This window comes from Giraffa tippelskirchi, chromosome 7, assembly GCF_054371585.1.
Source record: "Giraffa tippelskirchi isolate mGirTip1 chromosome 7, T2T-mGirTip1v1.2.pri, whole genome shotgun sequence".
In the NCBI taxonomy this organism is placed as follows: domain Eukaryota; kingdom Metazoa; phylum Chordata; class Mammalia; order Artiodactyla; family Giraffidae; genus Giraffa; species Giraffa tippelskirchi.
The window spans coordinates 126349144-126420559 of record NC_137281.1 but is presented as its reverse complement, the minus strand read 5'-3'; the positions used below and the strand labels follow the sequence as shown (position 1 = coordinate 126420559).

Sequence of the window (71416 nt, the reverse complement as noted above, 5' to 3'; positions counted from 1 at the left end):
CACATTATGTGGGCACTATAATGATATCATCTCCATAGTTTGAATAATTCTGGGTTTGTATATTTACATAAAAAGTTTCACTGGAAATCCAGAACCACAACTAAATTTGTCCAAAAGGTCAATAGTATTGATGGGTAAGAAGCAAAGTCAGGTGAATCATCTGGAGAACAGAGCAGAAACTATTTTAAAATAAACACCAGTTTAAACTGTTTGACTATGGCATTTGTTTTACATGAATAAACATGATATTGTTTCAAAAGACAATTTAAAAATGACATGAAAAAGAAAACAGCCTTCCAAATAAATGGCTTAATGTCCACTTTGTAGTACTGAAATAAAAAGCACAAAGATTTAAAAAAGAGAAGAATCAATAAAAACATTTGTGAGGAGATGAGAGTACCCACTTTTTGTTTAAATAGTGTATAAATTGAATATTGGCTCTAATTACTGCATTCAGCCTTTGAAACAGTTCCATCCACAGCACTGATGCAGACTTTCAATGTAATGTCAGGGCTGAGTCACCAGAATCAGGTGGTGGAATTTTACTAGTAAGGCTTTGTGCTGCCCCATTTCAGTGTGGACCACAGGAGAATGTGGGAGTCATTGCAGGGCCTCAGGCAGAGTAGGGTTAGGATGAGCATGGTCGCTCTAAGTTGATGCGCTGGTGATAACTCACATTCTAAGTTTCCACTTCAGAAGCAGATATTATTGAATGGTAAAAAAAAAAAAAGTGTGGGGGGGTGGTATTTAGCCTTGATATGATGTATAAAATAGGTAACTGAGAACCTACTGTACAGCACAGGGAAATCTACTCAGTGCTCTGTGGTGATTCAAACGGGAAGGAAACCCAGAAATGAGGGGATTTATGTATAGGTATAGTTGATTCACTTTGCTGTGTGGTAGAAATGAACACAACATTGTAAAGCATCAATACCCCGTTTAAAAAAGAAAAAAATCCTGATTTCATACAAGGCACTTGTGTAGGCTCTAGGGTTGCAAGCATTGGATAAACAGTCAAAACCTGTCCTCATGGAGCTCAAGGTCTAGTGAGGAGAAAGGGAAGACAGGGGATTAATAAATCCATAAACAAAGGAAACTGCAGAGACCTATGTTGTTAAGTGCTGTGAACGAAACAAGCAGGGAAGTGATTTAGGGAATTTCTGGTGATGATACAGTGTTTGTAAAGATGGCTAAGGGTATCTCTCTAAGAAGGTAACATTTGAACAACAGCCTGGGAGTGCAGGAGCTCCATGCGTGCCAGAGAGGAGGGGATGCTTGTGGAAGTATGTTCTCAGGAGAGAGAACAGAACGTGCCAAGAGTCTGAGGCAGGGATGCAGTGAGGAAGCCTGTCTGTCTGGGGCCAGTGAGAGGAGCAAGACCAAGGAGACGCAGGACACTTGAAGGTTATTTATTGTGATGACTGTGGCTCCTGCTCCAAGTGATAGGGAGGCTTTGGAAGGGGTGGTAAAGAAAGGCTTTGTCAACTTAGTGTGAACAGCCGTTAGATTTACATTTAGTCTCCAATTCTATCACACCGGGGATTTATGTTTAAGTTTCCAATATAATATTAAGGCTTCTTAGGTGGTGCAATGGTTAAGAATCCGCTTGCCAGTGGAAGAGATGCATGAGACACGGGTTTGAGTCCTAGATTGGGAAAATCCCCTGGAGAAGGAAATGGCAACTCACTCCAGTATTCTTGCCCGGAGAATCCCATGGACAGAGGAGCCTGGTGGGCTACAGTCCATGCGGTCGCAAAGAGTCGGACACACCTGAGTGACTAAGCATATTGTCAAATGAAGAAAAGCGTTAGAAATGCCCAGGGGTCCAGTGGCAGCCGGAGAATGAGATGTTTGTTGACTGTCTCATGAATGTGAAACCAGCTTAGGAGATGATATACACCTTCTCTAGTATACAAATCCTTCTATAACCATGGCACTCTATAAAAGGCACTTTCCCATTTTCATATGTTTCATGTGTATGTATTTTTTCTGTTGTAAACAATGTAAGATAGTAATCGCATGCTTTATTGATCATTAGAAAGTATTTGTTTAACAGAAAGTTGTTTTTAAAAAGTAGATAAGCACTCAGCAAAGATCATTAAAATGATTTATTTTTTAAATCCCTTCTTAGAGTAGGTCACTGCAGTCAATAAATGTGTTATTCATACTTTCCGCCACAGCTATAGTTTTGCTATTTAAGACTTATAGTATGGACCACTTGTTAGTCTTATTTTTTTGGTTTTAATTTTTATTTTATTTTTGGCTGTGCTGGGTCTTCGTTGCTGCACTCAGGCTTTCTCTAGTTGCTGCACCAGGGGACGACTCTCTAGTTCCCATGAGCGCGAGGGCTTCTCATTGCAGTGGCTTCTTTTTTGTTGTTGTGGAGCAAGTTGTGGGCTCTCGGTGCACGGGCTTCAACAGTTGTAGCACTCACGCTTAGGTGCCCCACAACACGTGGGATCCTCCCAGACCAGGGATTGAACCCATGTCCCCTGCACTGACAGGTGGATGCTTACCCAGTGGACCACTAGAGAAGTCCCACTTGTTAGTCTTGATACTTGACACTGTGCCCCTGGATCTTGGTGTGTTGGTTGTAGGCTCACAAACGCTTCACGCCCTTGACTCCACTCAGGTGTGATGGAGGGTTGGTCATCGCAGAGGGGTAGTCTGCATTGGGGCAGCCCCTTCCCCTAAGGAGGTGGAGATGCCTGCGAGGGGTGAACTCTGATGTTCCACGTGGTCCCTGAATGAGAGAGAGCATCCATGCTGGGGCGGGAGCCAGGGCTTGGGGCAGGCTCATCCAGGCTTACCTAACCAAGGCTGGGGACCCGACTGCAGCAGGAACTCCGAATGTCCAGTGTCGTTTTGTAAAAAGGAGACAGATGTACTTACCTGAGAGCAGATGACCCAGGACACAAAGCACTCTTTGCTCCTCCTCTTCATCTCATGCCTTTGGTCCCAGAACTGGGTGACCTCACAGCCCAGGTCTCGCTGAGGCTGTAAACGGCTGGTGTTGGTAGACATGATTCAGTGGCTCCCTTTGCCTTGTGGTTGCTCATTCAAAGTGAACGTGTTAGTCGCTCAGTTGCGTCTGACTCTTTGGGGACCCATGGACCATAACCCACCAGGCTCCTCTGTCTATGGCATTTACTAGGCAAGAATACTGAAGTGAGTTGCCATTCCCTTCTCCAGGGGATCTTCCTGATCCAGCACGTGAACACACGTCTCCTGCTTGGCAGGCAGATCCTTTACCACTGAGCCACCTGGGAAGTCCAAACTGCTCCTTAGTTGAGAACAAAGCAGGGAGTGGAGGTCACCCCCACAGCCATCGGAGCAAACAGTGGGCTTCTTCCATCAGAGAAGGCACCTTGGGTTCATCTCCTCCAAGTGTGTCTCATTGGAAATAAAGCTACGATGATTATCAGTCTACTTACTCCTGAGAAACAGTCATCAGAAACATTAGTCTAGTTTTTATTGATGTAAACACACTATTTTTTCACGGTGAACCACAGTAGGCTCTGGAATGTTTCTGTCATCCTTGATGCTTGAGGAGAACAAGTTTCCCTTTGTTTTGTATTAAATTACTAGTCGTGAGTAAACAAGTCTAATTTTTTTTTTCTTGACACACCTGGGTAAATAATTCAAATGTAATCCTTTCTTATAAGTCATAAGAAATTGTAAATTGTCTAATATGTGCTTAACTGACTTTGTGCTTAAGATCATTAACAGTGAGACTAAAAATGAAAATAATGAAATGCAGCCATTATTTCTGCTGCTGCTGAATTTATAATAGTTAAGTACAGAGCTGAACCTCTGCTATTCTCTTGCCATTTATGTAACATGAACCAAAATATTTCCATTTTAGATCCCTTTACAGTGTATTATAATTGTGTGAATTGTCACAGTTCCCTACTCTACACTTTGGGAATGTGTTGTAACAAATTTTTATAAGTCAAGCAAGTTGTTTCCACTTGGAAAAATAACCCGGCTCTGGGAGTGCAGACTCAGCCTGCTGCAAACCTTCAGGAAGCATCTCAGTTGGCTTCATTAGTTGGCAGAATAACATGACAAAAAGAGAACCAAAATAAGGCCACTTTTGTCAGCCATAGCATGCCTAGTTTTCTTGCAATAAAATGATGGTTATAATCCTTGTTTATCTGAAGTGTTTAAGCATTGTGTTACAATAATATTTTCATTCAGCACATTTCACCATCTTGTAACATTTCTTTGCAATCATATAACATTACTCAATATGCTTACTTAGTAAAAATGGACTCAGTATTTTTTCTTATTTTTCTTAAAACTTATTTTAAAATTTATTTGGCTGCTCTAGGTCTTAGTTGAAGCATGTGGAATGTTTCTTCTTCATTGCAGCATCCAAACTATTTAGTTGTGGCATGTGGGATCTAGTTCCCTGACTGGGGATCGAACCCACACCCCCTGCATTGGGAGCATGGAGCCTTAGCCACTGGACCACCAGGGAAGTCCCTGGACTCAGTATTTTTGATTCATCTAATTGCCACTGTCCTTCCTTTTATAATACATTTGGTCTTGTGCTTGAACATTTACTATTTGAAATAAATTCACTATGGTTCCATTTTTTATATACTTTTCTCCACTGCAACATGGTATCTTAGATTCCATCTGCTTTAGCTCATGGAGATGAGAGTGAGTGATGAAGTGTGTGTGGAGCTAATAGTACCATCATCCTGGTTTTCCCAAGCATTTAGAAATACCCTTCCCTCCTCCGTCTCTGAGTCACTCTGTTCTGTGGGACACAGCAAGCACAGCTGATCAAATAGAACTTTACTGTTTTCCTTCAATCTATCATTGTTTATAGGCTTCCCTGGTGGCTCAATAGGAAAAGGAGTACGTCAAGGCTGTATATTGTCAACCCTGCTTATTTAACTTCTATGCAGAGTACATCATGAGAAACGCTGGTCTGGAGGAAGCACAAGCTGGAATCAAGATTGCCGGGAGAAATATCAATAACCTCAGATATGCAGATGACATCACCCTTATGGCAGAAAGCAAAGAGGAACTAAAGAGCCTCTTGATGAAACTGAAAGAGGATAGTGAAAAAGTTCGCTTAAAGCTCAACATTCAGAAAACTAAGATCATGGCATCCGGTCCCATCACTTCATGGCAAATAGATGGGGAAACAGTGGAAACAGTGGCTGACTTTATTTTGAGGGGCTTCAAAATCACTGCAGATGATGACTGCAGCCATGAAATTAAAAGACGCTTACTCCTTGGAAGGAAAGTTATGACCAGCCTAGACAACATATTAAAAAGCAGAGACATTACTTTGCCAATAAAGGTCCATCTAGTCAAAGCTATGGTTTTTCCAGTAGTCACGTATGGATGTGAGAGTTGGACTATAAAGAAAGCTGAGGGTCGAAGAATTGATGCTTTTGAACTGTGGTGTTGGAGAAGACTCTTGAGAGTCCCTTGGACTGCAAGGAGATCCAACCAGTCCATCCTAAAGGAGATCAGTCCTGAGTGTTCATTGGAAGGACTGATGTTGAAGCTGAAACTCCAATACTTTGGCCACCTGATGCGAAGAGCTGACTCACTTGAAAAGACCCTGATGCTGGGAAAGATTGAAGGCAGGAAGAGAAGGGGACGGCAGAGGATGAGATGGTTGAATGGCATCACCGACTCAATGGATATGAGTTTGGATAAGCTCCGAGAGTTGGTGATGGACAGTGGGGCCTGGCGTGCTGTGGTCCATGGGGTCGCAAAGAGTCAGACATGACTGGGCAACTGAACTGAACTGAACTAAACTGGTGGCTCAAACGGTAAAGAATCCACCTGCAATGAAGGAGATCTGAGTTTAACCCCTGGGTTGGGAAGATCCCCTGGAGGAGGGCAGGGTAACCCACTCCAGTATTCTTGCCTGGAGAATCCTCATGTACAGAGGAGCCTGGTGAGCTACAGTCCATGGGATTGCAAAGAGTCAGAGCAACTAAGCACAGCACAGCACATCATTGTTTATATGCCATCATTGTTTACAGGCCTCCCCCGGTGCCTCAGTGGGTAAAAAATCTGCCCACAATGCAGGAGCCACAGGAGACACAGGTTTGATCCCTGCTTTGGGAAGATGCCCTGGAGGAGGAAATAGCAACCACTCCAGAATTCTAGCCTGGAGAATCCCATAGGCAAAGAAGCCTGGCGGGCTACAGTCCATGGGATCACAAAGATTAGGACATGACTAAAGCATGGACCCATGCATATGACAATTACACTCCAGTACTTCAATGAAACAGTTTAAGAAACAACTACCAGTAATCTAGATATTTCCATTGTACTTCTATAAAAGTAACAGAAAATACTTTTTAAAAAATTGGGTCTTATATTCACTTTGTTGTTGTTCAGTTGCTAAGTTGTATCCAGCTCTTTGCAATCCCACGGACTGCTGCCTTTTCATACTGTTCATGGGATTTTGCAAGCAAGAATATTGGCGTGGGTTGCCATTTTCTTCTCCAGTGGACCACATTTTGTCAGAATTCTTCACTATGACCTGTCTGTCTTGGGTGGCCCTGCACAGCATGGCTCATAGCTTCGTTGAGTTATGTAATCCCCTTTGCCAGGACAAGGCTGTAATGTACAGATAACTAATGAGAACCTACTCTATAGCACAGGAAACTCTACTCAGTGCTCTGTGGTGACTTAAATGGGAAGGAAATCCAGAAAAGAGGGGATATGTGTATACATGTAGCTGATTCACTTTGCTGTACAGCAGAAATTAACACAACAGCGTAAAGTAACTATATACTCCAGTTTAAAAAAAAGTAAAGAAAAATAATGACTGTTACAATTCTGCTTAAAGGTGTTAGAATGAGCACAGCTCTGCTAGAGATATATGAATCTTCTAAATCCTTATGAAGCACTCAAAGCATAATTCATGAGATAAGAAAATGATGAATGAGAAGATGGATGTTAGCTGAACCTACTGTGGTAATCATTCCACAATACATCATATCAATCAAAACTGTCATGCTGTATGCCTTAAACTCATACAGAGATGTATGTCAATTGTTCATCGATGTATGTTAAAGTTCATTGATGTATGTAAATGAACTGAACTGAATGTCAATTATTTCCTAATAAAGCTGGGAAAGTAATACAATAAATTTTAAAATTAAAAAACAACAAAAAATAGGTCTCATTGGGGTCATTTAGATCAGCCCCTTGAGAAGCCTTCTGTCTTCAGGGGGTCTTCCCTCAAACATCAACCTCCCCTTCTGAAGTTTCAGTGTTTCCTTTGTGCAAACAAAGCCTCTGAAATGGTACACAGAAATGCGCCTAATCTGAACCTTGTAAATCGCCCTAACTTTCTCTTATACCAAACACTTCTTCGTCTTAGGTATGCAGAGTCATTTGTGATTATTTCTGTTCTTCACCTCTGCACACGTTGATCTTTCCTGACTGCCTGGGAAACTCCCAATATCCTCTAAGAGGCAACCTGAGTGTTAACTTCTCTAAATCGAATCCTGTTCAGGGAGTACACTTGAGCATCTCCCCTGAGGGACTTTCTTCTGGACCCTGGACCTGCTTTCCCTGCCCTGGAGCCTGGCCCAACCTGGTGACCCCCTAAGCTGAAGCCCCACAGTGACCTGTCTGTGCCATGAATAATGTGTATCATAATGTCCGACGCCACTGAGTGACTAAATAAGGACTCACAAGCAAAACTTTTACGGTTGCTATTGCAGGGAATGGCCACAAGGCCGCAGGCTTTTCTCAAAGTCCAATTGTGATTAACTGGGAAATGAAAGCTTTTGAGAGTTTTAATTCAAGGCTGTAATTTAATGTGGAATGTACATGAATGAATACCCAAAAGCTTTTGTGTTTTTCCTGAGTATTCTTTTTAAATTAACCTTTATTCCATATTATAGTGACATTGATATACAACGTGTCGTCGGTGGCAGGTGTACTGAATATATTTTCTATTTTGCTGTTATGTTATTTCTGCTTTCTCACCATTGTACTCTGATTAAATTCTAGAGACATAACTTCTGTTTCTTTTTAATTTACCATCTAAGACACTGGGGAAGCCCCTCATCTGCATTAGCAGAACAAAAATACCATCATCAGTTCGAAATCTGATCATGAAATAACATTCCAAATTATTTGGAAGTAGTTACATCTTTCTTTTTGAAAGGAATGATTTTGAAATAACCCAAACTTTAGTCGATCTTGCATTTCTGTGTTAAAATAGCAGAGGTATTTGAAACATTCTTTCCATTTATTTTGAACTCTTCTCTGAGAAACTAAACCACAGTGCTTTTGCCCACTAGGCTCAGGAAGTTTGATAAAAGAGAATGAAAAAAAGAGACACCTGAGATGTCCTAAGACAGATGTCCTAAGACAAATCTTGTGATTTGTCTCACAAGAAACTGCGAGGCTTGAGTTCATTGCTGCTGACGCATAATACACATCATAAGCTTGGAAGGGTCACTGATGTACATACATGTCACTGAGCATAATCTTCTATCAACCAGAGAACAAGGGTTTCAGGACTGACAGGAAGCTCTCACCTCCTAATGACTCTGAATCTCTGTGACTTCCTGAGCTCCTTGAAAGTGAAAGTCGCTCAGTAGTGTCTGACTTTTTGCAACTCCATGGACTATACAGTCCATGGGATTCTCCAGGGCAGAATACTGGAGTGGGTTGCCGTTCCCTTCTCCAGGAGATCTTCCCAACCCAGGGATTGAACCCAGATCTCCCGCACTGAGGGTGGATTCTTTACCAGCTGAGCCACCAGGGAAGCCCAAGAATACTGGAGTGGGTAGCCTATCCCTCCTCCAGGGGATCTTCCTGACCCAGGAATCGAACCCAGGTCTCCTGCATTGCAGGCAGATTCTGAGCGCCTTACTTTAATGAATTCTGTCCCCTTGCCCTTCCTCCCTGTTAACTGATGGTGACAACGGTCCACAGAGCCGAAGGTCTGGTCCAATAACTGACTACAGGCTCTTCTCTTCCCTTTCCAGTCCTGCCTTTTCACCTCTTTCTCTTTTCTCTGCTCATTGCTCACCTTTGCCATTATCATTGGGAGGCGGTGGACAGGCATTATTCTTCATTGCTCGGTTGTGTCTGACTCTCTGTAACCTCATGGACTGCAGCACACCACACTTCCCTGTCCTTCATCATCTCCCAGAGTTTGGTGAAGTTCATGTCCATTGAGTCGATGATGCCATCCAACCATCTCATTCTCTGTCGCCCTCTTCGCCTCCTGCCCTCAATCTTTCCCAGCATCAGGGTCTTTTCCAGTGAGTCGGCTCTTCGCATCAGGTGGCCAAAGTATTGGAGCTTCAGCTTCAACATCAGTCCTTCCAATGAACATTCAGGACTGATTTCCTTTAGAATTGACTGATTTGATCTGCTTGATCTGTCCAAGGGTCTCTCAAGAGTCTTCTCCAACACCACAGTTCAAAAGCATCTATTCTTCATCACTCAGCCTTCTTCATGGTCCAGCTCTCATATCCATAAATGACTACTGGAAAAACCATAGCTTTGACTAGATGTGCCTTTGTTGGCAAAGTAATGTCTCTGCTTTTCAATATGCTATCTAGGTTGGTCGTAGCTTTTCTTCCAAGGAGTAAGCGTCTTTTAATTTCACGGCTGCGATCACCATCTGCAGTGATTTTGGAGCCCCCCAAAATAAAGTCTGTCACTGTTTCCTTTATTTCCCTATTTGCCATGAAGTGATGGGACCAGATGTCATGTTCTTAGTTTTCTGAAATGTTGAGCGTTAAGCCAACTTTTTCACTGTCCTCTTTCACTTTCATCAAGAGGCTCTTTAGTTCCTCTTTGCTTTTTGCTATAAGGGCAGTGTCATTTGCATATCTGAGGTTATTGATATTTCTCCCGGCAATCTTGATTCCAGCCCAGTATTTTGCTGATGTACTCTGCATAGAAGTTAGATCAGCAGGGTGATAATATACAGCCTTGATGTAGTTCCTGATATGGAACGGGCTGCTTCCTCCGCCTCCCCTTGGGGCCCTTGTTGAGGGGCAGTGGCTGCCACATGAAGGGGGACACAGTAGCTCTGGAAAGGCACAGGTGACCCGGAAGTGGGCCTCCCTCCTGCCCTCACCCGTGAGGCTGGACCACACAGAGGTGGATGCCCCAGCTCCAGCCAAGCCTTCCAATGCCCTCAGCGCCCATGACATTGCACCTGCATCCCGCAGACACTGAACTCCCAGATAACCTGCCCCAAGCATCTTATGAAGAGAGTGAGAAAACCCTTTCCTAAGCTTCTAAATTCTGTCAGGAAGCAGACAGTGATGATGCTGCATCCTCACAACTGAGCTTCTATCCTCAGCCACTCATCTCTGTGGTCTGGTCTGACCACCTCCACCCCGTGTCTCCAGCTACAGTGGCCTTCTCTTAACCCTGTGTGTTTCCCATAAATCCCACTCTCTCGGGACCCACTCATGTGGTGCAAGGAAATCAGCTCTTTCAGAAATGTATTAACTCACATAGATTTCAAATGTATTATTCTTCAAAATGGCTGAAAATTTTCACCTTTTTAAAGAATTTATTTATTATGTGTTTATTGGGCTGCATCAGGTCTTAGCTGGGGCACATGGGATCTTTGCTGTGTTATGCAGGATCTTTTGAGTCGCTGGGCGAACTCTAGTTGTGGCTCTGCGGCTCAGTAGCTGTGGCATGAAGCTCAGTTGCCCCTCCGTATTTGGGATTTTAGTTCTCCGATCAGCGATTGAACCTGAATCCCACTGCACTGCAAGCTGGATTCTTAACCACTGGACCACCAAGGAAGTCCCTGAAAATTTCATTTTTAAAAACTGAGATACTCAGTTTGATTTGTGGTGTTACCTAAATGTACAATTGAGTGCATTTGCCAAGTCACACAGTTATTTCAACAGGTTTTAGACACACACAGCCACAGCACAAAGCGTTTCTTCACACATCTGCAGAAAGCATACACTCTTACCAAAACTCTGGCTTACAAGTTTCAAAGTGAAGACTGTAAAACTGCCATCAACATCGTGAGAATCACTAACAGATTCCCAGCTACACTTTGACAACATCTTTGTTGTTGCCTTGGGGCTCTTGCTAATGCTGAGCACAGAGAAGATCTAGTTCTTCAGCAGACTGTTCTTTTATGCGCTGAGCCCTGCCTCCACAATGCTGGGCAGAGAGAGCAGCAGGGCAGCATATAGTTCTTCTTATTTCTCTGAAAGGCAGTATTAGGGCCTTTCTCAACTGTGTCCTGATTTAAAATAATCCAAACTAATATTTCTCAAAATAAAGCCCTAATACAATTGTCTGTAGATGACGAATCATTTTTCAAAAACATACAATACAAAACTCTAGTCACCCTATTTATGGATCAGTTGGTGAAAGTTCTTGTGAGATACATAGAACAGTAACTATGAGCTATAACTGATTTATTAATACTTCAAATTCAAAACTATGTGCATTAGCTCTATTTTTGATTTGGACCAAATCAGCTTGCAGAAATCAGATCATTCTTAATCAGACTGAAGAAATTAGAAGACCAAAAGAGAAAATATGTTTTTAACTACTCTCTAAGACTCTGATCTTTAGTTCTGGTATTGTAAGGAAGTACTTTCTGTATTAGCCAAAACAATTCTTCATATTCTAGACTCTAGCTTTTTGAGGGCATATGTATAACCCATTTAAGTGAGAAAGAAGCAACAGAAAACAGATGTTCAGGAAAACTTCAAACAGCATGAATGACTGTAGTATTTTGCTCTGCCCCATTTTCCATAATTGTTTTCTGGGCTTTCAATTTCCTATTGGGAAATGTGGAGTTTGAAAATAAGCAGACTTGCCTTTTCTAATTGATTAAGTGTAGTGGAAAGGGAGAAAGAAGAACTGACACTTTGAAGGTAGAAATCTATGAAAATCCTTGGCATCTCCCAAAGGTGTTAGTCTTTTTATTTGTTAATAATTACACTTGATTTATGTTTGTTAACGTCGGAACAATTAGGTTTCTATTTTAATGGAGGTGCACAGTGCTCTTTGTACTTAATCCATACAGAATATACGAAAATGGCCTGTTTAGTGGTTCCAGTGGAAAAATGCTGGCCATAGGATGCTCGGTGAGGCATGATGGCGGGGGAGGTGTGAGCTGCCCACTTGGCCTGCGAACTGAGGAGGGGCGGGGAGCTGGCTGTGGTTTCCATCTCAGCTTCCACCGAAGAAACAGACAGCAGGCCAGAAACCTTGGCTCAAAGCAGCTGGGGGGCTCCCCAGGTAGCTCAGTGGTAAAGAATCTGCCTGCCAGTGTAGGAGACGTGGGTTTAGTCCCTGGGTCGGGAAGATCCCCTGGAGGAGGAAATGGCAACCCACTCCAGTATTCTTGCCTGGAGAACCCCATGGACAGAGGACCCTGGTGGGCTACAGTCCAAGGGGTCACAGAGAGCTGGACATGACAGAGCAACTGAACAGCAGCAATAGAGCTCTCTCAGCTCAGAGGTGCTCATGCTGTACCTGACTGCTGACATGTGAATTCAACCAACACCAGGAACACTAGCTTATCATTTTTATGTATTTCAAGTGTTCACATAATTAATTTATCAAAGACATTTCACTTTTAATTTAGTTTTTTGTTAAATTTAAAAAGTTTACCTTTAGAAATTAAGATTCAAATGTAACTTTTAGAAAACTTTCCGTGAAAGATATATTTATTATAAAAATATATAATTTTTATAATTATAAAAATACATTAAAAAATTACACTTTCTTTTAGTCCCACCTTTTTCCAACCTTGTTCTGTGTAGCTGTTGGTAACTCTTGTCAGTAGTAAGATGGTCTAACTTACTTTTGCGACCATAAATAAATCAGAATGAAAACAATTTTATTTTATTTTATTTTTTTTTATAAATTTATTTATTTTAGTTGGGGGCTAATTACTTTACAATATTGTAATAGTTTTTGCCATACATTGACATGAAAACAATTTTAAAATTACCCTGATAGTAAAAAAATTGAAGAGTACCATTCATTTTCCTTTGAAGTCTGCTCTGTTATATATAAGACACTCACATGTAAAACGCTCTGGGGTGAACCCCAAAGCAGAAACAACTCATGACGTTAATGGCCCTGTGCTCACACAGCCAGATTATGGACTGTAGCCCAGCAGGCTCCTCTGTCCACAGGATTCTCCAGGCAGGATTACTGGAGTGGGTTACCATTCCCTCTTCCAGAGGATCTTCCCAACCCAGGGTCGAACCTGGGTCTCCTGCACTGCAGCAGATTCTTTACCATCTGACCCACCAGGGAAGCCGCGAGATTATCTCAGGCTGTCATCAGTTTGTAGAGGGTCCCCATCTGTGTCTCCTGAAAATTTATGATCAAGGGGAAAGGCTCATACAGCTCACAGCTTCTCACTGCTCCCCCATGGCTTTAAACCCTCCATCTTGTGCTGGGACCAGAGACTGATTTGTCCGCCTTGCACGTCAGTTGTTATGAGAAGCCAGTACAGAAGTCCTTGTAGTGCAGAATCTGTCTTTACATTTTGGCAATTAGGACTTTATTTTACCTCTGCTATTTTATTATTCTCTTTCATTTCAGTATGCTCTTATTTCTCTGCATGACTGTATAATTATAAAAAAATGTAATTGCCACTAGTTAGTAAAAGGTACCTGGTGCATTTTCAATAACCTTCCCATGCAACTAGTACATTTTTTAGAACTTTTTTTTTAATCATAAATGAAGTTTTTACTCATCAGCAGTGAAAATGACAGTGATAATAACTTGAGAACTTGGGATTTAATTTTAAGCATACTACTTTACAACATAAATTGAAAATATGGAAATGGAGATGGAAATGAAGATTTTTGCGTTATTTTAAGCACGTCATTACTCAGATTGTTTTCATAGTACTCTTGTGACACATGAAGTACTTCCATAATGAAGAATATCTGCTGTGAAATGGTCAAGTGTTCAGTACTTATGTTTGTGCTAAGACATAAGACCTTTTCAAAGGTCAGTCATTTGAGGTTAGCCTCTGAGGACTACCTGGATTTATCCTTCTTTATTTTTGTATTTCTCTACAATTGTGTCACTGGGCTAATGCAAGGACATCCCCTGATGCCCATGATCATTGTCAAGGCACTTTACATCCTTCTTAGCGATGAGGTGCATAGCAACTGACTGGTTGATGAAACCTATTGGATCTTCTCTCTGCCTTTTTGGAATAAGTCAGGAACTAAATGGAGTAGGTTTGACTTTTCACAATGTTTTAGCATTCTACCATTTCTGAAGGTTTATAAGCAGTTTCATTTATTTGTTTTTGAATAGGTTTTATTTTTGTTCTTCAACACCAGACTTCCTTGTGACATCCATTACTTGGAGGTTGATTATAACTTTTACTATATCTTCAAGAGATATTGTGCCTAATATTTGAAGATTTGTTTCATATATTAGATCTTAGAGAGCTCAATCTTGATCAGTCTTTGGAACTAGTCAATTTATGCTATGTCCAAAATGTAATGTTAGATTATTGGTAAATAGGCATGGTTTCTACCTTCAGCAAAGGGGTTTAAAATTCATCTGGAGCCACACAACTTTATACTACACTTGGTGCCTCAGTTGGTAAAGAATCTGCCTGCAGTGTGGGAGATTCAGGTTTGATCCCTGGGTTGGGAAGATCCCCTGGAGAAGGGAATGGCAGCCTACTCTAGTATTCTTGCCTGGAGAATCCCATGGGCAGAGGAACCTGGCGGGCTACAGTCCATGGGGTCGCAAAGAGTTGGGTACGACTGAGCAACTAACACTTTAATTTTCTGACGAAGAAAGACAGTGTTTGATAAGTGACCAACAAGTACAGAGAGTACAGGAAGGAAGCAAAGATCATATCCTTGATGATACTCAGGAAAGAATAACCATGATAGATTCTTGGATACCATAGAGGGATAAGAGAATGCAGACCTTTCTAGATGGAGAAAACACAGCATTCCTGAACTCCTTTTAGGTGTACAGAAATGCATAAAGATGACAACATTTGTAAAGGCATTGCTATTTTTCTCTTAAACCATTCTCATGCAATCAGTATATAATTTAAAGTAGAATACCTATCTTTCGCATGTGTTACATCAATGGATGGCTTACCTCAGTAAATACCACACAGTAAAGATGTCTATAGCAAAAAGACTAATAATGTCATAGTTGGAGTTATAGATATTTTCTACAAAGAATGTGATACTCCAATTCATATTTTGAGTTAAACCACTGTTTCATTCAGTTAACAAATAGATAATAAATACCCCAAAGAGTCAGACACGACTGACACTCATGCACACATCATAAACAGAAATGGAGAAGCAATGTAATACAACAATGTTTACAGCATATGTAATACTCCCAGGCAGTTAGTCACATGATTCCATGTTTCACTTTTACACCTGGAATACATTGGACGCTGATATTTTTTTATGCTGGGTTTCAAGGCATTTTGTTCCCCTGAAGTGAGCCAATCAACCCAGAACCATCAGTAAAAAGTCACTCTTTCCATTACACTGTCCCTATTATCATAAATCAGGTAATTCTGTGTGTATATTTCTCAGTTCTGTTCCCTTAGTTGAGTTTTCCCTCCATACATCAATTTCCTACTATATTAATTACTTCATAATAAAAATTCTCCATAGATGATGATGTAAATTCTCCAGGTTTGTTTTTCTTGCTTGGATATGCTAAACCCTTTGACTTGACATGATTTTACAGCCATCTTGATAATTTCCACAACAACTTCTACTGGGATTTAAAAAAAATTATTAGAGTATTCTACTGGGATTTTAATTAAGATTAAATCTATGGGTCAATCTGGGGAGAACTGATAGCCTTTACAATATTGAAATTTTTAATCCACAAATCTGATATATCCTCTATTTAGGTCTTAAAATGTTTCCCCTTTAATTTCCTTCAATAATATTTTGTAGTTTGCAGTCTAACTGGTACTAGATTTATTCCTATGTATTTGGTCTTTTATGCATTTTTGGTAAATCATATATAAAATTATTTTGTTTTCAATTTCTTTTTATTTCTATAAAGGAATACAATGGATCACTGACCTATGTCCAGTGATTATCTTAAATTCAAATTTATTTTAAAAATTGTTTGAATTTTTGGCACAATCATATTGTATACAATACGTGATGGTTTTGTATGTCTTACTTTCCAGTTCCTATGACTTTCATCTCTTCTTTGTAGCCTAATTATGCTGGTTCAAGTGTAATTCTTAATAGAAATTACAGTGGTTTCCCCCTCTGATATTTCATGTGATAGCTTGCACTGGTTGCATTCCTAAAGATAAGCCACTCTTACTTGCAGGAAGTGAAGAATAACTAAGAGCCTCTTGATGAAGGTGAAAGAAGAGAGTGAAAAAGCTGGCTTAAAACTCAACATTCAAAAAACCAAGGTGATGGCATCTGGTCCCATGACTTCATGGCAAATAGAAGGTGACTTCCCTCATAGCTCAGTTGGTAAAGAATCCACCTGCAATGCAGGAGACCTGGGTTTGATTTCTGGTTTGGGAAGATTGCCTGGAGAAGGAAATGGCAACCTACTCCACTATTCTTGCCTGGGAAATCCCATGGACAGAGGAGTCTGGTGGGCTACAGTCCATGGGGTCGCAGGAGTCAGACACGACTTAGGGACTGAACCACCAGAAGAAGGAAAAGTGGAAGCAGTGACAGATTTTATTTTCTTGGGCTCCCAAATCACTGCTTGAAATTAAAAGATGCTTGCTCTTTGGAAGTAAAGCTCTGACAAACCTAGACAGCATATTAAAAAGCAGAGAAATCACTTTGTGGTGAGCAGAGTGAGCTGGGACTCAGTAAAATCTCTTTGGGTTGTAAATTAGTTCTTTTTTTCACTTTCTTTTTATTTCACCTAGAAGCGGCATCTTGAGTTTTTGCCTTGCTCTGTCTGGCTGAGTTTCCTCAGTGTATGAGTATTCTAGATCTATCCCTGTAGCTACTGTAAGGCGAAAGTGGAGAAAAGAGAGCAAGCTAGGCAGTCAGGAAAAGAAAAGCGAAATTAGAGGGAAACGAGGGGGTGACTGGCCCTGAAGGAGAACCACTGTCCTCCCTTTCTGACGGGTCTTTCGCGTACCCCGCCAATGCAAAATTCTCCGAAGGGATGGTTCATTTTTAGCCTGTAGTTGAGTCCTGTGGTCACATAGGTGGAGGTCTGGAATCTGGTAGTCTTGTAGCTTTGAGAACATAGGCGCCCACGGGAAAACACAGTGTGGTTTGGGCAATTTGGTCACTGTGATTTTATTCTTTGTTTTCAAGGTCAACACAATGAGCCATTTCTACCATGAGTCCCCATGTAGCCCCTGGCATTCAGCCTTTTTGATTTGGGATAAGGGCCAAAGGTCAATCTTCCAGAACTGCTTCCTGTGGGACAGGGGCATAATGGAGTGAGATGAGAAAAGCCTGTTTGTGGGTCAAGGGGATTTGTGTGGGGTTGAAGTTATTGGTAATTTGAGCGAGTTAGAAGTAGCTCATGGATAGCTGGGTTGGTGAAGGTTCATAAGCGGTTCTGAAGAAATTTTGAAAAAAGACGCATTAAACATGGGCCGAAAGTTAGAATAAGGGTAAGCAGAAGAAGAGGGCCTAGAAAAGGTAGGACCCAGGGCGTCCAGTTCCAATTGCTTAACCAGTTTTCCCATGAGTTACTGAGATGGTGATGTATTTTTGAGGCCCTGTTTATCAGATTTCTTGCTGCTTCCTTTACAACCTGGTGGCTCAGCTGGTAGAGAATCTGCCTGAAATGTGGGAGACCTGGGTTCGATCCCTGGGTTGGGAAGATCCCCTGGACAAGTGAAAGGCTACCCGCTCCAGTATTTTGGCCTGGAGAATTCCATGGACTGTATAGTCCATAGGGTCGCAAAGAGTCGGACACAACTGAGGGACTTTTACTTTCTTCCTTTACAACTCCTGATTTGTTGGTGTAAAAGCAGCAAGCTTCCTCCCAAAATAGACATAGGCCCCCTTTCTCTGCCATGAGAAGGTCTAATCCTCTTCTGTTTGGGAGGACCACGGCTGCCATGGAATCTAGCTGGTTTTGGATAACGATAAGGCCAGTGGCTATTCTTCTAGGCTCTCAGTGAGGTCTTTAGAAAGGTAGTAATTTAAAGAAGTTGTGAGTCTTGCTGTCCCTGTTCCAATCCCAGCTGCTATTCCTATACTTATTAATAGAGGAATGAACTGAATTGCCCATTTGGGTCAGTTATGAATTAGTGGGATAGGGAGGGTCTGTAAGGAATATGTAGTTTCCAGGTTATGCCAAGGGATTTGGCTATTTGTTGAGTGATTTGGGAGATAAAAGCTGGCCCATTATCGGATTGGAGAGAGGATGGGAAGCCAAAGGGATGATTTCTTGTATGAGAAACTATGTTACTCAGTTTCTGAGGCAGTTTCTGATCTCATAGGAAAAGCTTCAATCCACCCTGAAAAAGTGTCTCTGAGAGTGAGCGTGAGTTTTCATTTTTGAGTTGGAGGCATGTGAGTGAAGTCAACTGGCCAGTCCTCTGCTGGGATATGCCCTCGAGCCTAATGTGTTGGGAATGAGGGAATAGGCTTTAGGGCTCCCTGTGGTGAGACTGAGGGACAGATAATGCAAGAGTGAGTGATTTGCTGTAGGAGTGAAAGAAGGTTAAGCGAAGTGATATGAGGTCTTCAGTTCAGTTCAGTCACTCAGTTGTGTCTGACTCTTTGCGACCCCATGGACTGCAGCACTCCAGGCTTCCCTGTCCATCACCGACTCTCAGAGCCTGCTCAAACTCATGTCCATTGAGTTGATGATGCCATAAGAGGTCTTAAGAGATGGTAAAGACGTTTAGTGCCTACGTGTAGGACCTGATGAATGTCCATAAGAATCTGTGTGGCCTGAGATGTTTGTGTAACCAGTCTCCTTGTGGTTGTGCTCCTTCTTGTAATAATGCCTGTTTTCTTTGGGGAGGTGAAGGGCCTTTATGTTGGGGATTACTATAAGTTGTTGAGTTGGTGATCGGAGTGAGGCTTTTTTCGCTTCTCTGTCTGCAGTGTTGTTACCCCGTAAAATGAGGTCTGAGGCTGCCTGGTGAGCTCGGTAATGTATGATGCCTACTTCAGTTGGCATGTTAGCTGCTTTTAAAAGTTGGAGTATAAGCAGGGCATTAGTTATGGGAGAGCCTTTGGTAGATAGGAGCGCTCGTTCCTTCCAGATGGCAGCATGTAAGTGTATGATGTGGAAAGCATATTTAGAATCAGTGTGTGTGTTTGCTCTCTTGTTAACTGCGAGGGTAAGGGCTCTAGTTAGTGCAATAAGTTCTGCCTTTTGGGAAGAGGTTTCCGAGGGGAGAGGTTGGGATTAAATAATTTCAGTGTCAGAGACAATTGCACATCCAGCTACCTTTTTCTCCTTCTGATGTCGTAGAGAAGCTGCCATCAATATACCAAGTAAAGTCAGGGCTGTTTAAAGGGGTTGAGGAAATATGGGAGAAATGGGGCATCAGGTCTTCTAATGCCTCTTTGCAAGTATGGATGAGGAGCTCAGAAGAATTAGGGATAAGGGTGGCAGGGTTGAGAGTAGGACAGCGTTCAAAGGCGAACTCGGGAGATTCGAGAAGGGTGACATGAATTAGCTGAATGCGTGAAGGAGCTAGAAGGGTCATGGATTTGTGAGAAAGTAAGTCCTTAAAGTCATGTGGTGAATGAATGACAGTGGGTGCTCCAAGGAAGGTTTTTACTTTCCTGAGCGAGGATTGTAGCTGCTGCCAGAGCATGTAGGCAGGCTGGCAGTCCTTGAATTGCGGTATCTAGTTGCTCTGACAGATAAGTGACAGGAGTGAAGGAGGGGCCCTGATTTTGTCCCAAAACTCTTAGGGCAATTTTGTTTCTCTCAGTAGTGTAGAGTGTAAAGAGGCAAGATAAGTCAGGAAGTGTGACAGCTGAGGCTGAGAGAATGGTTTGCTTAAGGGTCTTAAAGGCTGAATGGACATTTGATTTTAGCTGTAGGGGTTCTGAAAGATCTCTTTGGGTGGCTTGATATGGGTGTTGTGCCAAGAGGGTGAAATTAGGAATCCAGAGGCATAGATATCCAGCTAACCCCCAGCAGGACAGAATCTGTTTTCAATGTAGGGGGTGGTAGGGTCGATATAAGGGACTTTCTATCGGTAGTAATATATCTTTTTGTTGGTGTTAAAAGGACTCCAAGATAGATGACTCTAGGAAGAGAAAGCTGAACCTTAGTGGGAGATGCTCGATAGCCTCGATTGGCTAGAAAATTGAGGGGTTGTATAGTGTGTTGTTGAGAGCGTGTAAGTGAAGGACTACAAACTACAAAGGAGGAGATGGTCCACATATTGGAGGACAGTACTCAGAGTAAGGTCAAGAGAGGTTAGGTCTGATGCTAGAGCTTGGCCAAAGAAACAAGAGCTATCATGAAAGCCTTGTTGGAGGACTGTCCCTGTCAGCTGTTGGGAGCAGTGATTGTGTGGCTCAGTCCAGATAAAGGCAAAGAGGTCTTTAGAGTTTGGGTGCAAAGGGATGGTAAAGAAGACATCCATGAGGTAGAACGGTGAAGTGGGTAGTGGAAGAGGGAATGAGAGAGAGAAGAGTATAGGGATTTGGAACTGCTGGATGTATGGGGATAAGAGCCGCATTGATAAGTCTCAGGTCCTGGACCAGGTGATAGGAGCCATTTGGCTTTTTGAGGGGTAAGACAAGGGTGTTATAGGGAGAGTGGCTAAGGCGCAAGGGGCCCTGATGTAGCAGCTTAGTGAGGGTAGGCTTTAACCCTTGTTGATGTTTTTGAGAGATTGGGTATTGTGGTTGATTGGGGAATTTAGAGGGGTCTTCGAGGCAGATATGAATTGGAACATGGTGAGAGGTGACAGATGGGTTGTCTGTATCCCAAACTATAGGATTTATGGTTGGGGAGAGCAATGGGGCGGGGGAAGAGGAGGTGGGGTTGAGGAACAGTAGTCAGGCTAGATCAGAAGATGGGCTTGGGATAGTAATAGAGGCTTTGAATTTTGAGAGAAGGTCTCTCCAAGAATAAGAGTGGGGCATTTGGGGAGTATGAGAAAAGAATGGGGAAATGGGGTATGTTGAAGTGTGCAAACTAGAGGCTTGCTAATTCGTGGCATAGATATTAAACAGTCAACCCCCATAACAGAGACCTGAGGGACCTTGGTTTTTCTGGGTTAGCCAGGCATAGCAGAGTAAGTGGCCCCCGTGTTAATGAGAAAAGGGATCGGCTTACCTGCCACCGTGAGAAGGCCTTTTGAAGGCCCACAATGAGGCAAGCAACCATATGATTACCGGCTGCTTGTCCAGGTCTCCCTGCCTGATAATCCCAGTTGGGATCATCTCGGGGGACAGCCATTGCCCCTACAGGCTTGGTGTCCTCAGTCCTGTGTATTTCATCAGCATGCGCCTGAGGGGCTTGCCGTCCTCGCTCCTTCTCTTCTGGGAGAAGAGTGGAGGAAAGTATGGTGTAAATATCATGCCAGGTTAAGTTGCAAGACTGGGTAAGATACTTGAATTCTTTTAGATAATTATCAGGGTCTGAAGAGAAGGAGCCAAGATGCTTTTCAGTTTGAGATAGATCGGTGAGGGAGAATGGGACGCGAACCCGAATCCAGCTACCTCCCGTAAAGGGAGAGGTGGAGCAGGGAAAGAGCGAGTTCCTGCTGCGACGTTTCTGGCTTTAACGTTGTTCGGACATTTTTGGGGGGTGGATCTAGGGAGGTCGGGGTAGAGCCTTGGAACTCTCGGGATAGAGGATGGGGCTGAGGTCTCAGAGCTTGCAGGGGAGGGGGCTTGGGAGGCAGGCGGCCTGCCCTTGAGAAGGAGGGAGGGAGGAGGGGACGTAAGGTGGAGGTTGTGAAACTGGATCTGGAGCGACTGCCAGGGGATTGGGAGCGATAGGGTGTGGGCTGTGGTCGGAAGGGTTCAAAGAAGAAGAAGAAAAGTCTCAACAGGAATCGGGAGACACTGTATTAGGAGGATGTGGCCCAGAGTGGGCTAAGAGTATTTGACAAGTAGAACAGGATTCACAGAGGGAGAATCGAGAGCAAAGAGCAAAGAACGCCTGGACATGAGGGATCTCTGACCACTTTCCGTTGCGGCGGCAGAAGGTACGGAGGTCCCATAGAGTATTATAATCGAGAGTTTTGTTTTCTGGCCATTGGAACCTATTATCAAGTCTGTATTGTGGCCTGACAGTGTTAGAATAGTAAATAAGTCTTTTTGGTCTTATGTCTCCTTGGAAGCCCAAGGCTTTTAGGTTTCGGAGAAAGCATCCTAGAGGAGTAGATTTTGAGGGGCTGGGATTGAGATTTTCCCATTGTGGCCAAATAGGAAGGGTAGACAAGGGTGACTGCCCTCGTAGCTCAGCTGGTAAAGAATCCAACTGCAATGCAGGAGACCTGGGTTCGATCCCTGGGTTGGGAAGATCCCCTGGAGAAGGAAATGGCAACCCACTCCACTATTCTTGCCTGGGAAATCCCACGGACAGAGGAGCCTGAACAGAGGAGCCTGGTGGGCTACAGTCCATGGAGTCACAAGAGTCGGACACAACTTAGCGACTGAAACACCAGACAAAGGCGAAGGAAAGCAAGGAGAAAGGGCCAAGAGAAAAGGCATCCCCATTTTCAGGACCTTCTCAGAGAGTAGTAATAGTCTGCTTTGAAATGGTCATCCCCTATTTCAAAGTCAGATGGGGCACAAGGCTGAAGGCCCGAGGGCTGTGGGGATCCTCCTGCCTACGGGGCGAGAGAGGGAGAGAGAGAGAGAGGATCCCAGGGAATGTGGTTTCACTCACGCTTGTAACCGATGGATGAAATGTGGGCCGCTGTGTGGATGGCAGTCCAGCAAGGCAAGTGGAGAGTCCCGTCCGGAGCTCATCTCGGTTTCTCGGCAAGGTCCAAGGGAGGGGACCACTGGAGGTGGGCTCGTGAGGGGAGCCCACCCACTTGCTGTGGATCTTCCCTCCCGGGTTTTGACACCAGAATGTAAGGCGAGTGCAGAGAAAAAAGGGTGAGCGAGCCAGGCAGTCAGGCAAGAAACGGAAATTTATTAGAGGGAAACGAGAGAGTGACTGGCCCTTAAGGAGAACCAGTGTCCTCCCTGTCTGACAGGGTCTTTCGTGTACCCCGCCAATGAGAACGTCTCTGAAGGGATGGTTAATTTTTAGCCTGTAGTTGAGTCTTGTGGTCACGTAGCTGGAGGTCTGGGATGAGGTGGTCTCATAGCCTTGAGAACGTAGGCGCCCTCAGGAAAACAGAATGTGGTTTGGGCAATGTGGTCAGTCTCAAGGGTCACTGTGATTTTATTCTTTGTTTGTGAGGTCAACGTAATGAGCCATTTCTACCATGAGCCCCCATGTAGGCCCGATCAGCTCCTAGGGGCACAATTTCCTTGTTCAGTGTTGTTTTGATATGACTGAGAGTCCATCATACATATGGAGCACATCTTGCTGAAGCTTTAATCTGTTGCTGAGGATTTTGCTGTTTATGGGTGTTGCTTCTTGTAGGCTGGGCTGCGTGTGTCTTTTGAATGATGGATTTCTCGGGATCTAGGACCAGATGCTGCTGCTAAGTCACTTCAGTCATGTCCGACTCTGTGCGACCCCATAGACGGCAGCCCACCAGGCTCCCCCGTCCCTGGGATTCTCCAGGCAAGAATACTGGAGTGGGTTGCCATTTCCTTCTCCAGTGCATGACAGTGAAAGTGAAATCGCTCAGTCGTGTCCGACTCTTAGGACCCCATGGACTGCAGCCCACCAGGCTCCTTGCCCATGGGACTGTCCAGGCAAGAGTACTGGAGTGGGTTGCCATTGTCTTCTCCAATGGAGGAATATTAGATCCTAGGCTTAGCCTCTCTCAATAGTTTATTTTCAGGCATTTGGAGATTGTCAATTATCCTTCGTGCTGCCAGACTACCTTCCCACATACTGTGTAGGGGTTCTTTTTACTCAAGGCTCTCTCCCGCATTTATTGTTTGTGGATTTATGAGGATGCCCAACCTGAAGGGTGGTGTATGATTTCTGATTGTCATTTTTCGATTGACATTCCTGCAGTCATTAGGGATGCAGAGCATCTTGGCCTGTGGTGGAGATTTGGATTTTGTATAGTTTTGTTTATTCCTTAAAGAGTGTGTGGAAAATTTCCCTGTCTTCTTGGCTTCCTGAAAGTCCATTGTTTGGAATTTCTTTCTGCAAAGCCTACCCAAGTAAATGGCCTGAGGGCAGCTGTCATTAACAACCCAAGACATTTGAATGTTAGCTTAAAGCTCTACATTCAAAAAATGAAGATCATGGCATCCAGTCTCATCACTTCCTGGTAAATAGATGGGGAAATAATGGAAACAGTGACAGACTTTATTTTCTTGGGCTCCAAAATCACTGTAGATGGTGACTGCAGCCTTGAAATTAAAAGACACTTGCTCCTTGCAAGAAAAGCTATGACAAACTTAGACAGCGTATTAAAAAGCAGAGACATTACTGACAAAGGCACGTCTAGTCAAAGCTATGGTTTTTCCAGTAGTCATGTATAGATGTGAGAGTTGGACCATAAAGAAGGCCGAGTGCCAAAGAATTGATGTTTTTGAACTGTGGTGTTGGAGAAGACTCTTGAAAGTCCCTTGGACAGCAAGGAGACCAAACCAGTCAATCCTAGAGGAAAGTAGTCCTGAATATTCATTGGAAGGACTGATGCTGAAGCTGAAGCTCCAATACTTTGGCCACCTGATGCGAAGACTGACTCACTGGAAAAGACCCTGATGCTGCAGAAGATTGAAGGCAGAAGGAGAAAGGGATGTTAGAGGATGAAATGGTTGGATGGCATCACTGACTCGATGGACATGAGTTTGAGCAAGCTCTGGGAAATGGTGAAGGACAGGGAAGCCTGGCGTGCTGCAGTCCACGGGGTCGCAAAGAGTCGGACAAGAACGAGTGCCTGAACAACAAGGACATTTGAAGTAGAAGTGCCAGTAAGCACAGGTAGTGTGGTTGTCATTACAGGACGTTTCCACAAGGTGGCGGCAGCACTCTCCCCTGCCAGCCTGTGGTTCCTCAGACAACCAGAGCCTTAGGGAAAGTGGGCTTCCTGGGCTGTGAATTGGAGTGGAATGTGCCAGAGCAAAATGCCTGCAGCCTTGTATCTCACTGCTTCTTCCCCTTAAATCTTCACACACCCGACCCCCAGACTAATCCCAACTGAGGCCACAGCAACCAGCTGAGAGTACTTAGGTGCTAGGAGGCTGCACTCTCAGGAAGCGTTTAATCTTAACAGGAAGAAGGCTTGAGCTGAGAACCCCAGCACCAGGAGATGTGCAGGCTAGGTGACTATTGCTTCCACCATCCTCCAGGCTTTGATCCCACTCAGGACTCTGGTCCCAGCCAAGACAAGCAGACAGTCGTGATTTTCAAAGGGGCTCAGAAATAATAACTAAAAAGGGGCTCAATGAAGGACACCCTGCCAGGCTGTCTGGACCCTACCCCAGTTCAGCCTTGGGACTCAAGCCTTCTCAGGCTCCTGGGATACCATGGAAGCCCAAATGAGGGAGGTGGGAAGGAATAAAGTTGATTTTCTGTCCTTTCCTTTGCCTTCATGCTGATGCTGTGTAGGGGTACAGTCAATCTGCCACCCTGTGCTTATTGTCAGTGTACAGTCGGCTGATTCAGGTACGATGTATCCATGGAGTATATCTGGTCTTTTTTGGGTTCTTTTGCCATAGAGTTTATTGCAGAAGGTTGAGCAACGTGCTGAGCACCTGGTCCTTGTGGGTTATCTATCTCACATACAGTGTTCTGTGTATATGAGGAAGGAAGGAAGAAAACAGTCTATGTGGAGTATCTCTTAGAGATGCATGTTTCTGTGTATAGGTGAGAGATAGAGATTTCTGTGTGTGTGTGGAAGGGAGGAAGGAAGGAAGCTGATAATCCTTGTGGATTATTATTATAGATTTCTCCTCCAGCAATTAGGGATCCGTAATATCTTGTCTTGTTGTGGAGGTTTGATTTTGTTTTGGCTTTTTTTTTCCCCCTAAAAGGTTGTCAGGAGAATTTACCTTTGACAGTTGGGTTACTGAAAGTCGGCTGTCATTGGAATTTATTTCTCCATTTACCTGCCCCAAGACATTTCCTGAGGTGGGTAATGTTAATTTCTGTCATTCACAGAAATCCAGCCCTCGTGATTTGAGTTGTCAGTGAACACCCGAGAAAATGTTGTAGTTACAGAAGATGTCCACAAGGCAGCACCATTATTCAGGCCTGTCTTTGGTTCCTGGGGTGACCAAAACCTGAGGGAAAGTTTGCTTCTTGGGCAATGAAATAGGGAGGAGTGTGCCTGAGCTAACCCGAAAGGACTTGAGTCTCCTGCATCTCCGTTATCTTTCCCCCTGAAGCATCACACAAACAGCCCACCCTGGCTAATCTTTCCAGGATCACAGTAGACTGCTGAGGTGCTTAGGTGCTAGTGCTAGGAGGCTGCACTCTTGGGAACAAGGTTTGAGCTGGGATCCCCAGCACCAGGAGAGGTGGAGGCTAGCTGAACCTTGCTTTCAAATCCCTTGAGGCCTTGATGCCACGCGGGACTCTGGTCCCAGCCAGAATGTAGGAGAGAGTAGACCTTTAGAAGGGTCAATCAAGGGCACCCTGCCAGGCTGTGTCAACCATCCCCAGGTCAGCAGTGGGACTCAAGTCTGTCCAAGCTCCAGGGACATGATAGCATCCCAAGTCAAGGAGGTCGGAGATAAGAGAGTAGACACTGCTTTTCTCTCCTTTTCTTATCATCTTGTTGATGCTGCGTGCAGTACACTTGATTCGCAGTCTTGTGATTGTTGTCGGCGTACAGCCTCCTAACTCAGGCATACGTATTTATGGGGTGGGATATCTCTTTTTTTTTTTGCCATAAAAGAATGAGAAGAGTGCTGAACATCAGGTCCTTCTGAATTATCTCAGTTATACTTTTCTGTGCATACACAGAAAAAACTTAGGAGATAATTACTGTGGATTAGCTCTTAGAGTTACAGATTTCTGTGTATCTGTGCAAGGAAGTAAGGATGGGAGGAGAGAAAAGACTATTTCTTGTGGACTATCTATTACAGATTCACATTTCTTGTCTATGAAGTTAAGGACTGATAGATCCCACGTGGGGGCTCATTGTTAAGATGGCTCGTTATGTTGACCTCCCAAACAAAGAATAAAATCACAGTGACCCTTGAGACTGACCAAATTGCCCAAACAACATTCTGTTTTCTCACTGGTGCCTACCTTCTCAAAGCTACAAGACCACCAGATTCCAGACCTCTGGCTACGTGACCACAGGACTCAACTACAGGCTAAAAATTAACCCTCCCTTCAGAGAATTTTTCATTGGTGGGGTATAAAAAAACCGTGTCAGAAAGGGTGGACACTGGTTCTCCTTAAGGGCCAGTCACCCTCTTGTTTCCCTTTAATAAATTTCCCTTTTCTTGCCTGACTTCCCAGCTCACTCTCTTTTTCTCTGCACTCGCCTTACAATTCTGTTCTATGAGTGAGGAGTATTCAGCATCTAGCTGTCTCGCTTTGTCTTCATTTTTCAGTCTTTGGCCTTGTTGGTTGATTCTCTATCTCGGCTCTAGTAAATAATGCTGCTCTGGATATAGGGGTGCACGAGTCATTTCAAATTATGATTTTTTTCCATATCTGAGCCCAAGAGTGGGATTGCTGGATCATATGGTACCTATGTGTTGAGTTTTTAAAGGAACCTCCATGCTGTTTTCCATAGTGCCTGCACCCATTTACACCCCCACCAAGAGTGTAGGAAGATTCCCTTTTGTCTCCGACCTCTGCAGCATTTATTCTTTGTGGATCTTTCTGATGATGGCCATTCTGGTGAGGTGATTCCTCAGTGTTGTTTTGATTTGCATTGATTTGATAATTAGTCATGTGGAGTATGTTTCCATGTGCTTTTTGATCTTATACAGTGTGAGTATAGTTTACCTGTTGAAATTGGCTTCTTGGACATCGACCCTGTTTTGAATACTTTTTTTTGGTGATTTACCCCCAAGGACTTGAGGACAGGTGTCCTTTCCAGCCCTGCATGCATCCTGAGTACTCAGAGATCATTAACACCAGTTTTTAAAGTTGTTGTTATGGGAAACGGCCATAAGGCGGCAGCATTTCTTCCTGCCCAACTCTGGTTACTTAGGCAACCAGAGCCTGAGGGAAAGCCTTGCTCCTGGATTGTCCCTTTCAGCTAACTGTGACAGAAGTAACAAACAGCCAGGGCGTATTTTGTCTCTTGATTTCTGATCCCTTAACCTTTATTTCCTAGACACGTGCTAATTCCTGCAAGTCCACTCTACGGAGGGTGATGTCATCCGTAGGCGGGGGTGACCCTAAGAAAGGAGGCTGGAGGTGGGATCCCCACCACCAGGAGTCTTGGAGCCCAGGGGACTTTTCAAAACTCTTCCATCCCAGAAGTTCCAGCATCCTTTGGGTGCAGTAAGCTTGGCTTGGCTGCAGGAGGACCTCCCTCCACCCCCCAGAGCTGGAGATTCTCCAGGTCCTTTGGTGGAGGGCTCATTACCAGGCACATCTTCCTTGCCAACTCAGATCCAAGACACTCCAGCCTTGGGACCCAAGTCTGCTCAGGTTCCAGGGATGTGACACCAGCCTAGGTCACCAGGTCTGAGGGGCCTAGAGTCAGCATTTCTATTGCTTTTTTTTTTTTCAATTGTATCGTTTGAATTGGGGAATATAAGTGATTTACAATGTTGTAGAATTTTTCCCCCCAAGAGACAGCAACTTTATTCACTTATTGGAGAAGGAAATGGCAACCCACTCCAGTATTCTTGCCTGGAGAATTCCATGGACAGAGGAGCCTGGCAGGCTGCAATCCATGGGGTTGCAAAGAGTTGGACACAACTGAGTGACTCTCACTTATTCACTTATGTCTAGAAATCTATCTGTTCCTTTAGAGTTCTTTTCCCATATGGGTTATTGCAGAGTGCTGAATAGGGTTCTGCATGCTATACAGTGGGTCCTTCTGGATCATTTTATAATTAGGAGTGTGTATATGAACCAGCTGATTTCTCCCCACCCCTTTTCCTTCTTGGTAACCATAAGTTACAAGGCTGTATATTGTCACCCTGCTTATTTAACTTACATGCAGAGTATATCCTGTGAAATGCCGGGCTGGATGAAGCACAATCTGGAGTCAAGATCGCTGGGAGAAATATCAATAACCTCAGATATGCAGATGACAGTACCCTTATGGAAGAAAGCAAACAGAAACTGCGTAATTTCTTGAGGAAAGTGAAAAAGTTGGCTTAAAACTCAACATTGAGAAAACTAAGATCTTGGCATCTGGTCCCATCACTTCATGGCAAACAGATGGGGAAACAATGGAAACAGTGACAGACTTTATTTTCTTGGCCTCCAAAATCACTGCAGATGGTGACTGCAGCTATGAAATTAAAAGACGCTTGCTCCTTGGAAGAAAAGCTATGATCAATCTAGACAGCATATTAAAAAGCAGAGACATTACTTTGCCAAAAAAGATCCATCTAGTCAAAGATATGGTTTTTCCAGTAGTCATATATGGATGTGAGAGCTGGACCACAAAGAAAGCTGAGCACTGAAGAATTTACGCTTTTGAACTGTGGTGTTGGAGAAGACTCGTGAGAGTCCATTGGACTGCAAGGAGATCCAAACAGTCTATCCTGAAGGAAATTGGTCCTAAATATTCATTGGAAGGATGGATGCTGAAGCTGAAACTCCAATACTTTGTCCACCTGATGCAAAGAAGTGACTCACTAGAAAAGACCCTGATGCTGGGAAAGATTGAAGGCAGGAGGAGAAGGGGACAACAGAGGATGAAATGGTTGGACGGCATCACTGACTCAATGGACATGAGTTTGAGTAAGCTCCGTGAGTTGGTGATGGAAAGGGAAGCCTGGTGTGCTGCAGTCCATGGGGTCACAAAGAGTCGGACACAACTGAGCGACTGAACTGAACTGAACTGGATCCAAACCCCCAGGGACTTCAGTCATCACCTGGGTCTGGGCTGGGTCAGAATTAGGCCACAGATGGGAAACGAGGTTCTTTCCTTACTGCATTTCCCTGTGATTAAGGTCACAACGTCAACCATGACTTAGCTTGTTTTCTGTATTTCTTTCAAGCAGCTTCCTTGAAGTTTCTGAAAGTCAAAGATAAGGAGCTGGTCTGGTGAAGTCTTCCATAATAACAACTAGGCTTTTGATCATTAATCAGTTAGGTTGATACAGTGATTGCCCAAGGTGGGGGTTGTTGACTGATCTTTAAAGATCTTTAAGATGGTTTGAATTACTAAAGTAAAATCCTGCAGGGTGTGAGAATAACAAAGCCTTAGTGGAGGAGCTTCCACTGATAACATAGTAAATCTGCCCATCATGGGCATCTAGGTTCCCAACCGCCCTACCCTGCCTTACTGCTTTTATGCTTTGGTTCTGATCTATCACAACCCTCTGACTCATGCTTTCAGATTCTGCCCAGCCACCAATACCCTTAATACTCTCTCTAAGCCTTGATTCTTTTTGTTTTTTAATTTTTCTCCATCTTGGTTATTTATTTTTAAAATTTCATTTCTTTATTTTTTGCTGCTCTGTGCCTTCCTTGCTGTGCAAGGGCTTCTCACTGCAGTGGCTTCTCTTGTTGCAGAGCACGGGATCTAGGGCATATGGGCTTCAGCAGCTGTGGCCTTAGTTGCTCCGTGGCATGTGCAGTCTTCCCAGGCCAGGGATTGAACCTGTGTCCCCTCCATTGACAGGCAGATTCTTTACCACTAGACCACCAGGGAAGTCCAAGTCGTGACTCTTGGTATTCCCTTTGCCAGAAATATTCTCCTGTTTCCCTTATGCCCCACTGTTTTATGATCCAGTTTTAAAAATGAAACTACCACATGGATTCTTTTTGTTTTAATTAAGCTCTTTTGCAAGACATAAGGATTAACAGTCCAGCTCAAGTAATGGAAGTTTATTTTAAGATGGCACAAGTCAAGAAAGGGGCTTCCCTGGTGGCTCAGAGGTAAAGAATCTGCCTGCAATACAAGAGAAGCAGGAGATGCTAGTTTGAACCCTGGGTTGGGAAGATCCCTTGGAGGAGAGCGTGGCAGCCCACTCCAGTATTCTTGCCTGAAAAATCCTATGGACAGAGGAGCCTGGCGGGCTACAGTCCGTAGGGTCGCAGAGTCGGACATGATTGAGGCAACTGAGCATGCAAGTCAATATGGAAGATAGGCAAACCATGGAAATTCAAGAACAGGAACTCTTCTGGGTGCAAGATGACTCCAGGAATCTCAGTGGCAGGAACTAAGGATCTTCAGGGTCCTGTTCTGCATCTTGTGACTCATCTACTATTAGGGATGTTCTCATTTCTGTACATTCAGTTTCTGCTTCCTCATAACTCCGCCCTACTCAAGAAATACTACTTGCATCTGGCCCCACAACTTCCTCCTTCCTTACATCTTTTTAGCTTTAGCTTCTGCCCCTAATTTCCTGATTCTCTTCTTGTTTCCCATTTCAGATTCTAGAGAGCAACCTGCTCCTACTTTACTTTTTAGGCACAACCTTCTCCACTGAGCTGCCCCATTAGTATCTGATCAGCCTGTGGGTCTGGCTAATTTGGGGGGATCAGGTGTCCACACATGGTCCAATCAACCTTGGACCAACAAAGCTGCCCAAGTTCTCTCTTAACAAGGGCTGTGAGTATACCAGTTACCGTGATTGCTATAAACAAGACACTTTCACTTATATCATCTCATGTTATTATAATAATCTTGACAGTGGATATCATCCTATTTTCTACAGAAGAAGAATTTAGGGAACAGGGAGCTTACCCAAGGCAAAGCCAACATGCAACCTCAAATCTGTCATTAGAAATCACCATCCAGAAGCCTCAAGGAAGCATGCTAAGTGAATTTCTCTTGAAACAAAATTACAAGGCAGAGAGATGTCAGAGAAAGGACAGCAGTACTGCTGCCCTTTGTTCCTCCCACGACTGCATAGAGAACAGGTTTTCCTAGGAGAACTTGCCTGTGGTTGATAAGTATGTGTTTGTGCATGTGTTTGAGACTGTCCTGTGGGTTCAAATCAGGGATATTACTTAGAATAAAGTCTGATGGATAAAGTCTAAGACAGATCCATCTTGTACCATAATCTACCTTAAGGTACATGGTAGATACAGATGTATCATCTTAACCTAATATAAAAAAATCCAGATTTACAACACAAGTCAACAAAAATATAATTTTTTTTCCTGTTGCTACTTCTTTCCATCTTATTCTGGACCCTGGGTTATGGGATTAGTGTAGGAGTGGCTTGAAGAAAAACTGTAGGCTTAAGGCTCTTCAGATTCTTCTCTGTCCCAGAATGAAACAGTCAGGAAGATTCTGCACGTGTGGCATGTGGGTACAGGGTGAGTATGGTGGGACCAGCAGCAGGGGTGGGGGGAGAGGCGGAGGGGAAGGGGTGGTAAATTAGTAGCTATTTACTAATATACCTCTCCCTGATGGTGTGTGGGTATAGAGTGTGGTGAGACCAGCGGGGGGTGGTAAATTAGTATCTATTTACTAATATACCTCTCCCTGATTAATGAGGAGATGGAAAAACATGAGAATTGGATGAAATAATATAAGGGAAGCCTTTAGAATATTTCCTGGCTATATTAGTTTACTATGGATGCTCTAACCAGTTCAGTTCAGTTCAGTCGCTCAGTCGTGTCTGACTCTTTGTGACCCCATGGACTGCAGCACGCCAGGCTTCCCTGTCTATCACCACCTCCTGGAGCTTACCCAAACTCGTGTCCATTGAGTCAGTGATGCCATCCAACCACCTCATCCTCTGTTGTCCCCTTCTCCCCCTGCCTTCAATCTTTGCCAGCATCAGGGTCTTTTCCAGTGAGTCAATTCTTCGCATCAGGTGGTCAAAGTATTGGAGTTTCAGCTTTGGCATTAGTCCTTCCAATGAATATTCAGGACTCATTTCCTTTAGGATGGATTGGTTGGATCTCCTTGCGGTCCAAGGGACTCTCAAGAGTCTTCTCCAACACCAGAGTTCAAAAGCATCAATTCTTCAGTGCTCAGATTTCCTTATATTCCAACTCTCACATCCATACATGACTACTGGAAAAACCATAGCTTTGACTAGACAGACCTTTGTTGCTCTAATAAATTACCACAAACTTACTCGCTTAAATCATACAAATTTGGGAGTGATATCACCAAGATGGAGTAGGAGATTCCTGCTTCCATTCCCCAACAAAGATCAACAATTAAATAGCTATTCAGGAATAAAAAACAGCTCTGGAGTTCACCCAAGAGATTTCAGCAACACTTGAAAATAACAACAGACCCAATCAAAAAGTGGGCCAAAGAACTAAACAGACACTTCTCCAAAGAAGACATACAGATGGTTAACAAACACATGAAAAGATGCTCAACATCACTCATTATCAGAGAAATGCAAATCAAAACCACAATGAGGTACCATTTCACGCCCATTTTCATGCCCATTAGAATGGCTGCTATCCAAAAGACAAACAATAAATGCTGGAGAGGGTGTGGAGAAAAGGGAACCCTCTTACACTGTTGGTGGGAATGCAAACTAGTACAGCCACTTGGAGACCAGTGTGGAGATTCCTCAAAAAACTGGAAATAGAACTGCCATACGACCTAGCAATCCCACCGCTGGGCATACACACTGAGGAAACCAGAATTGAAAGAGACACATGTACCCCAATGTTCATCGCAGCACTGTTTATAATAGCCAGGACATGGAAGCAGCCTAGATGCCCATCAGCAGATGAATGGATAAAAAAGCTGTGGTACATATACACAATGGAATATTACTCAGCCATTAAAAAGAATACATTCGAATCAGTTCTAATGAGGTGGATGAAACTGGAGCCTATTATACAGAGTGAAGTAAGCCAGAAAGAAAAACACCAATACAGTATACTAACACACATATATGGTATTTAGTCAATCGGTAAAGATAACCCTGTATGCGAGACATCAAAAGAGACACAGATAAATAGAACAGTATTACGGACTCTATGGGAGAGGGCGAGGGTGGGATGATATGGGAGAATGGCATTGAAGCATGTAAATTATCATATGTGAAACGAATCGCCAATTCAGGTCCAATGCATGATACAGGGTGCTCGGGCTAGTGCACTGGGATGACCCAGAGGGATGAGATGGGGAGGGAGGGGGAAGGCGGGTTCTGGAAGGGGAAAGCATGTACACCCATGGTGGATTCATGTCAATGTATGGCAAAACAAATGCAATATTGTAAAGTAATTAGCCCCCAACTAAAATAAATAAATTTATTTAAAAAAATAAAAATAATAAATAAATAAATAAAAAATAAAATTAAGAAAATAACAACAACTTGAGAATAACCACACCAAAAAGAAAGGAAGCCAGCTTCATTTTGTCTGCATCAACCCATCCTACAAGCTGGCATTGCTCAACACCAAGACAGACCTCTCCAATTAGAATTCACCAGGAAAGGAAGAATGGGGTGAGCAACCAGCTTCTCCTGCCTTTGGGGGTCCCACAGGAGGGACCTGCTTTAGTTCACCCCACTCAGAGACTGGCAAAGCTGAGATGTATGAAGATAGCTAGGTTTGGGGAAGAAAAGTGGGGGATTCCAGTGGTAGTCAGAGCAACCACAGTTCCCAGTAACCTGCTCTGCAGGTGAGCCCAAAAGCTTTCAACACTGAAGATACCAACAGCCTGCACAGCTGTTGGGGACGCTCTGCAGGTTTCACTGGCATTTGTCCAAAGGTAGTAGGATTTGCTAATGCCAACCTCCTGAGTCCCTCTCCTTGCCCACTGGAGCCCAGGAACCACACTGGCATCCAGCCCAGGCCTCTGCAGCTGCATGAATTGAACATGCCAGGCTAGACCTCTGCAGTTCACCCCTACCATTGTGCATGCACTTGACAAAAGCCCCTCTAGCTGTGTACTTGCATGCCGCAGGCCTGACGCCTGTCACCAGACTCCACTATTATATATGGGTGTCCATGGGGAGACTGTGCAGCCAAGGCAGAGCATGCCAATGCCCTGGGACCATGCAGCTGCTTGAGGGCCTGGATCAGGCTCTGTCTTTTGTCACTGGCCTGCACCAGGGCACTCACCTGCATCTAACCCCTCCAAATGTGTATCTGTGTGCCCTTAGCCCAATCCCAAGTGGGCTCCCCTGCCACATGCTGGTGGTGAGACCCAGAAGTCATGAGAGTGCATACAGCCAGCCAGGGCCCCTGCAGGTGCCCATGTAGACACAGTTGGCCCTGGCCCTTGCTGCCTGCCCTGGTCCCCACCACTCCACGTGTGTTTGAAATTACCCTCTGCCCCTGCAGGCAACAGAAGCTAGCCCCCACAGCTGCCTGTGTGCATAGCTCAAGCCACCACTGCTGCTTGCCCTGGTCCATAGCAGCTGGATCTGGAGACACTGCTGAGGACCCCAACAGCCCTTGCAGTCTCTGTGGACACCGAGTATCACTTGTCAAGGGCTGTGGACCCTGACGGACTGAGAGAAATGAGTCACCATGACCCCTGGTCCTGGTGCCACCAAAAGGAGTTCATTACCACTAGACCTACGTGTAAGAAATGCTGAAAGGAGTTCTTCAAGCTGAAATGAAAGGATGTTAACTAGTAATAGGAAAATAAAATTATATTCCAACAAGTTGAATAACTTAGAAGAAATGGATGAATTCCTAGAACCATACGATCTACTGAGCCTAAATCATGAAGATAGAAAATCTGAATAGACCAATAACAAGTAAGGAGATTTAATCAGTAGTTGAAAACCTCTCAACAAAGAAAAGCCTAGGACCAGATGGCTTCATAGGTGAATTCTTCCCCAATTCTTATGAAACTCTTCAAAAACTTGAAGAAGAGGGAAAACTTTGAAACTCATTTTATGAGGCCTACATTACTTTGATGCCAAAGCCAGATAAAGACATTACAGGAGGGAATTCCCTAATGGTCCAGTGGTTAGGACTAGGCACTTTCACTCTCAGGGCCCAGGTTCGATCCCTGGTCAGGGAACTAAGATCCTGCAAGCATTGCGGCCAAATTAAAAAAAAAAAAAGACATTACAGGATATAGACCAATATGCCAAAGATCAGATGAATATAGATGCAAAAATTCTCAACCAAACACTAGCAAACCAAATTAAACAGCATATTAAAGGGATCATTCACAGTTATCAAGTGAGATTAATCCCTGGTGCAAGAATGGCTCAACATAATGCAAATCAAAATGAGTAAACTTTTGAGATCTTAATATACACCTTAGTGACTACAGCAAGTAACTTGAAGTATTCTTGAAAGTTGCTATGAGAGTGGAGCTTTAATGTTCTCACCAAAACAGTGACAACAAAATGGTAATTATATGAGCTAAAGGATGAGCTAAAGCTAATAAACTAGCCCTGTAGTTTTAAACATCTCCTAATACAAACGTGTCAAACCATCACATTGTACAGCTTAAACTTACACAATGTTATATGTAAATAATATCTCAATAAAGCTGGAAAAACACAACAACACATTTATTCTCTTACAATTCTAGAAGTCAGTAGTCTGAAATCAGTTTCTCTGGGCCAAAATCACTGTGTCTGCTTCCTCCTGAGTCTCTTTGGGAGAATCTAATTAGTCATCTTCTCTAGCATCCAGAGCTGCATCTTTGTTGACACCTTTCTCTATCTTGAAAGCCGGCAGTTAGCATATTGCTTCAGTTCTCACAGCAACGAAGACCCAGCACAGCCAAAAATAAATAATAAATACATAAAATTATTAAAAATAAAAATCTTGGATCTGTCCTCTTCACTTCATCTCCCTTCCACCATTTGTCTAAGTCCACGTTACCATCCTCAGCTGACATTTGGCAGTCACCTTAACTGTCTGTCCACTTGCTTCCACTTCTCTGTCCCAGCTGCACTGCTACCACTACCAAGCGCCTCTCTCCCTTGGATGGATCTAGATTAAAATCCCCTGCTCTCTTAGTTCTTTTTCTAACCCTTCTTTCTTGAGATTTGTTAATGGCAGATATATTACCAGTTCCTTGGGGGAAGTCCATTAATCTCACCCGCTGCATATGAATTTTACCGGTTTAACTCTCTTGAGTAAATTTATTTCTAAGATCTGCAGGAAATCTCACGGTTGCTTTTGTGGCTGTTTTCTTTCTTTCTTTCTTTTGTTGTAAATAACCAAGCTTGAGTAATTGAATACTTGACAAAATGGAGAAATCTGGAAATCAGAGATTTTATAACTGTTTTGACCTTTGGAACACTAAGCCTTGTGACACACTGATTTTTCTTGTTAATGCACTGTGTAAAATTCCGGATCTGTAGTAACCCAGTATCAGTGGAGGGTGTTCCCCCTTTCTCTGGATATGTGACCCCAGAAGATATGCATCCTGTGATTTAATTTTTAAATTTCAAAGTAAGTTGTTCCGGCAGAATTTTATTGACAAGTTGTTGAAGTTGTATTCAGTGGAAAGACTGCCTAAAAGTGCTGTGCTGTGTGGGAAAGTTAGGCCGAGGCCCAGAGAAGCTGTGCTAAGCAGGTCAGCAGCAAAGGCAAAGCCAGAATTTTATCCTTTATTCAGTAAAATGCCTAAAAAAAAATCTGTTCCTCACTACTGTGAATGCTGGTCTCTGTTAGGAAATTACATAGAAAGATGACAACTAGTTGTTTAAATACTGTAATAAGGACTTGCTTTTTTTTTTGTCTTAAAAATGTCAGTTTCTTAAGAATCTTTATTACCATGTTAACTTTTCTATAAAGGGCCCTAGTCATAGAATATATTTTGAAGTGTATTTCTTGGACTTCCCTGGTGGCACAGTGGATAAGAATCCGCCTGCCAATGCAGGAGACACAGGTTCTATCCCTGGTCTGGGAAGATTCCACATGCCTCTGAGCAATTAAGCCCCTGTGCCACAACTACTGAGCCTGTGTGCTGAAACTACTGAAGCCCGTACACCCTAGAGCCTGTGCTCTGCAACAAAAGAAACCACTGCAATGAGAAGCCTACTCACCCCAACTAGAGAGTAGTCCCTGCTCACCACAACTAGAGAAAGCCAACGCAAAAGCAACGAAGACCCAGCACAGCCAAAAAAACAAAAAGTATCTCCTGCCCTTCCAAATCTCTTGGTCTTCAGCCAACAACCTTCAAGAGAGTTTCAAAGTGCTATTGCTCAAGAGAAAACAAATACCACTCCAAGTGTGGCAGTTGTGTCATTATTTTAGTGACTTTTGGTTCTGATGTTCTGTTTTCTTAAAACTCAAGAAGTATCTACTTTAAGTAGCCTTCAGCTCTTAAGCCATTACTGAGGCTTTCTCCATCTTCAGCTTTACTCAATGGAAAAACCTTCTGGGAGACTGTGATGAAATGCTACAAGGCAAGAAGGTGAAGCTGAGTTTTAAATTCAGGTGCATGAGTGAAGGCAAGCACCCCTAGTTAGTCATCTCTCTACAGCCTGCTCAGCAGAATGCAGGAGCAGCCTGGGGAACCAGCCAAACACAGCCAAACCTTGTGGGAAGTGTCTCAAAGCAAAAACATGACTGACTCTGTAAGTCCCCTACAAAATCCATCCCATTGCCTTGTTATACCTTGTAATACTCCCCCCACCACCTCATTTCCGTTTGTGTCATTATTGGCATTCCAAAGTCTGATCCATTTTCATCATCAAATATTCTTTTTTGAGCGCCTTCATTGTACAGACCAGTTTGCCAGGTTCTGTTTAAGAAATGAGGCCTTAGCCCCAGTGGGTTTCCAGTGCATCAGAGGAAGGGATGATTACTAGTGAAAAGACAGGTCAGGCCCCATATGTGAGGCACGGAGTAGGTGCCACACTGAGACATCTTCAAGAAATAAGGTGCTGGGGAAAGTGTCCAGGAGTGGGTGAGAGGATCTGGTAGAGGGTCTAGAGGCGGAGGAAAGGGTGTAGGGAATGAAATCCATACACTGTCTTCAAAGTCCTCAAAGCAGGGTGGGGTCTTTGCAGACTTAGGCCTTCCCAGAGGGCAACTCTCTCCCCTTAGAGTTAAACTTCACTGTTTCTTGAAGGGGAGAGAGGCTTAAAGGAAGAATTTGGGCAGAAATCCTGCTTCTAATATAAAAAGCAGAACTGGGTAAGAGAAAAGGACTCACAGATTCCATTGCATGGCTTCTCTACACTGATGCATCAGGCCCACAGGGTGATGCACCATTTCATTCATTCACTTCTGGTGCCAGGCACGTTGCTGGATTCTGGGGACATGCGGCCAACATAGACACTGCATCAGTGCAGCACCTGTTCTCCACTTGTAGACCACTGGCCCCCTGCAGCCTCAGCATTCTCAATGCTAATAATACAGATCCTAAGGCCTCAGTTGAGACTAGACTTACTGTATCAAAATCTCTGTGCTGGTCCTGAGAAACTGCCCCACACTGCCCATCCTCATTACTCTCAAGCTAAAGCTTGAGAACTCTGGTCTGAGGGGTACTGCCTCTGCAGACTACTTTCAGGACAGACTGGTCCCCTTGGATGTGAGACGGACCAACTGTGCACTGTAGCTGGGTTGGTCTTCTTCACCCCTCCCCACTCCTTCCTACCTCTCCCTTCACTCTCTCACCTTCTTCACACTCTACCCGCCCCCCCCGCCCTACCCCCCGCCCTACCCCCCGCCCTACCCCCCGCCCTACCCCCCGCCCCCGGCTAGCCCTGGGGAAGGCTAGCCCCGCCCCTTTCCGCTAGCCCCGCCCCGGCTGTCTGGGACAAGGAGGCCCCGCCCCGGGCCGGGCGCGCGCTCCCAGTCAAAGCCCAGCCTCCCGCCCCTCACCCCCAACCCTCCAAGGGGCCGCCAACCAAGCCACCTCACGAGCTGCGGACAGCGCCCCGACCCGAGAGGGAGAGAGCGACAGACATGGCGGCGGCCAAGCCCGAGAACCTCTCCCTGGTGGTGCACGGACCCGGAGACCTGCGCTTGGTAAAACTGGATCGGGAGTGGGAAGACTAGCCTGTTCCTGCCCCACTCGCCTCCAAGCCCAGCCGCGGTCTCAGCTCGCCAATTCCAGCGCGGTGCGGGCCCCACACTGCGCGTCCTGGCCCGGCGATCGAGCGGGTTACCATGTTGGGGGGAGGGGGACAGTTGGCGGTTGGTTCTAAGGTGCTGGGAGCAGGGTTCTTGTAGCGTGCCTCCCGGAACCTAGCCCCGTGGCCGGCACGTGGCCAGAGCCCAGGAAGGTTGCAAAATGATTGAAGCCCTCTCCCTCCTTTGCCAGCTTCGGATTCATAGTCCTGCCCCTGTCATTGCATTTTGCAGAAGTGATATCAGAGAGGCTGCCTCATTTAGGACACGTGCTGGCTTCTTTTCTGGGTAGACAGTGCAGGCAAAAAGGAGAGTCAGAGAGACATTTAAAAGCTGTGGAACTCGTATTTAATCTTTCTTGCTTGGGGCTGATCACACACCCTTTGCAGGATTATTACGATCAGCAGAATTCCTAGCACCTAATAGATACTCTGAAAGTGCCAGCTTCTTCCATCTTTAGTGCCAGCACAGATCTCCATCTCCAGGACTCTTGGTGTTCACCATGCCTGCGCCAGATTTCTGGATCTTGATAGTCTTCATGTCTCTAAAGCGCCTTTCCTCCTTACCTCTCTTAGTCCATACCTGGTTTATGTTTCAGCCATTTTCCTTCTTGATCCTTCGCCCTTGTCCCTTTAAGAGCAGTATGTATGTGTCTCCTCCACCCCAGACCCTGCCTCTGCTCCCTGGCTCATGGGACCAAAGTTCTGGAAGCTGCGGAGTCAGCCCTGTAGTTGTGCCAGGGCTCCCTTGACAAAGTCCGTCTCAGATGGGCCTGGGCAGTGGGTATGTGGGATGGGTCCTGTGCCAGCCATCTCTCCTGTTCCCTAAAGAGAACATGCACCAGGATCTAAATTGGAGAGACTTGGAAAATTATCCAGCTTTAGTAGTCCTTGACTATTTGATAATCTGTGGTTTCTCTCCCCATAGTATGCAAACAGATTGAGTTTGGCAGCAATTTCAGAGTTCATGGACTTCCTTTACGGCCCTCCTTCATAGCCCCTCTAGAGGTCTGCAGACCCCAGACTAAGACTGCCTGCCCAGAGCCAACTCAGTTGAGGGAAGTGCCATCCCCAAAGTGACAGGCTTCATTAGTTAACAGAGCCCAGAAAAACCCAGAGTTTCAGACTCTTATTCCAGTGCTCTTTCTACTCCCCTTGGAGCCTCCAGCCAAGGTCCTGAATTAAAGTGACACTATTAGTTTTTATTGCTGCAAACACCAGATGGTATTATGAAGAAAGGAAAGTGGTACAGCTATACACAGCTTACAGAGTGGCCTCAAACTCAGCCCTGCATCCTACAAACATTCACTGGATGAGAGGGAGCCTGCTGTATGCCATACACTGGGCTGGGGGCTCAGAGAGGAGGAGGAGGACACAGCCCTGACACCCAAGCTGCTCTAGACACTCAGACAGATGCACTCAAAGTGTGAGGGCTTTGCTGGAGGCCACAGAGAGTAAAGGCCTCACAGGGTCCTTTAGCCCAGGGAAGAGGCCCTAGAGGAGATGGATGCTACTTGAGGACGGAAACTAGGGGACATTCAGGCAAGTGGAAAAGCAAGTACAAACTAAGGGCAGTACAAAATTGCATGTCTTCTTTTCTGGTCTTGTAAATATGTGATGTACCAAATGCTCAGGCTTCCCAGGTGGCGCCAGTGGTAAAGAACCCCCCTTCCAGGGCAGGAGACATAAGAGACATGGGTTCAATCCCTGGGTCAGGAAGATCCCCTGGAGGAGGGCATGGCAACCCACTCCAGTATTCTTGCTTGGAGAATCCCCATGGACAGAGGAGCCTGGCGGGCTATAGTCCATAAGGTTGCAGAGAGTCAGACACAAATGAAGCAGCTTATCACACAGGCACTGAATGACCAGGTCCTGCCTTAAGGAAAGTCAGTGTACCTAATAATAAGCAGAACTGTAATTACAACCCCAGGCTCTCCTTTGCCTTAATTCCTAAACTCAGGCTCTCCCACTGCTCAGCCAGACTGTTAATGTGGCTCTGTAGAACTAAGCATTGAACATAGAAGAGGGTGGGGAGGCTCACCTAAAATTGGTTTTATCAACTGTGCCTTAAAATCCACCCACTGCCCAAATTAGGGGCTGGGAGGGGGTGAGTGTATCCGAAAGAGATGAGAATGTGATAGGCTGAAGAATGTAGCCTGTGGTGGTGGGGTTGGTACACTCACTGGGTGAAAAGCTTCAGGGTGAATTCAGGAAGACCTCAACTCTTGGAGGTGATGGGGTTCGTTTACTGGACAAAAGAGATTAGATTAAAATGATAAGTTTGAGTTTGAATTTAAGATGTCTCTGGTACATTTTGGTGTCTCTGAGAACCTCCCAGATTCTTCTGTCCATGGGATTCTCCAGGCAGGAATACTGAAGTGAGTTGCCATTTCTTTCTCCAAACACTTGCAAGCCAACACAGACCCTTCTGGCCCTCACCACTCTCTCCTGAGCATGCTTGTCCCCTATCACCTCCATAGGGAGCCAACTGGTGGGATATCTCTGCCCTTGTACCCCCTTCCTTAAAGCAGATAGGCTAAGTGGTTTGGGGTTGAGTTGGGAGTAGCATCTCAGCGGCCACTTGAAACTTGTGGCCTGCCTACCAGCAAGGAAAGCTGATACCCAGCCTTCCTCTAACCTGCCTATGAAAAAGGCAGGATTCCCTTTTCTTTCTCCAAGCTGTGGCTGCAGGGAAGGAAAAATTAAACTCCGTCACTATTAGGTAACTAGTGATCACCGCAGTCACAGCAAAGGAGGAGTCAGTGCTCCTTGGCCTGGGGACTTGGGCCTGCACTGTGGTTCGGGCTCTGGGGCATTTGTAAGTTGGTTGGTAAATCAGAGTGGGAGTGTGTACACATATATATATACTGAGAGATTGCGGGTTTCTTTATAATTCCTTATAATGAGGACTTGGGACGCTCACTCCTTTACTCTTCCTTACCCCTACCATTTTAAATAGAGAACATGTGGACTTGAAAGAAACAATGGAAGAGGTGACCAAGCTGATACACAGAGACAAACAGCTTATCAGCAAACACTGCCAGCTCACTGAGGTCCTCTTCAAATGGAGACAGTAATGAGATCACAAGCCAAGTAGGGGCCGGAGTGGCCAGCAGCTCTACTGCTTCTGGTTGCGCGACTCGCCAGATACTTTCCATTTCGATTTCCTGTCTTTATAATGGAGACGATAGTAGCACTCAGCTCTGAGTTGTGTGAGAATTAGATAGTATTGGAGAGCAAGAAATTTTCCTGTACCCTTCGAGGTTCTTCTGGCTGGTCTGAGATAGGGCCTTGACACGAGATAGGAGAAAACCAAACAAAATTTTATTAAACATGCATACGTGAGAGAAACCCAGGAAAACTGAGAAACTTGCCAAAATGGCCAAAGCCCTCCGCTTAAATACCATCCACAGCTAAAGGGAAAAGAAGATGTTGAGGGTGGGGAGAGTCAGTTATGGGAGGTTTCCAGGGAAAGCTCAGAAAACAAGGGTAAGGTTGTTATACAGATTTAAGTCATTGCCTTCTCCACTGACAAGTTTCGAGAGATTTGGTCATCTTCCTCTATTTGGTACGTTGAGGGAGACACCCTTATAAATGGAGATTTTCCTTACAAGTGTGTCACTTGGGTTTTTAGAACTTATTAAAAAATAACCAGCTCAAAATAATTAATATGCCCAAGAGACATATTTTGGGATGGTGAATTCTGCTTCCTTACAGAATTCTTTCTCTGAATTATTATTTCATGGAGTTAGGATATAAAGTAGTCTAATTAATTTTTCCCTGAAGAAGCTATTTGAGGGGATAGTTTGTGTTTCCCAAACTATCTGAGATAAAGGACCAATTTTATTTTTGTTTTCAATTGGTCATGGATCAATATGTTTGTATCACTGCATTTGGATGTTGCAGCAATGTCAAAATGCTGTAAACATTTCTAAATGCCCCTGCCAATAATTTCTGTACGTATTGCATCACCTATCAGCAGCAGTTCATCGACCATGCTGAGAACATGTTATCTCCCTTATTCTTGCCGACCAGCTCTTTCAGATTTCAGGCAGCAGCCTGGGGACAGGGAAAACAAGAACAGCACAGCCCCCACCTGGTGGAGGGGATGTAGTCAGATTTTTTTTTGTTTTATGATTAGCTGTATGAAGAGAGAACTGGTTAAGGGAAAATAATCATTTCAGAGTGATGGGTTGATGTTGTTTAATTATAAAGGGCAGAGAAAATAGTGCATTGGCATCGAGTTTAAACATTAATCAGAGTACCATGAAGATATTTCTTAGTTTTTGCTCTGTGAGGAAAGGTATTATATTTGATGTTGAAAGAATTCCTAAATTCTGAGTCTGTAATACACATTCAAGGGGTCCCTTTCTTGCATATACACTTTGCTGTTAAGATTTTGGGTGAGGAGGAGAGGATTGCAGAAAGGGGAGTATGAACACAGCAGCTGGAGTGATCCTAAATGTCAGGTCTCTCTCCCTGGTTTTGCTACCAGTAGGCTAAGCTGCCTGTTTCTATAGGATTAAATTAAAGGACCCTGAAAGGCTTTAAGGAACAACTGGGCTAAACTGAGAGATTACTGTGAGTGAGGCTGCTTAACCCTTTAATACCTGAGCTACACTTATCAGTCAGAGGCGGTTGAAGCTGAATCTAAAACTCCTTCAGAAAACAGGAAAATGGGGTAGTAGCAAACAGGCCAAAGAAATAACTCCTTTCTTTTTTATCTTAATTATGTTCCAACAATAAAACAAAACAAAACCAGATAACAACAGGCAATTAAATCCAGCACATACTGCCATCTGTGCCAACAGATGCCATGGAAGGGCAGTGCCAAAGACCAAATGCAAAAGGCCAAGAAGTACAAAGCTAACATTTTCCCCTAAGAGCAGACGGAGCAGTAAACAATACCACAAACAGGATTTTAACATTTTATATTATAAATCCTAGTACTACTGAGAGACCGGGTAAAAGTAACCCTGTTTTGGGAGGAAAACTAAAATTATGGGTGGGTGTGGGGTAAATTTCTTTCAAAATTGCATGACAGAGAAATTAAGAAGGAGAAATGTATACTCATATATAACATTGATGTCCACTTCATAAGTCTTTTAGTGTGGCTATTAAAGCTGGCAGTTTTCCCCAAACCAGATTTACATGAAGAACCTTAATTATCAGAGAAAATATGGTCAGATTTTGTGAAGTGATATTCAGCTCAATAATTTTTTAGAAATGTTAATGTTTGGTGACCTAGACCTGAACACAATGAGCACTTAATCAGTAAATAAAGAACCACCTGACAGGTTCGTGTGTAGTCATGTCCATACATTTTGAATCAGGAGGAATTTTTTTTAAGTTTATCACTGCTGAGAATCTTTGAACCACCGTGTATGGATTCAATTGTAGGTGCTGTGGAAGCTCAGGAGAGGGAGGGTGGTAAGGCGAGGGTGGGTGGCAGTCCCAGGGGTACAACCATCTATTGGACAAACCCACCTGGATGTCCCTGACACTGCAATCTCTACACACCCAAACCTCACATCTCCCTGAGTTCCCACAGGAATTAGGAAGTCATTCCAGATGACTCCCTTCCCCTCACTTCTCACCTGTGGGATCTCAAGGAAGAAGAAAGGGGATTGACCAGTGGAGAAATGGCCCCCTTGAGGTGAGGGAGTGAGTGTGGGGTGGTTTGGGAATTGCAGGAGGCTTGCAAGGAGGTAGATGGCCTGCAAAATGAGGGGGTTTAGGATTTTGCAGGGCCACTGCGCACTTTAAATGAATTTGCAATTTAGAGAGATTGTTATTGGCAGAAGGCTGGTTGGAGCCTAGAGAGCCTGGGCTGGAGGCTGGAGACCGGCTCAGTGAACTTTGCAAGAATGTCTGACCCTTCTACTTTGACCTCGAGTTTGCCAGGACCAGCACCGGCTAGAACAAAGCCTCTTAGGATAAAGTGGCCAAATGGAAAACCTTTGAATTTTCCTCATACCCTCAAAACACCCTTCAAGCCCTCAGGGGAGGGGGAAAGTTGAGGAGTGAGGAAAGCAAAGATAAGATTGTCTGCTCTGGTCTCCTTAAGGGTGCAGGGCAGCCAGCCAGCAGATTGACGGGAGACCTGGCAGGTAGAGCAGGTGGCAAAGGTGGGCTGCAAGGACCTGGGGCGAGGATGGCCGCTTTCTCCCAGCCGTGCCTGTTGTCCCTTACTCTGAGGCAGGGTGCACGGTCTTTACACTCAGCTGTTAGAATCAAGTCTAAAAAATGCTGGAATCCTACCTGACTTTTATTCTAAATTCTGGCCTTTTCAGAAGCAGTCAAGTTCTCTTAATGTTGACATGAGAAACAAGAGAAGTACAACTTTTCCCCAAAATAGTTTTAAAAGTTACCCTTTCAAAAGAAAAGGGACACGGTTGTCTAGAGCTCGTTCAACCATATTGTGAGCTGATTATACAGAAAGGATTTTGATTTTATTTCTTTTGTAATAAGAGCTATCATTTACTACAAGTCAGGCACTCTTTTTTTTTTTTCCCTGTTTGGCTGAGCTGCACAGCTAGTGGGATCTTAGTTCCCCGACCAGGAATTGAACCCAGGCCCTTGGCAGAGAGAGTTTGGAGCCAGTGGACTACTGAGGAATTCCCAAGGGCTCTCTCTTTTATGATTATCTTCATTAGACAGAGGAAGAAAATTGAAAGCACAATGATGTTATGTAACTGCCCTAAGGACACACAGCTCCTGGAGGGGAACCTGTGTTTCAACACAGACAGGTGATTCCAGAGTCGTGTTGGCTGGAGGAGGGGGAGGGCACCTTCTCCTAATTTCTCATCTTGAGACCATTGCTACCATCCAGGCAAGATGTACTCAGATGGACAACTGGGAGTTGAGGAAAGGGGGCCAGTAGGACATATTCAGGGAATATATATTTAAGCTAATTTGAGAAAAGATATTTAGGAAAGGCAAGATAACATTTAAGATGTGAGAGTCCCCTGAGATGATTCTGTGTTGCCACAGAGTTCTTCCTGAAGTATTTCCATGATTTATTTGTGGTGGTGGTGGAGGGGGAAGACCTGAAGGGCATAGAAGGGACTCAAAGTGAAAATGCTGTAAAACTTACATAACTCAGTAAAGAATGTAACTCAACTCCTCTCTATCCCCTGGTTGCTATCACTCAAAGAAAGATGAGAAATCCTGTTCAAGAGACTTTGAATATGCATGATGACAAACCTTTGGGAATGAAGAAAGGGGCCAGGGGGTTAAAAGTGAAATTTCGAGATCTCAGAGGAGCTAAGAAATTTTGATACATGAGAAATAGGATAAATGAATATTACCACCGTAATATGAGACAGAAAAGGAGATTAAGTAAACAGGATTTAGCCAACATCATACCAAGGAACCAACCATAAATGAAAAGCAAGATTTTTTTTAGTAACCATGCTATAATAACTTTCGAAAACATTGTGAGCCCTGCAGCCATGCTTAGGATAATATTTACAAACTTAAGGACTGATCTTAACATGGTCTTGTGCTCGGGTGGCATGTCTCCTGCAGAGAAGAGAGAGGAGAGCCAAACTGAGCTGTAAGAGTCTTTAGAATCAGCAAGAAAGAGAAGAGAAAAAGACAGATGGTTTTCAGGGAAGGGAATTTAAGTTCCCCATAATGTCTGTTCTGCTACTAAGGGAAAAGCAGATTATTGGCACAGCACCCTCTAGTGTCCAGGAGAGACACTGCAGCTTTGCCCATGTGGTAAGACCAAAGTTGGTGAGCTCTGTTAACTCCCACAAACAGTTACAATAGTAATCTCTGGTGACCCAAGGGCAACTTGGTACTCCTAACTGTTGCTTTGAGTTTGGATCTTACCATCTTTCCATCCAAAATTCCCAGTGCCTGGAAGGTTGCCTACTAGCGCCTTTAGGGGGTTGTGGGGGTAGGGGATGCATGGGGATGGGGAGAGTGCAGTTCCATGTTTGAAATAAAAGGCCTTACTTAGTCTTAGTTTCATTTTAGCATGTAATTTAAATTTTCATTCCGTGTAACAGAAACATAACCTTACACAGCAGTCCCTGATGCTGTATAATGTCAGATGTGAGACCAGCAACTTTGAGAAAGATTTTGGTGACAGCCAGCTATCCGGAGTCGCCCGTTTCTAGATGGCTTTCTTCCTTCCCTCCCTTCTCTCCTCCTCTCCTTTCCTCTCTTCCTTCCAAATGTATTAAGAGATGAAAAAACTGCCTCGTGTCCCCACATCATGCTACTTTGGGTGCAGCTCCATCATTTACTATCTTATTGTTACTATGAACAGACTGCTAAATCTCCCTGTTCCTCAACCTCATCATACCGAAAATGGGATAATAATAAAGGCATTACATAGGGTTGTCCTGGGGATGAGCTGATGTGATGCATGAGCAGCACTTAGCACAGGACCTGACACAAAGAAGTTGGTCAGTGTTAACCAATGAGCATGAGCATTAACCCTTTGACCTTTTGTTTCACTGGAGACAGGGAGTTCAAATAAGCATTGAGCTGTTATAACAGAAAAAGCTGGTAATCTTAGATGAGCAAGAACCTCAGACTTTCTGTGGAAATACTGTTACGGAGAGTGATTATTTAACAAGTACCAAGCCTCCCAGGTTTGGGGCAGAGCATTGTATCTGGTGCCAGAGGTTGAAGGCATAGTCTTTGGCAACAAAGTTCTTATCATGTTAGCAAAATAGTGCTAGGATTATTTATTGCGCCCATAAAAGCATCTGGGAGAGGTTTTGTGAAGGAGGCACGCTTTGAGTCATGCTTCCTCCTAGAGCACTCTGCATTGGGCCCAGTTCCAAAATTCTCATCATCTGATTGCTCCTTACATCACCCCTAGAGGAGAAAAGGCAAATTCCACTTTGAGGGTGCAATGGGATGCAATGAGGCAGGCTTGGGAGTCAGACACACCTGGGATTAGACCTAGTTTGTCTACTCTGGCCCTGTGACCTTGATCAAGTTTTTTTAACTTGCTAGTATCACGTTTCCCATCTGCAAGTGGTGGGCCATGTGCCATGATGTATGTAAAGCCCAGTAGACTATCTGGCACATGGTATGTCCAGTGAACGGTTTATTTGCATCCCTTCTCCCTCTTCTTGCTTGGCTGCCTTCAAAGAATTAATAAAATAACATTTGGATTTGGCCACTCACTGTCCTTCCACCTTGTCATTAGGAACTTCCTAGCTAGTTGGCAATGGGAAAAAACCTTGGTAAATTATCATTATCCTCATCATAAATATCTGTGAATACCAGATTGCTTTTTAACCCAGTGAGCGTGGGCAAAATGCAGGTCCTCTGTGTCCCCCAAAACTAAAACTCCAGGTGGGAGGTTTTGAAAGAGAGTAACAAGCGTTGCTCTGTGCACTGATGTGAATGAGCGGAGGACACAGTTTCCAACCTGTCCAGAGACAAAAGCCTTCCTGTGCAACCGCCCGAAACACCTCATCCTTTCCCAGTACAAGTTTGCCAGACCAAATAAAACTATGTAAGAATGTATTATCCACATCCCGTATTAGAGACCCAGAAGTATCCTTTCTGCCAGAGTATGCAAGTTGTATACTTTTTCTTGGTCCGTGGCACATTTCACCAGTGGGCTGGGTAAGGTCAGCAGTTGGAGTCAGCAGGATTCAGGGTAGCCCCTCAGACATCCACCCAGCAGCAGTATGGTCTGAATCTGTTAATTATAAGAAGAAATATTTGAATGAAACTTTTTGAAATGTTCATAATGTAAAGTTGCTGTACATGCTAAATGATTTTTCTATTTTGTTTCCTTTAGGAAAACTATCCTATCCCTGAACCAGGCCCAAACGGTAGGTCCATGGAATATTCGACTTGTCTTTTATTGTTTCCTGTTGTTTACCTTGGAGACACACGTAAGCTGCTCCTTTCTCCCTCTTTTCCTACTGTTTGTTACTTAAAAACCTCCATTAAAAACCAGAGGGATGGGTTGGAGAGGGAGATGGGAGGGGGATTCGGGATGGGGGTACACATGTGCACCCATGGCTGATTCATGTCAGTGTATGGCAAAAACCATCACAATATTGTAAAGTAATGAAGTACTTTAATTAAAATTGAAGTAATTTTTTAAATTGAAAAAATTGAAGTAATTAATTAAAATTGAAGTAATTGAAGTAATTGATTACTCCAATTGAAGTAATTAATTAAAAAAACTATGCTTTTGTTCAGAGAAGGCAATGGCACCCCACTCCAGTACTCTTGCCTGGAAAATCCCATGGATGGAGGAGCCTGGTAGGCTACAGTCCATGGGGGTCGCTAAGAGTCGGACACGACTGAGCGACTTCACTTTCACTTTTCCCTTTCATGCACTGGAGAAGGAAATGGCAACCCACTCCAGTATTCTTGCCTGGAGAATCCCAGGGATGGCAGAGCCTGGTGGGCTGCCGTCTATGGGGTCGCACAGAGTCGGACACGACTGAAGCGACTTAGCAGCAGCAGCAGCAGCATGCTTTGTTAGGCTTTCAACCTAGTTCTATTGTCCACAGTATGACTGGATAGATTCAATCTGGCTGCTATATGAAATAAAAGAAACAATGATAGAACTAGAGGAGTTACCATATCAAACTGCTGACTTGTCCCAGAGAATTTGACATAAAATTCTTCAGTTTATGGACAGAAGCAGAATTGTCTCTCTTTTGAACTAATGACAGACTTAGGTTACTCTGCCTTCTATAAACTGCCATTTGGGTGGCCAAATCATGTCCTAACTCTAACCCAAACTTTGGAAAGGTGTGAGTCTATAGATCTTAATCTTGTAAATACAAAAGGGAACGTCCAGGACAGTCTCCGAAGACCAGGACATTCTGTCCAGTGGGTGTGGGTGGGAGGAGCTGCCTAGAGCCCTTCCCTACTACCCTGATCAAACAGGAGCAGAAAGTGGGTGAGTGCACTGGGTCAGGGTTCCTGCCACCTTTGCTCCATTCCTTCTGGCCAACCTGCCCAGCCGAGCAGACCCGCACACTTCCTGGGGTAATGTCTCTACCTGGGGAGGTCATGCCACCCTCCTAGCTGTGGCAGCTTCCAACTGACAGGTTCCCAATTCCTTTCATCCCTGGGGTCCCGCAGCAGGAAGGGAGGCAGGTGGCAAGGGGCAAAGTGTCTATAGATCACTCATCCCACACCCAGCCATTCGGGTCTCTTTCTGTCCTTGATGAGTTGGGTGCATGCTTCCCTGCCTCACCCCAGAACTGTAGCTTCTGTGTGAACATCAGACTGAAGGCAGCTTTCCTGGAGCCTCTGGAGTTTTGTTACTCAAAGGTCAGTTGGGTTACTGATTTATAGCAATAAGAAGACAGATAATAGCTGTTTCTATCAGTGTTAAGTAAGTAATGTATATTTAAGGCCCAAGTGTATCTACCGAGATATGATATTCCGAGAAGTGAAAGGGCACTTCATTGTGTTCTGAAAAGTTGGTGTGGATTCCAGAGGTGGCAAAAAAAAGAAAAGAAAAGAAAAGGGTTGTTCTGGACCCAAAGGGGCCTTTTCAGTTTCTCTCTCTGACGCAGCATTCTGCTCTCACTTTCTTATCCCTTGCCACCCTTGAGTTGAAAAGGGAAATGATGGTAAATTTCAGCTAGTGTTCCAGCATCTCAAGAGAGGAAACTCTGAGATAATTTTCACGACTCAAATGACTTTTCCCTACCTTTGGTCTCAGGATGTGCCCTGCCACTTCCTTCTCTGTTCACCAAGGACGAGGAAGTTCTACGGAGCCACACCTGGGGGATCTCCCGTGGTTTGTGAGAAGGGCAGCGTGTAAGACATCCGAGTGCGGAGCAGAGCTCCGGTCTCTTTGTCTTTCTAGGGCAGAGCTTTTTCTCAGGGAGATACTTTGTAATGTGGTAAACTCAGTCACACTAGGCCAGTAATCCTTTAGGATTTATTTCAGCAAAGGGGCTCAGTTCAATCATTATTTTAAACTTGGAAAACTGACAACAACAATATCACCAAATCTCGCTATATTCAAACCTGTGAAGGAGAAATGCCAGTTGAAATCTTTGGATGGTTTAAATTAAAGCTGCACTTTTGAACAAAACAACAAGCATGAAGAACTCAGCCTGATAGCACACAAAGTATTGCCAAGCCTGAATTGTACCAACCTCCTTCTCACGATAGATAAGAATCAGGCATGCATGCTCAGTTGCTAAGTTGTATTGGACTGTTTGCAACCCCACGGACTGTAGCCCACCAGGCTCCTCTGTCCATGGGATTTCCCAGGCAAGAATACTGGAATGGGTTGCCATTTCCTATTCCAGGGGATCTCCCCAGCCCAGAGATCAGACCCACATCTGCATCTCCTACATTGGCAGGCGGGTTCTTTATCACTGAGACACCACTGGGAAGCTCAAGAATCAAGCATAGCATATTAATTGTCTGGAAACAGTTATCTCCTCAAAATCAGGTTTTTTTTTTTCCTCTTAGGTGGTTGACACACTTCTTTCTACTAATATCTTTTATTTGGTGTATTAGAGTTCTCCAGGGAAATAGAACTGAGAGACATTATTATTTATATTTATTTATATTAGATTTATTATATAGAGAGAAACAGAGAGAGAGGAGCTGCCTAGTCTGAAATCGGTAGGGATAACCAACAGGCTGAAAATTCAGGTAAGTCTTAAGGAGAATTCCATCTCCTTCAGGAAACCTCAGACTTTTTTAAGGCCTTCACATTATGGAGGATAATCTGCTGTTCTCAAAATACACTGGTTTAAATGTTTGTTTTATTAAAGTATTATATAATTTACACATAGCATTATATTAGCTTCAGGTAAACATGATGATTTGATATCTGTATATACTGTGAAGTGATCACCACAATGTCTAGTTAACATCTCTCATTGCAAATAGCTATTGTACAGTTTTTTTCTTGTGATGAGAACTTTTAAGATCTGTTCTCTTAGCAACTTTGAAATATGCAACACGGTATTATTAATATAATCACCGTTCTGTACATTACCTCCCCATGACTTATTAATATTTATTTTATAAGGAGAAGTTTGTTCCCTTTGACCCCCTTTGCCCATTTCACCCACCTTCCACTCCTTGCCTCTCGCAACCACCAATCCATCTTCTGTATCTGTGAGCTTGGTAGGTTTTTGTTTTGTTTTGGTTTTAGATTCTGCATATAAGTGATATCATATGGTATTTGTTTTTCTCTGACTTATTTCACTTAGCATAATGCCCTCAAGGTCCATCCATGTTGTTAGAAATGGCAAGATTTCCTTTTTAATGGCCGAATAATATTCCATTGTATATATAATGCCGCATTTTCTTTGTCCATTGCTCCATCAGTGGACACTTAGATTGTTTCTATAACTTGACTATTGTAAATAATACTGCAGTGAACATGGATGTGCTTAAATGTTAATCACATCTAAAAAGTAACTTCACAGCAACATTGAGCATTTGACCAAACAGCTGGGCACCATAGCCAAGCCAAGCTGATGCATAGAATTAGCCCTCGTATGCAGTTATTTTGCTGTTTGGAAGCTTTCTTGCCTTGTAAGACTTAGTCAAGCTGCTTTTTAGCTTGTTTTCCTCTGTGATCTAAGTTTTATACCTGACCTTGAAACCAAACCCTCTCATTTGTCCAGAGGAAAAACACCTTGGAGAGATAGAGGGGTCTTTCCCTTCCTAACTTGTTTTCTCCTTCTCCTTGCTCTTATCAGAGGTGCTTCTGAAGATGCATTCTGTTGGAATCTGTGGCTCAGATGTCCATTACTGGCAGCATGGTCGAATTGGAGATTTTGTTGTGAAAAAGCCAATGGTGCTGGGGCATGAAGCTTCAGGAACAGTCGTAAAAGTGGGATCATTGGTCAGGCACCTACAACCAGGTGAGCAAAGCCCTTTAGCCAATGGATTTGTTTATTCATTCAGCACACATATTTCTGTGTGATTTTTCAGGGCCAGGCCCTCTGGTAAACACTGGGGACACAGCAGTGAACAAGACACTCTCAGTCTCTACATGCTTGGATCTTACACAGGGGAGGGCAACTGGGACAGACAGTTAATTAATCAAAATTGTGTTGAGGGCAGCAGAAGAGAATACAGGGTGCGATCAGTATATACTACTCTCCAGAACCCTGGCTCATCTGAGGAAGGGACAGTTAATTCAACACCTGAAGACAAGTAAGAAATAAGCCAGGTAAAGGGGAGGGGAAGATGTTGCAGCCACAGGAACCACAGACTATCTCTTCATGCTGAGAACCACAGCCTTCCGTGCAGCATTGATTTTATCAGATGGCTTGGAAACCATCAATATTTTTTTGTTGCTGTAGTTTAGTCACTAAGTCATATCTGACTTTGCGACCCCATGGACTGTAGCCCATCAGGCTCCTGTGTCCATGGGTTTTTCCAGACGAGAACACTGGAGTGAGTTGTCATTTCCTTCTTCAGGGGATCTTCTTGACCCAGGGATCGAGTCCAAGTCTACTTGGCAGGTAGATTCTTTATCACTGAGCTACCTGGGAATTTGCTTAATTCAGGGAAGAATTCTCAGCTATGACAGATTGCGATGTTCCCCAACGCAGTGAATTAAATCCAAGCTTTCTTGGAATAGCCAGCTATGGCTTTAACCTTCTTTTCCTAATGAGACCACCTCATAGCCTGGAAATGACAGATTCTCTCTGGGAAGGAGAGAGTTCTCAGGAGGTGCCATCCTGTGTCAGTTACAAGGCCCTCTGAGCCTGGCTGCACCAGGAGGGATCCACTAGCTCTGAAGAACCTAGGTACGTGTCTGCATTTTGTCATCATCTAAATTTTACCTTAACAAGAAACCATAAACAAGTATTGAACTATAGTTATGATATGCAAGCTGCAGTATAATGATATGAAGCTGAGTGATATGTACTTGTATGTGCAGCCTACTTTGAAATGCATTCGAAAAGAAGGTGGATTGATGGGTGAAAGAGAGAGAGATAGACAGGATGGATATGTGATAAAGTGAATGTAGCTAAATGTTAATTGAAGAAACAAGTAGAGAACTTCTGGGTGTTCATCATGCAGTTCTTTCAACTTTGCTGTATGTTTTTCAACTCATGGGATAAGTCTCATGACTTTGTTATATGTTTGAAATTTTTCATACTAAGAAGATAGAAGAGCCAGCCTAAGGCTGGGTTTCGAAGTGGACGTAGTGAGACGTGGAATGGAGGTACAGTAGAGCCGGCCTTTCACAAGCCTTAGTGTTACTCTGATATACAGAGTCTGAAGCCTCTGTGGGTCATTTGCCTTAGTGGTTCTACTAACCAGGAATCAGTTATTGTCTAGGAGACTGAACATAAGATGTGCCGTCTTTATGGCTCCTGTCAGCATATTATCAAAACAGGTGAAGAAAAAAACTCTGCAAATTCCACTAGCTACTTCTTTTGCAGCAGTTTGAGATGGGAACAAAACCTGGTTTGTTGGGACTAGTTATGTTTCCTAAGCTGGGAAGTGGCTATGGAACTGGAGGACTTATCCCATGAGTCGAGAAAAGGGCAGGCAGGCCAAACCACCCTGTGGAGAAGTGGACTGGTCGTGTTCTTTCAGAGTGTGTATGCTGCATTTGGTATTTCCTTTGGAGACACTAACAGTCCGGGCTTTCCTGGACTACCCTGGGTCCCCAGTGGGGAGGGAGACTCATTTGGCCAGATCCCCCTGCTGGCATCCACCTATGAGCACGGGACTCTTAACAGCATCTCTGCCCCTCTGTTTGTTTGTTTTCCTCCAGGTGATCGTGTTGCCATCGAGCCTGGTGCTCCTCGAGAAACTGATGAATTCTGCAAGATTGGCCGATACAATCTGTCACCTACCATCTTCTTCTGCGCCACGCCCCCCGATGATGGGAGCCTCTGCCGGTTCTACAAGCACAATGCCCACTTCTGCTACAAGTCAGTGCCCAGGGCCCAGCCACGGCACCTGGGACCTCTTCCCTGATGTTTGTTTGGTGTTCTTTCTTCTAGTTTCCTGTAGTGGTTTCTTCCTTCTTTTCCACGCATAATTCCAGACATTAAGCATTCTCTCGGCAGGCCTGCCTTTCTTGGATGCACTGAAGACAGGTCACCTGACTAGGGCTAGGACTGACCCTCAGCACTTAGATTTAGTTGTTCACTCTAACCTTCCCTCGAGTAGAGCAATAATAGAAAATCATTGCTGAAATCAGTGACTCCTCTCCAGCCATCTTGGAGGTAACTTATTGTGAGTGTCCTCCGTTATTGGTTTCCGCTGCAGCTATAACAAAGATATCTTGTAACAGTAGGAACCTTAACAACAACAATGACAGCAACAACCAGGGTTTACTGTGGCATGGAGCCACAGGGCATGAGCTTTGGGACCCTGGATCCACTCACTCCTAGTGAGTGACTTTGTAGAAATGAACTTAACCTTCTTCACTTCAGTCTCTTTAACTACCTGGAGTTTAAATGCGACCATGCATGTAAAGACACAATGATTGTTATTACCTGCCTGGCCTTGTGCTGTTAAGTTCTCTGTATGGCTTATTTGACTTCCATAAGAGTGATGGTGAGGTGGGCCCCAGGATTATGTGAGAATTAGCAGAGACAGGAGAAGGCTGATTAGCTTGGACCCAGAACAGAACCAGAAGTCCAGACAGGGTGGCTGTGATTCTCAGGCTCTTGCCCTGTCCTCACTATCCTAGCTCAGCCTTCAAAGTGATTGGGGAACTTGTGACTGGCAGAAACAGAGTGCTATACCTTCTGCATGGGCCCGGCCATGGGGCTGTGGGATGCTGGTGTGCTACTTTCCTTTTCAACCGGCCAGGCGTGTTCTCCACACCCCAGCCTGGCCCCAGCGGTGGCTCTTTTGGCCAAGGTGGGGCTTGTCCAGTGGAGGCCAGGCACTCGTCACAGGGGCAGTCTGACAGATCTGAGTTTTCTAGTGCCTACTGGAAGCCTTGAGAGGAGTCTCAGGCCAGGGAGCTCATGATGAGTTTAAGTTGGCACTCGAGGAGGGAGCAAGTTACAAGGACAGAGTCTGCCTTTGAGCAAGTGGTTCCTAAACCAGCCCACCTTTCCTGGGCCCTTCCCAAGTCAAGGTGCCCAACAAGTTTTTTGTGGAAGACAGAAGAGCATAGTGATAAAGCTTGAGACTAACCGCTGATCTCTCCTATTTGCCAACTGTATGACCTTGAGCAAGTTAAACTTTGTAATCTCAATCTTCTAGATGGTAAAATGGAAATAATAGCGTTGATACGATGAAATACATAGAATTAATGCATTTTAGTGCATCAATTCAATGGGAAAAGCATATCAGGTACTCAACACGAGGCCTGGCACATAATAGGAGCTCATTAAACAGTGCCATGACTGCATCTTAGCTGTGGCCTTATGTCTGGGGGATGGTACCAGGATAGGCCTTTAAAGGAGCCTTCCACTGGGAATGGGGAGCAGGGGTTGTAGGGAGAGGTGGGGAAGGAAGTGTCCTAGTTGGCAATGGCAATGAGAGGGCTGTGTAGGGCCTCCAGGGGACACACTACCCCCACTTCTCTTCCTCTCCAAGGGTACTTTGTGTCTGTGTCCCCAGCCTAGCCCTGGGTCCACACCCTCTTCTCTTGTTTCTCTTTGTGAGGATTTGCACACCACCACAGCGTCTTTATTTTCCTACCCACCTTATTTTCTATCTTCCTGCTTCCCCTTGGCTTCTTGATCATTCTTTAACCTTTGCCTATTCCATGAATCCCACTGTGAAAACCACCAAGTTGCCTTGTCATTTTCTGGTGTTTCAGTTCAGTTCAGTCGCTCAGTCATGTCCGACTCTTTGCAACCCCATGGACTGCAGCACGCCAGGCTTCCCTGTCCATCATCAACTCCCAGAGTTTATTCAAACTCACGTCCATTGAGTCAGTGATGCCATCCAACCACCTCATTCTCTGTCGTTCCCTTCTCCTCCCGTCTTCAATCCTTCCCAGCATCAGGGTCTTTTCCAATGAGTCAGCTCTTCACATCAGGTGGCCAAAGTATTGGAGTTTCAGCTTCAACATCAGTCCTTCCAATGAATATTCAGGACTGATTTTCTTTAGGATGGACTGGTTGGATCTTCTTGCAGTCCAAGGGACTCTCAAGAGTCTTCTCCAACACCACAGTTCAAAAGCATCAATTCTTTGGCACTCAGCTTTCTTTATAGTCCAGCTCTCACATCCATACATGTCTACTGGAGAAACCATAGCCTTGACTAGACGGACCTTTGTTGGCAAAGTAATGTCTCTCCTTTTTAATATGCTGTCTAGGTTGGTCATAACTTTTCTTCAAAGGAGCAAGCATCTTTTAATTTCATGGCTTCAGTCAGTTCCGCTTCTGTAGAATAAAAAACAAAGCCTGCCCTGGAATTCCCTGGCAGTCCAGTGGTTAGGCTTTCACTGCTGAGGGCTTGGGTTTAATCCCTGTTCACGGCCAGTGGCTTAGTGGGTAAAGAATCCACCTGCAATGCAACAGACACAGGAGACTCAGATTCAGTCCCTGGGTCTGAAAGATCCCCTGGAGGAGGAAATGGCAACCCCTCCAATATTCTTACCTGAAAAATCTTATGGACAGAGGAGCCTGGTAGACTACAGTCCATGGGGTTGCAAAGAATCAGACACGACTGAGCGACTAAGAATGCATGGGGAACCAAGATCCTGAAAGCTGCCAAAAAAAGAAAAAAACAACAAAGCCTGCCCTTCCTGCCTGACAAGGTCATGCTGAGGATTAAATGAGATAATGGAGAAGAAAGCTCTCTAATCTGTAAAGCATTATGCAAATATTTGCTGTCTTCATCAGTGGTATCGTGAAAAGGGTCAAGATGCCAGTAGACAGGGAAGTGAAAGCCAAGAACCCAGTGGCGAAGGTGACACAGCATTTAATCTGCTATGTGGAGACAGGCCCTTTCCCATCTTAACCAGTCCAGAGACAGCTAGGCAGCTGCTGCTAGCGCATGTGGTTCTTTTGGAGCGTGTAATATGGGGGACAACGTACAGAGTGATGTCAGCTTCTAATCACTGTTTTGCAAAGCTGCTGATAGTCTGGGTTGTTTGCTAAAATGAAACCAGAAAGGCTATAAGTTTGAGAAGCAGATGAAATGCTGGGATGTGGTTAAGTTAAACCCTTGTGAAATGAACTTTTCATTTATTAAAGACAGCTACACCGCACCTTATCTTGGATGGCATTTTCAGAGGGAGGCAGTATGATATGGGTTCTGGAATCAGACGTACCTGGCTTCCAATTTAAACCCTATAAGATTCTCAGTATTCCCTGATTTTGAACTTTTGGAGCAAGTCATTCACTCCTCCAAGGCTTGCTTTCTTTGTCTGTAAAGTGGGAATGATGATGTCTACCATAGAACTATTCTGAGGATTTACAAGAGTGAGTATCTGTAAATTGCTTAGCACTTTTGCTCAGCATATAAATTATTTTTTTTTTTATAGTTAAAAAATCTTTTTTTTTTTTTATATACATTTATTTATTTTAGTTGGGGGCTAATTACTTTACAATATTGTAATAGTTTTTGCCATACATTGACATGAATCAGCCATGGGTTTACATGTGTTCCCCTTCCTGGACCCCCCCACCCACCTCCCTCCCCATCCCATCCTTCTGGATCATCCCATTGCCCTGGCCCTGAGCCCTTGTCACATGCATCGAACATGGAATGGTGTTCTGTTTCACATATGATAATATACATGTTTCAATGCTATTCTCCCAGAACGTCCCACCCTCACCTTCTCCCTCAGAGTCCATAAAATTGTTCCATGCATCTGTGTCTCTTATTCTGTCTCGCATATAGGGTTATCGTTACCATCTTTCAAATTCCATATATATGCATTAGTATACTGTATTGTTGTTTTTCTTTCTGGCTTACTTCACTCTGTATAATGGGCTCCAGTTTCATCCATCTCAGCATATAAATTAAAGCTCAGTAAATGTTAGCTATTGTTATTATTGTTAACCTAAAGGGACTGAGTATGTTGAATGACTCCTCAGGCTTCCTGACAATGTCACCTTTGAGGAAGGGGCCCTGATCGAGCCACTGTCTGTTGGGATCCATGCCTGCCGGCGAGCTGGAGTCACCCTGGGGAACAAGGTCCTTGTGTGTGGAGCTGGTAAGAAACATATCACTGTGGTTATGAGTTCATTAAAGGGGAATATGAGACCCCTCTGCCCATCTCATCCCCCATCCAAGGGCTGAAATTGATTCTCGAATCTCTCTGCTTAGGGAAGATTACAGTGTGCCATTCCTTCAGTGACAAGCCCTGTGCTAAATAAATATCTGCAGGCAAGGTAGCTAACTAATGTTATTTCCTAGGCAACATAACTCATTTGTTCACTTTAAACAATGCAATTTGGAATATTTTTCAACCCTTGACAGGAAACTAAGGAAATATTTTGGGGATTGAAGGGAAGGGTATCTTTTGGAGCTTTCAGATCATCCTAGAGAACTGGTCTCCTGGTCTTTCAAGAATGGGATGGCTACTACTTAGGACCAGCAGGAGTGAGTCCCAGCCCATGAGGAGCCAGCACTCTGCCCACATAGGCTTACAGCTAGCTCCTTCTTCCTCCTCTGCTTCCACCCAGCTGAACAAACCTGGCAACCTCAGATTGAATCATCTAGGCTTCTAACTGCTTCAGGTGACCCAGACAACATGCTTCACTCCTTGTGGATGTGATCTGGTGTACACTTCTTTTTTTAATTGAGATTTAACTGATGTATAACATTCTATTAGTCTCAGGTATATAATATAATGATTTTGATATTTGCATATATTGCAAAATGATCACCACAATAAGTCTAGTCAACATCTGTCACCACATATAGTAATAAAAATTTTTTCTCATGAGAACATTAAGATCTGTTCTTTTAACAGCTTTCATATATGCAATACAGTATTATTAAGTATAGTCACCATGCTGTACATTCGATAACCAGGACTTACTTATTTTGTAACTAAAAGTTTGTACCTTTTGACCCTCTTCATCCATCTCCCCACTGCCACCTTTACCTCTGGCAATCCAGTCTAGTCTCTATAACTATGAGCTCAGGGTTTTTATGGCTGAATAATATTCCACTGTGTGTGTGTACACCACATTTTCTCTGTCTGTTGAACACTTAGATGGTTTCCATGTCTTGGCTATTGTAAATAATGTTGCAGTGATTATGCCAGTGGAGATATATTTTGAGTTAGTGCTTTTGTTATCTTTGGATAAAATTCTACTTCTGAGCAGAAGTAGAATTGTCAGATCACATGGAAGTTCTATTTTTAATTTTTAATTTAATCTCCATACTGTTTTCCATAGTGTCTGGACCAGTTTACATTCCCAACCAACAAGTGCATAAGGTTTTCCTTTTCTCCATATCCTCCCTGACACCTGTTAGTTGTTGTGTTTTTGATAAAAGCCATGCTGACAGGTGTGCAGTGATATCTCTTTGTAATATTGATTTGAATTTCTCTGATTATTGATGTTGAACATCTTTTCATGTTTATGTTGCCCATCTGTATATATTCTTTGGAAACATGTCTAGTCATATTCTCTGCCCATTTTTAAATTGGATTGTTTTTCTGCTGTTAAGTTGGGTAAGTTCTTTATATTTTTGGAGGTTAATACCCGTATCAAATATATGATTTGCAAATATTTTTCTCCTACTCAACAAGTTGCTGTTTTCATTTAGTTGATGTTTCCTTTGTTATGCAGAAGCTTTTTAGTTTGATATAGTCCCAGTTGTTTATTTTTTATTTTCATTTTTTTTGCCACACCATGCAGCTTGCAGGATCTTAATTCCCTGATCAAAGACTGAACCTGGGCCCTTGGCAGTGAAAACGTGGATCCTAACCACTAGACTGCCATGGAATTCCCCACTTGTTTATTTTTGCTTTTAATTGCCATTGTTTTTGCTGTCAAATTCAAAAACTCATCAAGACTGATGTCAAGGAACTCACTACCTATGTTTTCTTCTAGGAGTTCTAGGGTTTCAGGTCTTATGTTCAAGTCATTAATCCATTTTGAGTTAATCCTCATACACTTAGTGACTGATTTTCTTTGGCAGGGCCAAATAAGTGACTGCAGGGCTTCCTGTGAGGGGTGATGGGTGTAGAACAGACTTGCCTCGATGAGCCAGCAGACTGTAAGATTCAGGTGACAGGTTTTTTTCTTTTTAATCTGCAAAAGTAATACATTTTTCCTTAGAAAAAGAAATTAAATTATCCATACCATGCCTACACACATGTGAACAAACACACAAGAAAATTCACTGATAGTGCCATCAGCCTGAGAGGACCATTGGTAAGAATTTGGTGTAGAATCTTTCAGATTTGTTTTACCTACTCTTTAAAAAAACATTAATGTTTTGTGAACATTTTTCTATGTCAATAGGTAAGTGTTAGATGACATATATATATATACATTTTTTTTTCTTTTTTTTTTTGCCACACCACATGGCTTGTGGGATCTTAGGTTGTTGACTAGTGATCAAACCCATGCCATTGGCAGAGAAAGCACAGAGTCCTAACAGTTGGACCTCCAGGGAATTCCTCTTTTTAATAGCTGTATAGTATCCTGCTATAGTTTACTTAACCCATTTGTTGGCTATTTCCCAGTGTTTTGCTTTCTGGGTGAACTCACTAACTCACTTTTGGAATGTCCAAAAAGCAGATCCTCAAAGGTATTCTGCATAACTTTGTGGTCTAGTTTTTGTGTTAAAACCATCTAGCACACCGATAAAATGGGGAAGCAGGTGGTCTTTGGGCTGATTCTTAGGCACCCAAACAATCCTGGAGCTTCCTGAGCAACTGGGTCAACCTAGGACACCCTGACAAGGGGTCTTCAGAAGGCACCTTAAAGGATACGTCTCACCTTGGGGAGTCATGAGGGGTTCTGAAAAGGTGGGTGGGGGGCAAAGAGAACATGAGCCCAGCACTGGCAGCAGATTCCAGGTAGAGAACAAGCACTCATGTGTTCATTTACTCATGCACTCAACAAACAGTTGGTAAGGTCTCACTGTACGTCAGGGACTGGGGCAGAGATGCTAGAGGGCCACAGAAGATACAGTTCCTGTCCCTGGCCTGGACAAGGGGGAAGGCTGGTATTTGATATTTCACAATTGTCTCCTATTTCCTCTGTTATTCAGGGCCAATTGGACTGGTCAGTTTGCTTGCAGCCAAGGCAATGGGTGCCGCTCAAGTGGTGGTGACTGGTAAGTTTTTCTTAAGAAAACCACTGATAAGGTTTTCTTCTTTCTAAATCTCCTTAAGGTGGGAGCAGCTGGGCCTACAGTTTTGAGGCAGGGGCATGAGACCTGTTTCCTTCCTGGAGTACTGGGTTTTTAGAGAGGCTCCTGCCTTTTCTTCTGGATTCCAGGGGATGACCAAGTCAGGGCTCAGGAGGAGACTCTTTTGAAGCTTCCGGGAGAGGGTGGCTGCTGCAGAGAAGAGAACCTGGCTCTTTATATGTGAACCTCAGATACTTATACTGCCCATTTGGTCCTAAGAAGAGACTCAGCCCTTGTTTGACCAAGCTCAGAGGGTGTGTGTGTGTGTGTGTGTGTGTGATGTGAAGGTAGTCGGGTGCGTAATATGTTTATAAGAGGATGTTTATGTGTGAGATATGTGATATAAAGGAGAGACATGAGTGTGTATGTATGAGGAGAGGTTATCTGACAGCATGTGTGGGTATGTGAGTGTAGAGCGGTGTGGTATATACTGAAGCTGTGTGTATGTATGTGGAGAAGGCATCTGTGAGAGAGTGTGTATGTATGTGTGTAACGTATCTGAGAGTGTATGGATGAACGTGTAGAGTTGTGTGCTGTATGGGATGTTGTGGATATTTGAAGGGAATGGGATGCAGAAGGGTGTCACTGCGTGTTTTGTGAGAGAAGGTAAGAGAGTGTATGTGTGTAGCTGTGGAGAGCTATGTGGTAGGTATGGGGGTATATGGGGATATAGAAGGGTGTGCATGTTTGAGAAATTATCAAGAGATTGTGTATGAGGGTGTGTGTTCAGAGAGTGTGTGTGTTGGGCTCGGCCACACCACTACACAGAGCTTCCTTGCCATCAGAATCTGCATCTTCATTTTTGCACCTTAATCCACCGTCCAGTTTCTTAGTTTGAAAGAAACTTTTGTTCAACTTTAGATCTGTCAGCCTCTCGGTTGTCTAAAGCCAAGGAAGTTGGTGCTGATTTCATCCTCCAGATCTCCAACGAGAGCCCTCAAGAAATAGCCAAGAAAGTGGAAGGCCTGCTGGGCAGCAAGCCAGAAGTCACTATTGAGTGCACAGGGGTGGAGACCTCCATCCAGGCCGGCATCTACGTGAGTAGGGATAAAGTGAAAGTGTTAAGTCAGTCATGTCCGACTCTTTGCGACCCAATGGACTGCAGCCCACCAGGCTCCTCTGTCCATGGGATTTCCCAGGCAAGAATACTGGAGTGGGTTGCCTTCCCTTCTCCAGGGACTCTTCCTGACCCAGGGATCGAACCCAGGTCTGCTGCATTGCAGACAGCTTCTTTACCATTTGAGCCATCAGGGCCCAGTAGGAATAAGGGTAGCTGAAGCTGGTGGGCAGCTTCGGGTAAGCAGCCCAGGGTGGTGAACCAGTAGAAGGCTTACTTGGATCAGACTTCTTCACTGATTTGCTATGTGTACCCCGCTCCCCTGCACCCCCTGCAAAACAAAATTAGGTAATCCCTTGTTATCTGCTTTCTTATCTCTCTTATGAAGGTAATGACACTTCCGTAACATCCTCATTGGGTCATTGTAATGTTCAAACTAGGCCACAGATACACGTGGGCCTTCAAAGATGCTAAGTGACTCATACCTTTAGGATAGGATTTTACCAAGTAGTGCTCTTGGTGAAAAAAAAGAAAGAAAATCAGTAGGAGGAACAGGGAACCATGCCTTAGATGAGTGTGGGAAATCCCTATCTTGTTTTATTGAGGAAACCTGCAGTCTTTAGGTCATTGATACAAGGTGATGGCCACTAATTCAGTTAGTCACAAAGGTGAGGTGAGTTTTTAGGGTCACAGTTGTCTTCTGCTGTCCTTTCCCAGAACTAGGAACAAATAAGCTGCCAATACCTGACCCACCCCTTAGCAACCCACCAGTAATTTATGGGATGTTGGAAGGGGAGAGGCAGGGAGGAGTAGCAATGAGGAAAAGAAAGAATAAGAGCTCGGCTCTGCGCTCCACCATGCACCGTGTTCTTGGCTGTGTGCTTTATAGACACGGTCCTAATCTGCGTCATAGCCCTAACAGTGAGTTCTCATTTTACACGTTTTACACTGGATTACACTACTCCAATGTAAACATTTTATGATGAGAGAGGCCCAGGGACTTGCCTGGTTACACTACTCCAATGCCTGGGCTTTCCTTGCTCCATCCGGCTGCTCCAGAGGGGAAGAGATTGAGGGGCCAGGAGCCAGCTCTGGGGTGGAAGGGGCTGGGCTGGGGAGAATGGCGACAGCTCCCACCCCTGGGCACTCCTGTCCTGTCCCCCAGCCTGCTTTCTCACAATAGCACGTGCCTCTGCCCTTCCTTCTGAGTCACACTGAGTCACGCACAAGGGACTTTCCACCATACAAGACATTTGGGAAAAGCTGATCCCTCAAGCTGTGTGGCACGGCCCTTGAGCCTGGCACCCAAGAAGAGCTGCCTTCCCCTCTTCCTACCAAGATGCCTGTGACCCCGGGGTGTCAGGGAAGCAACGGGAGAGGGAGGAGCAGGTGCCATTTTTGCCTTGACCTGTGTCAGCCGGAATCGACCAGCTCTCAGCTCCACTGTTGGAGATGGTCAGCGTCACCATGTGGGAAGGAGCTAAGAGAAACCAAAATCCAGCAGACATTGAGCCTATGTGTTACCGGTGGAGCCATGTCGACCTATGGCACATCTTGGGTTCCTGCCATATGCCTGGTTTTGTGCCAGACACCTTGAGGGCTTGACCAGTAAGGTGTGTCTGCTGTTTTTGAGTCATTGACAAGTCAGTGACCCCCCTACTCAACAGAGAGGCAGTAAAAGATATGGCTTCATAGGGCAAGGCCTTCCTTCCTCTGTGCCCTGCCTGGAGGGCATCTGAGGACAGTTGGCATCTCCAGTTGTTGGTGATGGGCACCCAGCTGCCAGGCTACCTAAGGTGGATGTGGAGGTAATAAATGTGACACAAGGAAGGGCCTTTTGAAGCCTTAAGCCGGTGCATGTCCTGAGTCGGGAGTGGAGCCATCAAGCATGACAGGTGCTGCCGAATGCTACAGCTCACTCTGCCAGTGGGCCGGGTAGGTGAAGGCACCTTATGAACATACCTGAGAGTCAATTTTCTGCCGTGTTGTGTCTGGATAATATTTATAAGGAGACCTAGCAAATGGTTGTGGTAGAATTGACGTTATCTCCTTGTTGTGAAAGTCACACCCACAAAGCAAGGGCCTGAGCATTCCTTTGCCTGTGGTCAGTAAGCTACTGGCCTCCTGGCAGCTTGTGATGACCCGGTCAGTGGCGCTCCTCTCCCTTCTTACCAGGGAGAGAGGACATGCTGAGTGGACAGCAGGTTTCCTGGGAAGTTTCTCAGTGTACTCTGTGGCTCACTCACAAATCTGAACCCCTCCCCTCCAGTGAGGACAGCAACATTTTCCAGTCGTGAGATACCCTTTCCTAGGCTGACAGTGTTTGTATGTCACAGGTGGTCTGTAAGTGACTGCTCCTCAATTAAAACCAAAAATGAGCTAAGCGTTGAGCCCATCCTAGTGCCAGCCTCTGTGACTGTTACCTTATCAGCCCTGCTATGGGAAGGCATCATGCTATTCTTACACATGAGGAAACCATGGCTGACAGCACCATCTCGGGGCCCACAGCTCAAAAGTACAAATGCCAGGAGTCACCCCTATACTGCAGGCTTCTCTCCAGGACGTATCCTTCCCCTTGGAGACAAGCTGTGATGTGTGCTGTCTTAAATCTCTGTGGTTAGCACTTAGAATGGCCCCCAGTAAGTGCTTTCTACTTATTGTTAGCTGTAATAAAAACTTAGCAGGAGCAAATTGTCCATTTTTCTGTCTCTCACTACACTGAGCACAATGATCCTCCCAAATTTCTGGAGCAGGCTCAGCACTCATGTAAAGTTATGTGGAGGTTGTCAGGGGAAATTTTACTCTCCTGCCCACTCCAAAGAGGAAATTGATGACTCCATTATGACTTATACCATTGAGGTAAATGTCCCTGGAACAAAAATTTCTAATTGCCAGCATTCACGTATGAGGCAGTTTTTATCTTTTAAAGCATCTTAATTAATTATTTATTGGCCATGCAGCTTTTGGGATCTTTTAATTCCCCCACCAGGGATCAAACCTGTGCCCCCTGCAGTGGTAGCTGGGAGTCTTAACCATTGGACCACCAAGGAAGCCCCTAAGGCAGCTGCTGAACCACAGAATTCCTATAGCATAGCCCTCCCCATTGGTATAGTGCTTGGTAGTTGGCCGTCCCTTAGAAATTTGACCCTCTGTCTTATGGGTGAGCACTCTGGAGGAGGAAGTGGCTGACACTGACATCTGGTACTAAGTAAAGCTTTGAAAGATGCTCAGAGGCTGCTGAAGGGTCAGCCTTGGTTGCAGGGGAGATCCTCATTGCTCTCTGGAGAACCTTTGCTGTTTTCTGGAGTGCTGTGGGCAGCAGGAGATGCTCCCACTGTGCCTCCACTGGTAAAATGCATTCAGGACCTTTAAAGGAGACCGTGTTCACTCTGCTGCTGTGTTGAGTTTGGTTAACATGCTGAAGAGTTCAGCTGTATAAAAAGAATCAAACTCGCTGAAATTTCTGGATATTTACCTATTTTTATGGCAACAGTGGGCTTTCCACATGGTGCTAGTGATAAAGAACCCGCCTGCCAGTGCAGGAGACATAAGAGACACAGGTTCGATTCCTGAATTGGAAAGATCCCCTGGAGGAGGGCATGGCAACCCACCCCAGTACCCTTGCCTAGAGAATCCCATGGACTGAGGTGCCTGGCAGGCTGTAGTCCATGGGGTCGCAAAGAGTCAGACATGACTGAAGCGACTTAGCATGCATGCATCCACATGGCAACAGGGCTACTGTGAGTAGAGTCTGTATTTTCTCATTTTCTTAGTTTTCTGTCCTTACCTCTTCTTCAGGCCACTCGTTCTGGTGGGACCCTGGTGCTGGTGGGGCTGGGCTCTGAGATGACCAGCGTGCCCCTCGTGCACGCAGCCATCAGGGAGGTGGACATCAAGGGCGTGTTTCGATACTGCAATACGTGAGTATGTTGTGGGTGAACCAGGGTGGCGAGCGGCCAGCAAGTCCAGGGGAGGCCCTCCACGGCCTCTGGGACCAAGAGGCTCTGCCTATTTATTCATGAGAGGCACTCCCTGGCGGCATTGAGAGCCATGCGATATGATAAGGCTCCAAAGAGAGAGCATTCACTTGTGGTTAAAGACAGGAGGGCAGCATTGACAGGTCTGTAGGGAGAGAGGGAGGGAGATTGTGAGGCATGCTCTTCTTGAATGTCTGCCCCTCATCGCCCAGGCATTCTCTTGTCCGTTTCTAAGTGGCCAGATCTCCATCTTCCCTCTTTAAAGAGAAGAAGGAGAGAAATGAGGACAACCACAAGAACTCAAGTTCCTTGGTTCCCACTCCCAGTCCCCAGGTCCCACCCTGGGAAGTGACAGGGTCTTAATAAATGCCAATGTATGTTTTGTGGCTCCATCCTCTCCCTGCTGGGGAACTCTGTCCGGGACCATCTTCCCCACCAGTGATCATTTCTCCCATTTTAGAGTTTGTACCCGTCCCCTCAACAGAGTGCTGTTTTTTCCAGTAAACTCTGCCAAATGAGCTGCTACAGGGTGTGATTGGATCATCCTGGGCTGCCGCCCTGAGGCTATCTGCCTTTTCACAGCAGCTTACATATGCCTTAGGCCTTCATTCCAGAGAAATTCTAGGCTTCATGGCAGACATTGCATTTGGAAACAGACTCTGTACTCCTGAATTACAAGTCATAAGATTGTTTCCACCCATTGTTGGCCTGTAGAACTGACTTGCAGAACCACAAAGCTACAAATAAATGTGGCCCCCCCCCCGACCTCAAAAAAAAAAACAAACACCCAAAAAAACAAATAAGTGTGGCCAAGCTGATCTTGTGCTTGGTAGTTTTGGGGCCCTCCCTCTTTCCTCCTGAAGGTTGAGTGTAATGCTTGTGATTTTTTCCAGATGGCCGATGGCGATTTCAATGCTTGCATCCAAGTCTGTGAATGTAAAGCCCTTGGTCACCCATCGGTTTCCTCTGGAGAAAGCTCTGGAGGCCTTTGAAACATCCAAAAAGGGTTTGGGGTTGAAAGTCATGATCAAGTGTGACCCCAACGACCAGAATCCATGATGTGAATTGAGCTCTGTCGTTGTCCCCACTCTCAGCATGTTGGGGTTCAGTAGTTGACTGGGAGTGGTGGAAGTTTCTTTTGAGTAGTTAAAATAATGAAAATAATTCATTGTAAACAGAGAGCCTTATGCTGGGGAGTTGTTGGGCCTTAAAAACACAAGTAAGGAGAATTTGGGGGAACCTGTAGTCAGGATGAACTCTTTATGCTGATCAAAGTTCAAGTAGAGCAGAGCTTGGCAGGCAGGTGCTGGGAACTCCCCTTCTTCCTGGAGTGCCTGGAAGTTGAATAAGGAAAAAAATCTGCCCATTGAATTCTTGCTTCTAGTGTGACTGTGGCCAGATGGGGGATGGTAGCTCAGGTAAGAAGAGACCATTTACAACTTTATCAAGACTTAAGTGGCCCAGAACCTGATTTTCACAAAAATCTGCAGCTCCTGGTTGAGGGTGAAAGGTTGTGAACAATTTTACTTCAGAGCACAGTGCCACTCCCTCGACACAAGGGCTGTTTGGTTTGATGACAAAAGGAGAATAAGGGACTCACTTTCCTGGATCTAGGACATATAAAAATCAAACAAATAAAACTGCAATCTCATGTGAAATCAAACCAGCTTGTATTCCTTAAATGTAGAAATAGACAAGGAACTTTGCAACACTGCTTGAAGAATTGCCTCTTCAGATCCTGAGAATTCTGTGTGACTTATTTTGCAAGGTGAAGAATCACCTTCCCAACGTGCCCCACCTGCACCCTTTTGCACATTTGGAGGCAGCCACTGCAGGCTCCTTTGTTACTAGGCAACCAGGAGGTGCCTACCTAAGGACAGCCACTGGGAGTCCTCATGGAAGAGCTTAAATCGTTTCAGACCAGCCCAGGAGAGTTTGGGCAGTACACCTGTCTTACCCCACAGGATTAGCATGCCCTTCTAGGCTCAAAGCTCACTAATGATTACTAGACAATTTGTTTAGTTCCAGTCTTTATGAGCAGGAATCTTTTTCCCTCCTCAGAGCCAATTAAGGGTCTTGGTACCTTTCTGTCTGTTTGAGTGATAGCTCCGAGTTTGTCTGTTTTAATTATGGGATTTTCCTGGGTAAGATTGGGGTCTAAATCACACCATGCCGTTTGTGACTTTGAGGTTACTGGTCACGAATGAAGATACAGTAGCTGGGACATGATTTGGGCTGCAGTCCTACTCCTCAGTTCAGCTAGGGTTGGCGGGTGAGTTTGAAGAGGTTCTGGTTTTCTTGTGACCATGGAAGGCTGTAACCAGTGCCTGGAGTTCCTCAAACTGATTTGGCTAATAAATTCTGCTTGTAGTACGTGACTGCTGCCCCCATTTGTGGCCCTGTTTGGGGAGAAATTGACTTTGGTTACCCATTTCACCGAAGGAAACATCTAGGGGTTTTGGGAGTAACTCATTTTCTGCATCAAGTACAATTTTCATTGACTGTTGAAAACTTAATCTAATCCTCACTTCAGTTCAGTTCAGTCACTCAGTCGTGTCCGACTCTTTGAGACCCCATGAATCACAGCACTCCAGGCCTCCCTGTCCATCACCAACTCCTGGAGTTTACTCAAATCCATGTCCATCGAGTCGGTGATGCCATCCAACCATCTCATCCTCTGCCATCCCCTTCTCCTCCTGCCCCCAATCCTTCCCAGCATTAGGGTCTTTTCCAGTGAGTCAGCTCTTCGCATGAGGTGGCCAAAGTATTGGAGTTTCAGCTTCAACATCAGTCCTTCCAATGAACACCCAGGACTGATCTCCTTTAGGATGGACTAGTTGGATCTCCTTGCAGTCCAAGGGACTCGCAAGAGTCTTTTCCAACACCACAGTTCAAAAGCATCAATTCTTCGGCGCTCAGCTTTCTTCACCGTCCAACTCTCACAGCAAGCCAAATATAATTATTTTACAACTAAGGAAATAGAGAAATCAAGCAATTTGCTTGAGATCTCACACTGCTTTTCGTTTCTCGTGTTATCTTTG

At 44.4% G+C, this 71416-nt stretch overlaps 1 protein-coding gene and 1 long non-coding RNA gene across 10 annotated transcripts; one reads left to right on the top strand and one right to left on the bottom strand.

Moving 5' to 3' along the window:
- Positions 1-15659: 15659 nt before the first annotated feature.
- On the bottom strand, positions 15660-39644 carry LOC145515072 (uncharacterized). Of its 2 annotated transcripts, none has more exons than XR_014060666.1 (3): positions 36585-39644; positions 29144-29247; positions 15660-15747 (listed from the first exon to the last, which is right to left on the bottom strand). It is a non-coding gene; the product is annotated as an uncharacterized LOC145515072 (long non-coding RNA). The 2 variants fall into 2 exon arrangements; XR_014060665.1 differs by lacking the exon at positions 15660-15747 and adding an exon at positions 24521-24773.
- Positions 39645-39778: 134 nt separating this feature from the next.
- On the top strand, positions 39779-70753 carry SORD (sorbitol dehydrogenase). Of its 8 annotated transcripts, none has more exons than XM_081514523.1 (10): positions 39779-39993; positions 49873-49906; positions 52637-52718; positions 53780-53944; positions 55819-55978; positions 60062-60180; positions 63201-63266; positions 64203-64378; positions 68197-68318; positions 69269-70753. In XM_081514523.1, exons 4-10 carry the CDS (start codon positions 53794-53796, stop codon positions 69432-69434), a joined length of 960 nt encoding a protein of 319 aa, XP_081370649.1. In that variant the 5' UTR covers positions 39779-39993; positions 49873-49906; positions 52637-52718; positions 53780-53793; the 3' UTR covers positions 69435-70753. The 8 variants fall into 8 exon arrangements, with proteins under 8 accessions (XP_081370649.1, XP_081370653.1, XP_081370650.1 ...); XM_081514527.1 differs by having other exon boundaries at positions 49873-49969; XM_081514524.1 differs by having other exon boundaries at positions 39779-40085.
- Positions 70754-71416: the final 663 nt, after the last annotated feature.

Excerpts from the sequence above, each read along its gene's own strand:
- SORD (XM_081514521.1), top strand. The coding sequence starts at position 39,931 with ATGGCGGCGGCCAAGCCCGAGAACCTCTCCCTGGTGGTGCACGGACCC. Across the intron at positions 63,267-64,202 it reads CGCTCAAGTGGTGGTGACTG|ATCTGTCAGCCTCTCGGTTG; the intron begins GTAAGTTTTTCT and ends GTTCAACTTTAG. Across the intron at positions 64,379-68,196 it reads CCATCCAGGCCGGCATCTAC|GCCACTCGTTCTGGTGGGAC; the intron begins GTGAGTAGGGAT and ends CCTCTTCTTCAG.